At 43.0% G+C, this 72,089-nt stretch overlaps 1 protein-coding gene across 1 annotated transcript; it reads right to left on the bottom strand.

Moving 5' to 3' along the window:
- Positions 1-23,095: 23,095 nt before the first annotated feature.
- Positions 23,096-61,220, bottom strand: SART3 (spliceosome associated factor 3, U4/U6 recycling protein). Its single transcript, XM_040351896.1, has 19 exons — positions 60,916-61,220; positions 54,633-54,759; positions 51,996-52,103; positions 47,594-47,778; positions 46,634-46,739; positions 46,166-46,290; positions 40,770-40,925; positions 37,429-37,567; positions 37,085-37,192; positions 33,935-34,012; positions 32,108-32,166; positions 30,572-30,681; positions 29,278-29,390; positions 29,109-29,185; positions 28,822-28,990; positions 27,018-27,475; positions 24,999-25,151; positions 24,468-24,655; positions 23,096-23,647 (listed from the first exon to the last, which is right to left on the bottom strand). The coding sequence occupies exons 1-19, from the start codon at positions 61,102-61,104 to the stop codon at positions 23,464-23,466; spliced, it is 2,832 nt and encodes a 943-aa protein (XP_040207830.1). The 5' UTR covers positions 61,105-61,220; the 3' UTR covers positions 23,096-23,463.
- Between the last annotated feature and the right edge of the window lie 10,869 nt (positions 61,221-72,089).

Here is a 72,089-nt window from a genome sequence, read left to right as displayed (position 1 = left end):
AATGTCACTTTTCACTGGATCCTGCTGTAGGGGGCACCTATTTCTCATGTAGTGCAACTGGAGTTAGACACAGGTCCAGGCTGTGGTTTCCTGTTGCAGAATCTGGTCTCTAAAGACTCCATCATGGAGGGAAAGCAAGGATAGGGTTTGAACACTATTTATTTAATCTAGGGCTGAATCAGGGTTGCCATCATCCCTGTTTTGTTGTACAGAAGAAACCTTTAAATTGGGACTTTCTTAAAGGCAACCAAAGATACAATATATAATAAAGTATGATTTATTGAAACACGAGTAAAAGATTCCCACATGGGACAATTTTGTATACAAAACATGAAAATAAGAAGTGGTGATATCCAAACTCATAAGCTGATTGATTGCTGTAGCACAAAGACATGGATTGGGTACTATATCCAGGATACAGTAGTAATCCATGTCTTTGCTGTAGTAGAAGCAAGCAGTATATGAGTTTGGGTATTTCCATGTTTTATATACAAAATTGTTTTTAATTGTCCCATGTGGGAATTTTTTACTCACATTTCAATAAATCGCATTTTTTTTTCTTTGTATTATATATTGTATGTTTGGTTGTCTTTAAGAAAGTCCCAATTTAGACATTGCTTATGTAAAGCAAGGCTAGGGTAATGCCCATTAATCCTGGCACTGATATGGTGAGCATGGGGTGGAATCTCTAAACATTCAACCTAGGGTGCCCAGTTTAGCATTCCCCTTTGTATTGGAACAGCTGCCCACCCTTACAGTGGTACAGTAGGAACCAGAATGGCCAGGGTTAAAATTTAACCTGTCATTACTTTTGGCTCTTGAGAGCACATCCCCCTACTGCTCATGTGCAAACGCATGATGATGCTGCTGCTGCACATGTGCAAACGGATGATGCTGCACATGCACCACCTCATTCGTGCAGAGGTAAATGTGTTCCAAATCCTGCCTCTTGCTCTTTGCAGTTTGACTGACATCTTCTGGTTCCCTCTCTGAAGGTACATTCTATTGATTTACTCTCACAACTCCTAGATTACAGCTGTCTACAAGCGTTTGCACTGAAGCATCCTCCTGCTTCAATGCCCACAGCCAGACAGAGTGCAGAATAAGGCTCCATTCACACCTAGGCGTTTTTACGCCTGTAGCGCGACGCGCACAAACGCCAGAGGGACGAAAAGTAATGAAAGGCAATGGGGATGGTTCACATCTAAACGCCTGTAGCCTGTAGCTCAAAAAAGTTCCGGACCCTTTGTCGCTCCTAGCGCGCGATATGCGCGTAATTGAGCGTTTTTTTTTACATTGAAGTCAATGTAAAACGCCTGATACGCGCGTATTGCGCGTAAACACGCGCTTGTACAAGCGTTTTGACGCCTGTGTTGCTGAAATCCCAGGAAGAGGAATAAAAAATTCCTAGGAGAGCAACAAGTGATGTCGGGGATGATCATTTTTCTTATTGGCTAATATGGAAAAAGACAAAGTACAAAAACGTCGAACGCCACTGTGCGAAAACGCGCGCATACGCGCGCAAACGTGCATATACGCGCGACAAAAACGTCGGTAAAAATCGCCTGTAAAAACGCCTGTACGCCCTACGCCTAGGTGTGAATGGAGCCTTAAACTGCGAATGGCAGAGCCTCTGTGCCCCAGTCCAGATTCTCCATTTACAAGGGGGGGGCAGGGTGAATGTGTCTTTTGGCTCAGCATTTATACCTGGATTGGCAGCCCCAGCTGTAAACTGATTGGACAGAGACCAGACGTAGTCTGAGCAGGCTGAAGCTCTGCTGGCCTACTACAATCTGTGGATGTCTGTTGCAGCTGAATTAGATCAAAGGCAAGTCTGTAAATGTATGCATGTTGTAACATGTTTATAGCTGGTTCTGTCTGATGGGATAAATTCAAGTGTATCCACACTTCCATAACAACCTGAATTGATTGAGGCTGACACATGGGCTTGGAAGGGCATACATGTGTGGCATCTTTTACTGGCTGTCCAAGCTGTTAGCCAGAGTTTTGTGCACATGAACAGAGATTAGAGCCATTCTGGATATTTGTCCCATGATGTGCTCCAGGGCAGCTACACAGAAAAAAAAGAGCAGAAGGCAGTTGCAATTGTTCTGCAACCGAATGATCCTGAAAAACAGGGTCAGGTTGGCTATTCATTGTCCTAGTCCAGTTAGCTGCAGTTTGACACACAGAAATATCAGCTGGTTGCAGGGCTGGGCCTGCCAGTTTAGGAGCGTATCAAATTTTCTGGCAGCAGAATCTTTGGAAGAGAGAACATCTTCAATAGATAGTGAGATGTTTGTTTAGGACAGAGACAGCAATAGCCCGTTTTTTGTTTTCACTGAGTAGAGATCATCATTTCTTTATCGTACATCACGGGACACAGAGCGGCATATTCATTACTATATGGGTTATATGGAGTACCTTCAGGTGATGGACACTGGCAATCTCAAACAGGAAGTCCCCTCCCTATATAACCCCCTCCCATAGGAGGAGTACCTCAGTTTTTACGCCAGTGTCTTAGGTGTTGGTCATGGTTTAGCTTGCCTCCACATCCTTGGGATTAAGGTGGGCTAACCGGTTCTGTCCAAAGGCCTCAGCGCTAAAGTGGTCAGCAACCGGACCCCAAACCAATGGGGGTATAGCCCATAATGCTTTCTTTTTAGAGAGCTGGACTCTGGGCCCAGGACTTAGAAACCTTTGGGGGCCTAATGTTTCTGTTGCCAGAGTGCTATATGGGCCCAGGACAGTGGATCCTTCATAGGAACCCAGGGCCTGAAGGTCTAGATGCCCCACGGAGATGGGGGAAGATTGGGCCTCTTGCTGTGCAAAGTCCTGCGGCATGGAGCAGGTAAGTGAGGGGAAACTTGCGGAACTTGGTTCGCAGCAGGTTTTCTGGGGGGGGGTCACAGTGGGACATGCCTAAAGATTATGCGCTGCATCTGGCAAAGTGAGTCACATGTCTTAAGATAGGATGGCTCTATGTGTATTCCCCATAAAGGTGACCTCCCTGGTAGTATTGTAACTGGTGCTAGGAAAGCATTGAAAAAGAAGCCTGTGTGTGTGTAAAGAGAGCTTAGGAGGGTCTGTGCCTACCTGCAAAGCCTCCAGGCGATTGCTGCAAGGGATTTCTTCCTCCTGGCCTGGATGGCAGGACAAGCTCTGGCCTCCTCGTGTGGCCCCCTCCCCCCCCCGCCGGCGGGCGCGCACGCGTCCCCGTGATATGGGCGCAATTTCGCGCCGTTAGCTGAGGGGGGAAGGGCGGGCCAGTATGTTAAAGGAAGGGGCGGCCCTTCCATTGTGTTCCCAGCTCAGTGTATGCTGGAACTGAGAGAGGAAGAGAACAGAGCGGCAGCGTGGGGCGCCGAGGACACACAGTGGCCAAAAAAGAGTATTACAGTCTTGAATAGACTGTCCTTTTAGCCTAGAGATAGGCTGTTCTTTTTTCAGCAGTTTTTTGGCAATACTACTAAGGGGGACAGAATGTTTTTTCTCTCTTTGGTTTGAAAAAAAAAAAAAAAAAAGAACCATTAAAAAGAAAGAAGGCATTTTTTATCCCCCAAAGGGTTTTTGGGCAATAACTATTTATTATTCCAAACACCGTTAAGTTAGCGGGCGTTCCTCGGTATTGTACCATGGCATCTGGATCAGAGGGTACAAGAGGTGGGGATTCCCCCAGAGAGTCTGAGGTCTCGGACAAAGTTATGCCGCTGCTTTCCCGAGAGGGAGCCTTGGTGGGACCATCGGGATCTGGGGCTGGCACGGGTCAGTCCAACCCTAGGGTGGTCACGGACGAGGTGCTGTCCACCTCTTTAAAAGAGATGGAAAAAAGAATGGAAAAAATGATAGCCAAGGCTATGCGGGGCAGAAAACGGAATAGATCTCTGTCGCCCGAGCGTGGACCCTCAGATGAGGAGGTCCTTTCCGCAGGGGAATTGGACGACCTCTTGGACAAGGACCAAGCAGGTTCGGGGATCGAGGATCCGGATACGGAGGAGTCTGGGGCAGCCTCCCAAGGGGAGAGCTGGTGGGTTCAAGCCTTAACGGACTTGGTCCATAGGGCATTCAACTTGCCAGTACCAGATCTCCAAGTATCGACGGTTTCAGCTTTGGGCTCACTAAGAACGCCTCAAAACAACGCAGTTTTTCCGATCCATCCTCTGCTAGAGGAAGTTATGTTCCAAGATTGGACCAAGCCAGATAGAATCTTTTTACCACCTAAAAGATTCTCTGCCTTATATCCTATGGAAAATAAATTTTCCAAGAGATGGGCAACCCCGGCTGTGGACGCAGCCATCTCATGTGTTAACAAATCTTTAACATGCCCTGTAGAAAACATACAGGTGTTCAAGGATCCGGTTGATAAACGCTTGGAAACGCTACTTAAAAACTCCTTCACTACTGCAGGGGCAGTAGTGCAGCCAGCTGTGGCCGCGATTGGGGTTGCACAAGCATTATCGGATCAAGCTAAGCAGATGCTTAAACTTATTCCTGCCCAGCAGGCAGAAGAATTTTTGGATGTCCCTAGGGCCATACGCTTTACGGTAGATGCGATTAAGGATTCTATCCAGCAAGCGTCACGTTTATCGTTATCCCTTATCCATATGAGAAGACTCTTATGGTTAAAGAGCTGGGAGGCAGAGCCCCCATGCAAGAAGCTCCTGGTAGGGTTCCCCTTCCATGGAGGACGACTCTTCGGAGAAGACCTGGATAAATACATTCAGACCATTTCAAGCGGCAAAAGTACTCTTTTGCCAACCAAGAAAAAGTTTCGGGGGCCTCCTGCAAGATCAAACTTTAACTTTAACAATAAATCGCAGGGACAGGCCGCTGGAGGCAAGAAGCAGTGGTTTCGCAAGCCAGCAAAGCCAGCCCCCAAGCCGGCCTTATGAAGGGGCGCCCCCACCCACAAGGGTGGGGGGAAGGCTGCGTCTCTTTTCAGAGGTTTGGGAGGCCAGCATTCCTGACAGATGGGTACGGTCTTCCGTGGCTACAGGCTACAAACTAGACTTCCTAAGGTTTCCTCCTCCTCATTTCCAGGAGTCAAGGGAACCAAACAATCCGGGGAAGGGAGCTGCATTAATGGCGGCATTGAATCATCTACTCTCCCAGGAGGTAATAGTAGAGGTACCAGTCCAAGAACAAGGGCTAGGTTTCTACTCCAACCTATTTATCATCCCAAAGCCCAACGGCGATGTCAGGCCAATTTTGGACTTAAAAATGGTAAATGCATACCTAAAGGTCCGCTCATTTCGGATGGAATCCGTGCGGTCAGCAGCTGCCACACTCCAGAAGGACGACTTCATGGCATCCATAGACATAAAGGATGCCTACCTTCATGTTCCAATTTATCAGCCACATCAAAGATTTCTACGCTTTATGGTGGCTCTGCGTCATTTCCAATTCGTGGCGCTTCCCTTCGGGTTGGCTACGGCCCCCCGGGTGTTCACGAAGGTCCTAGCTCCAATCCTAGCCAATCTAAGGATCCAAGGGGTCATGATCCTAGCGTACCTGGACGACCTCCTAGTCATAGATCACTCGTCTCCTGGCCTGGAACGAGCAGTGGCCCTCACGGTTCAGTACCTCGAGAGGTTCATCTGGGTCCTAAATCGAGAAAAGTCAGCATTCCAGCCCACAAGGCAGTTGGAATATCTCGGCATGAGGTTAGACACAGAACAACAAAGGGTGTTTCTGCCTCTGATAAAAGTCAAAGCCATCAAGGAGTTAATCCTACTGGTTCTAAGCAAGAGAGAACCAACTGTTCGCCTATGTATGCGGTTACTAGGCAAGATGGTGGCCACATTCGAGGCGGTACCGTACGCCCAGAGCCACACTCGCATCCTGCAGGCAGCCATCCTGTCAGCATGGAGCAGGAGGCCACAGGCCTTGGATATCCCTTTGCCGCTCTCATCAAGAGTCCGACAAAGTCTGGGTTGGTGGTTAGACCCTCAGAATCTACTGAAGGGGAAGTCTTTCAGCCCAGTGGCTTGGAAGATAGTAACCACAGACGCCAGCCTGATGGGCTGGGGAGCAATTTTGGATGGTTGCACTCGCCAAGGTACTTGGGCAAAGCCAGAAAAGCAGTTGCCCATCAACATCTTGGAGCTCAGAGCTGCTCGACTAGCCCTCAGGGCTTGGACGTCCAAATTGCAGGGGTTCCCAGTGAGAATTCAATCGGACAATGCCACGGCCGTGGCATACATAAATCGCCAAGGGGGAACCAAGAGTCAAGCCGCTCAGAGAGAGGTGAGCTTGATTCTCCTGTGGGCAGAGGCTCATGTGCCCTGCATATCGGCAATATTCATTCCAGGAGTGGACAACCTTCAGGCGGACTTCTTAAGTCGCCAGACTCTGTTGCCGGGGGAATGGTCTCTACATCCACAGGTCTTTCAGACACTCTGCCAAAGATGGGGAGTGCCGGACGTGGATGTCATGGCATCGAGACTCAACAAGAAGCTAGACAGGTTCATATCCCGCTCAAGGGATCCGATGGCCTGCGGAACCGATGCGCTGGTTTGCCCTTGGCATCAGTTCAAACTTCTTTATGCATTTCCCCCGCTCCAGTTACTACCCCGCCTGCTGCGCAGGATCAGGGTGTAGCACATACCAGTCATCCTGGTAGCTCCAGCATGGCCCAGAAGGGCATGGTATTCACTAATCCTGAAGATGGTAGTGGGAGACCCTTGGACTCTTCCTCTACGGCCAGACCTGCTATCGCAAGGTCCGATCCTCCACCCTGCCTTACGGCATCTAAATTTGATGGCCTGGAAGCTGAATCCCTGATTCTCAGGGGTAGAGGTCTGTCTCAGAAAGTAATCTCTACCCTAATCAGAGCCAGGAAACCGGTCTCTAGGGTGATTTATTACAGGGTCTGGAAGGCCTATGTAGGCTGGTGTGAGTCCAAGCTATGGCTTTCTCGCAAGTTTACCATCGATAGAGTATTAAGTTTTCTCCAGCTAGGAGTGGATAAAGGACTGGCATTAAGCACAATCAAGGGACAGATTTCAGCTTTGTCAGTGTGGTTTCAGCGGCCGCTGGCCACCCACTCGCTGGTTAAGACCTTCATTCAAGGGGTCTTACGTATTAATCCTCCAGTTAAATCCCCACTTTGTCCGTGGGATTTAAATCTTGTTCTGTCAAGTTTACAGAAACAACCTTTTGAGCCGTTGGCTGAGATTCCTTTGGTTTTTACTGACAAGGAAGTTAGTATTTTTGGTCGCCATGGTTTCCGCCAGAAGAGTATCGGAACTGGCAGCCTTATCCTGTAAGGAACCATATCTTATTTTACATAAGGACAAGGTCGTTCTCCGCCCTCATCCTTCCTTCCTACCAAAGGTTATATCCAGTTTATCTAAACCAGGATTTGGTATTACCATCCTTCTTTCCTAAACCTACTTCCAGAAAGGAAGGGTTGCTGCATACCTTGGATATTGTCAGGGCCATGAAGGCCTATCTTAAAGCTACAGAGAAGATTCAGAAAACAGATGGGTTGTTCATTTTACCGGATGGGCCCAAGAAGGGGCAGGCAGCTGCAAAGGCCACCATCTCGAGGTGGATTAAACAGTTAATCACTCAGGCCTACGGCTTGAAGGGGTTGCCTCCTCCGTTATCATTAAAGGCTCATTCTACTAGGGCCATGGGCGCCTCCTGGGCAGCACACCACCAGATCTCTATGGCTCAAGTTTGCAAGGCGGCAACCTGGTCTTCTGTCCACACGTTTACAAAATTCTACCAGTTGGACGTAAGAAGGAATACTGATACAGCCTTTGGGCAGGCAGTAGTTTGAGACCCTCGGATTCCGGGGGCTCCCTTTTGAGTTAAATTTAAAATTATTTTTCTCAACTAAGTTGGATTTATTATGATTTGAGTATATCTCTAAATTAAATCCTTTTGTCTTGGGAAGATGTTCTCTCTCCCCTCATTGTAAGCATTGCTTTGGGACATCCCATATAGTAATGAATATGCCGATCTGTGTCCGGTGATGTACGATAAAGAAAAAGAGATTTTTAATACAGCTTACCTGTAAAATCTTTTTCTTGGAGTACATCACGGGACACAGAGCTCCCACCCCTCTTATGGGGACCATTTTGGGAGGCATACTGCTTGCTACAAAACTGAGGTACTCCTCCTATGGGAGGGGGTTATATAGGGAGGGGACTTCCTGTTTGAGATTGCCAGTGTCCATCATCTGAAGGTACTCCATATAACCCATATAGTAATGAATATGCCGCTCTGTGTCCCGTGATGTACTCCAAGAAAAAGATTTTACAGGTAAGCTGTATTAAAAATCTCTTTTTTTTTGTCAGTATAAAAATTCTATCAGAGCATACACATGTATTCTTAACGACTGGGTCACCCCTATCTGTTCATGAACAGGGGATGTTTTGTAGGTGTCTGTATTCAAAAGGGTGTGGCAAGAAGGAGAGTCAACCTGCACTATGCCAAAGTTTTTACAGACAGAGGCCATGAGATTTTCAGTATTAGCAAGCATATTCTGTGAAGCTCCCCCGTCAATATAGTGAGGAGGGGGGAGAATTCTTCTACAGCTTCTTCCAGCACTGCCTGAACATGCTCTTCATTCCCCTCTAACTCGGCATCCTCTGGGACCAGCGTATCAGAGTTGGACCTTGGCTGACAAGAGGAAGTAAGAGAAAATTGCAACATGGATGCAGAAAATTCTGCTTTTATCAAATAGGTGTGTCTGAAAGATTTGGATGCTGACACTGTTGTTAAAACCATGTCCTGATCTGGTGCAAGAGGCGTTTCTTCACGCTGAGTTTGAGTGTTTGCATGTTGTTTAGAAATGGCTCCCTCTCACCTGATCTCCTCCATCACTACAAGTGAGAGTAAAGTGTAGGAGATGAGGTAAGCATGTGCATAAATACACGATAGACTAGGTATAAACTGTCCTGCAACAAAGCCTTTTGGCTCTAGGCAGAAGTGATGTTAAAGTGTGTGAACAATGGCAAAATGTACCACACCTGGTCATCCAAATCTACAGTATATACAAATGCTGTGAGTGGTTACATTATGGCACCAAGTTTGAAAAGTTTGCGCTGTCAAGTGTATATTTCCAAACACAGCCCCATTTTACTCAGTAACAAACACAGGGTGACCTCATCTAACCTGTCCACGACACTTGACTGTATATAAAGTCAATTTGGGGCATACTTCTGAAAGGGGTCTTCTGGAACTGGGATCCATTGCGATGGACCACAGCCTTATACTTGTATAGCACCCTGCTGATAATTCAACCCATTGCCAAGGTGAGCGCCCCACGCAGGGTCCAGTGCCCAAAGCAACATTACAGGCCAACCCCAGTGTGGGGTACGGTTCCCAAGGTTTTTACTAAGGTTGGACCAATCCAGATACCCTGCTTCTTTGTAGGCATTAAAAGACAATGAGGGTTGATTGAAGAATCAGAAGATAAATTAAAAAAATAATAACCCAGTGAAGCTGGTTTCTCCAGGAAGGAGAAGAGGTCCAACACCTACAGACACTAAAATAAAAAATAATGGCTTGTGGTAGGGTTATAGAAATCTATCTGTGTCCAATCTCCTGACGGAACAAGGCTAATGGTGTATCAATAGATTGGGGATGTTTGGGGAATCAGTTCTCTCACTGTTGGGTGCTGAGGCGGCAGCATTGTTTTGGTCAGGGGACCAGGGCAGACAGTCTCCTGATGATGTGGGGATGGCTGGGTCAGTAGGATCGATGTCTTGCCATGTGTGAAGCAAAGGCAGCAACACAGCCTGTGTCAGAGGCTCAATGGCCAAAGTGAAGTCTGCACGGAAGATGAAGCGCAAGCATAGCTAGTGGACAAGGATGGAAGCGGTCGTCATAACGCGTTTCAGGTGTGGCCAAATGTCAAATTAGCCAGGTACTGCTCTACTCACCAAGCACAGTTGTTTATAACTTTGCAGCACAATCAAGTTCCAGAAGCTGAGCAAACTTTTCACATAAAGCAAGGGTTCCATCTGGTGATCATCACACTATTAAGGATGATTTCCTTCTCTCTTTTTTTTTTTTTTTAAATGTATGGTTTTAACAGTATTTTTAACTGAATATAAATCCAGTGGTTGCATTTTACCACACAAGACTCATTGATGTCATTATACACTTGCCAAAAGTATTGTGACACCTGCCTTTACACACACAAACTTTAATGGCATCCCAGTCTTAGTCCATAGGGTTCAATATTGAGTTGGCCCACCCTTTGCAGCTATAACGGCTTCAACTCTTCTAGGAAGGATGTCCACAAGGTTTAGGAGTGTGTCTATGGGAATGTTTGACCATTCTTCCAGAAGCACATTTGTGATGTCAGGCACTGAAGTTGGACGAGAAGGCCTGACTCTCAGTCACTGCTTTAATTCATTACAAAGGTGTTTAAATCAGGTGCCTAACCTCACAAATGCGCTTTTGGAAGAATGCTCAAACATTCATATTCCTATAGACACTCCAAAACCTTGTGGACAGCCTTCCCAAAAGAGTTGATGCTGTTATAGCAATATTGTTTGGCAATACACACACACACATTGTGTGTGTGTGTGTGTGTATATATATATATATACACACACATACACACACACACAGTGAGGAAAATAAGTATTTGAACACCCTGCTATTTTGCAAGTTCTCCCACTTGGAAATCATGGAGGGGTCTGAAATTGTCATCGTAGGTGCATGTCCACTGTGAGAGACATAATCAAAATTTTTTTTTCCAGAAATCACAATTTATGATTTTTTAACTATTTATTTGTATGATACAGCTGCAAATAAGTATTTGAACACCTGTCTATCAGCTGTTCAGAATTCTGACCCTCAAAGACCTGTTAGTCTGCTTTAAAATGTCCACCTCCACTCCATTTATTATCCTAAATTAGATGCACCTGTTTGAGGTCATTAGCTGCATAAAGACACCTGTCCACCCCATACAATCAGTAAGAATCCAACTACTAACATGACCAAGACCAAAGAGCTGTCCAAAGACATTAGAGACAAAATTGTACACCTCCACAAGGCTGGAAAGGGCTACGGGGAAATTGCCAAGCAGCTTGGTGAAAAAAGGTCCACTGTTGGAGCAATCATTAGAAAATGGAAGAAGCTAAACATGACTGTCAATCTCCCTCGGACTGGGGCTCCATGCAAAATCTCACCTCGTGGGGTCTCAATGATCCTAAGAAAGGTGAGACATCAGCCCAGGACTACATGGGAGGAGCTGGTCAATGACCTGAAAAGAGCTGGGACCACCGTTTCCAAGGTTACTGTTGGTAATACACTAAGACGTCATGGTTTGAAATCATGCATGGCACGGAAGGTTCCCCTGCTTAAACCAGCACATGTCAAGGCCCGTCTTAAGTTTGCCAATGACCATTTGGATGATCCAGAGGAGTCATGGGAGAAAGTCATGTGGTCAGATGAGACCAAAATAGAACTTTTTGGTCATAATTCCACTAACCGTGTTTGGAGGAAGAAGAATGATGAGTACCATCCCAAGAACACCATCCCTACTGTGAAGCATGGGGGTGGTAGCATCATGCTTTGGGGGTGTTTTTCTGCACATGGGACAGGGCGACTGCACTGTATTTAAGGAGAGGATGACCGGGGCCATGTATTGCGAGATTTTGGGCAACAACCTCCTTCCCTCAGTTAGAGCTTTGAAGATGGGTTGAGGCTGGGTCTTCCAACATGACAATGACCCGAAGCACACAGCCAGGATAACCAAGGAGTGGCTCTGTAAGAAGCATATCAAGGTTCTGGCGTGGCCTAGCCAGTCTCCAGACCTAAACCCAATAGAGAATCTTTGGAGGGAGCTCAAACTCCGTGTTTCTCAGCGACAGCCCAGAAACCTGACTGATCTAGAGAAGATCTGTGTGGAGTGGGCCAAAATCCCTCCTCCAGTGTGTGCAAACCTGGTGAAAAACTACAAGAAACGTTTGACCTCTGTAATTGCAAACAAAGGCTACTGTACCAAATATTAACATTGATTTTCTCAGGTGTTCAAATACTTATTTGCAGCTGTATCATACAAATAAATAGTTAAAAAAAATCATACATTGTGATTTCTGGATTTTTTTTTTGGATTATGTCTCTCACAGTGGACATGCACCTACGATAACAATTTCAGACCCCTCCATGATTTCCAAGTGGGAGAACTTGCAAAATAGCAGGGTGTTCAAATACTTATTTTCATCACTGTGTGTGTATTTATATATATATATATATATATATATATATATATATATATATATATATATATATACATATATATATATATATATACATATATATACATACATACATACATACATACACATACATACACACACACACACAATGTCAGTCCTACATTTATGAAGTGGTCCTCCGAGCACTTTAGTGGATTTGTTTGGGGGAAAAAAAATGCTGAGATGCCAGCAACTCCCCAAACCTTTACCACAATGCTGCTCAAGATAGCTTGGGTCAGGGGAACCCTTGCTGCCCTGCGACAGGAGATCTGCTCCAGGAGAGGATACCTAATGAGTGAAACAAGCATGCGATATCCAAGATAATGTCTGCACACGCACAGCACAGGGAGTTGTGAACTGGGAGCACATCGCTGACCTCATTCTCCTCCTCCACTGCCATAGTGGGGAGAAATGAGGAGATACAATAGTAATGTTCAGCAGAACAATACAAAAAGCACAGCACCCACAGTAAAGGACTCAGGCAGGTGGTACGGCCCCAATAGGGACACTCACCAGTACAGGCTTCAGAGAGCCCAGTTTTCACCCATCATGGTTGGCCTGCCTCCTCAATAGGGGCAATTAGACAGTGATCCCCCGATAGGAAGTCATGTGTTCTTGAGCTATTCTAGCACCCTGCAAGTGTCCATACCAGATAGATATCAAGCACCCTTGGCTACCGCTTCCTGCAAGATTCAGAGCCAACAGGCAACCATATAAGGCCCTCCCTGAAGTTTGGTGGCATGGTCTGGGTACCACAACTCTGAGCCTAGTACCAGGTAACCAATCTGAGAAAAGCTTTTCTCTATTCCCCAGCAGGGAGTATGAAACAGGCAGTTAATCAAAGCAAATGTCAGAGAGGAAAAACTTCAGAGACTTCACAAGCACATCAATCACCAAAGGACACTGGCAAAAAATGAAGGCTGTGCCAAGTTATGTCTGGGTGGCAAAACCTGCCTTTTTTTTGGCCAGCGTCCATTCACCTGTAGGTGGCACTACCATCCAAGTAGTCATGAATAAGAAGAGTCCATGTGTCCCAATATGTACATTTAAAAAAAAACTAAAGCAATTCTGTTGCACTTTACACTTCCCTGCAGTGTCAATGGCTAGTACCCAGTACATCATACATCTCTAGCACATCCTTGTCTGTTTATTACTATGATTAGCTGCATTACTGGCTATAGGGAAGGTGCAGGAGACTGCAGAAAGTCCTGAAATTTACAAGAAGCAGTCTTGAATTTGGAGCGGTCAGAAAATCTTAGCTCAGAATTTTGACATTTTTGAAAATATTTTAAGTGAGACAATGGCATAACGTGCTAGTATGCAATGCATACTAGCACATTATGAAATGCCTTAGAACAAAGCCCTCCAGCGACACGCCGTCACTGCCGCAAGGGACAGCACAGGTATGTCATCCCTTCAGAGTGCATGCGCAGGTGACATCACAGGCTGCATGAATATATCTTAAACAGTGCAGGTTTAGGAGATATTCACTGTCCCTACAGGTAAGCTTGCCTGTAGATACAAGTTAACCACTTGCCGACCCGTAGGATGGTCTCGATTTGAGGCGGGTATACCACCTACAGGCATCATCCTGGTATTACATTTTATAGCTGGCGATTCCCTAACAGGCAGAAGTGATTCAAGTGGCTAAATAGTCACTCAATCACTTCTGCGGCTGGCAAAAGGGTCCCACCCCCCTCACAGGCTTTGCCGCAGCCGGTGGCATCGGTTGTACGGTGGGGGGGGGGGGGGGTAGAGAGAGACAGAGGTTGTACCTCTCTCTCTCTCTGTGACCCTGGAAACCTCTGTTTACCTATCCGTTAGCAGCCTCTGTGTCCGATCGGCTGCATTGGAGGCCAGAGGAGAGATTTGGGGTTGAATAGACCCCAGATCGCTCCATAAAGAGGACCTGTCACATCATAAGAGATGTTGTTCATCCCCTGTGATGGCAAAAAAAGTTAATCAAAAAAAAAAAAAAAACACCACACAATAAAGGCACCCCCGTCACCCCATGCTTACACACAAATGCGATGCCATTAAGTTACTCCCGCATGCATATGTAAATGGTGATTGTACCACACATGTGAGGTACTGTCACACGAACGTCGGAGCAAGAGTAATCATTCTAGCATCAGAACTGCTGTGTAAGACCCCATACACACCATTAGATTTTCTGCAGATTTTGTCTTCAGATTTACAAAAACCATGTAGTGCAAGGGCCTGCATGATTGCATACAAATTGGAAACACTTAAGGTTTGACCTCTTATTATCTGGTTTTAGTGAAACTGAAGACAAAAGTCTGCAGAAAATCTACAGAGAATTATAAGCACCGTAGTTTGCTGCCATTCCACTGACAGACGCTAATTTAAAAAAAAATTACATGTTAGGTTACCCTTTCCTTAGTGTAAGCAACATCTTTCACATTTTACAAAAGAATTGGGGTAAATATTGTGTTTATTTTTTTATTCATTTGTTTTTTTTTTTTTTTTTTTAAATTGCGTTTGAAAAAACGCTGCGCAAATACAGTGTGACAAAAAAATCCCTCATTTTATTCTATAGGGCCTCTGGTAAAAAATATATAAAATGTTTGGGGTTTCTAAAGTAGATTTTTACATAGGAGTGAAGTGTCTGAATTGGTCAGGATACGAAATGGTTGATAAATAGTTTACTACCACTTGAAGATCTTTTTTAGCGGAGTCCGCCAGCTCAGCAAATCTCTCCGCTGAGCCGGCGGATGACAGGTCCATCTCTGCTTACAGAGTGGGGAAGGGCCTCTCAGAGCACCGCTGATTCCTATGGCGAGATCAGCCGATCCGATAAGCCAAGACGGATGGTGAACGCATCGCCATACGTCTGGTTTTAGTGGATCGGATGGCAGACGGGTGTCAGCGGACACATCTCTGCTGACATCCACCTGCCCATAGGAGTCAATGGATGGCCCGCTCGGATCTCCCTGAAAAACGGACAGGCGAATCTGAGCGGGCTTGCCGTGTGAAAAGGAGCCTAAGGGAAGCGCCTTCACATTTCTAGTGCAGTATGTGAAAATAATATTTGCTTGCCAAGGGCAACAAGAAACATTCTTGCTAAAAAGGTAATAATTTCATACAAACTGTAAGATGCACAAAGAGTGCTGCAATGGTTAAATTGTACATGATTTTCTATTATAGCTCTGAGACAGTTTCACAACATTAAATTGAAATCGTTGGATACAATAATAGTTCATTAACACAACAGCACAGTAGCTGGAAAAAGCACAATGGATAGAATGGTTTCAAAACGGCAAATATTTTTTTTTTTTTTTTTTTTTTTTTTTTTTTTTTTTTCCACCTCAGACATAACCATTTACGGAGGAAGGTCGCGAGATTAACCCGCCTTTCATTTGCCCACCATATCTCCTTCCTGGTTTCGCATCATATGTGGAATTTTATTTTAGAATTTTTTTTTTTTTAGTTTTTTTTTTTTTTTTTTTTTTAACTTCTATCGTGTGTATTTTATCATAATTTTAAACATTTTGCCTTTAATTCTTATCACTCTTATCCCTCCATTTTCCACCTCCCCCCCCCCCCATCCCCTGGGACTCCAGTTGCCATTTTGACTTTTTTTTTTTTTTTTTTTTATTATATATTCCGAAGAAATTTTATCGGATATTATGCCCTATGCACCCATAAGCTCCGCGAATGTCATGGAATTTTTGAACTCCATCCACTTAGACCATATCTTTTCAAATTCCTCTAAACTATCTGAATCACTTAGCCTTAGAAATTCTAAGTTTTGAATATAATTCATTTTATTGCACCATTCTTTAATGGGAGGACTTTCCCTTTCTTGCCAATGACTGGCTATCATACTTTTAGCTGCCGTTAACATATGGGGTAAGAGACTTTTCTGGTATTGTTTCGTGGGTAAACTTATCCTCTGATGCAGACATCCCCAGGGGTCATCTGGGATCTCTATATTCGTAATTTCCGTAATTAATTGTCTAATTCTTCTCCAATAGACTTTGATCTTTGGACACTGCCACCATATATGGGCCATATTTCCAATCTGCCCGCATCCGCGCCAGCACATCTCTGAGGCTTCTTTCTTATATTTGTGGGCCTTGTCTGGTGTAATATACCATCGGTTTAGGCATTTATAGTTTAACTCAATTGTTTTACTATTTACTGATGTAGTGTGCACTCTTCTCCAGATTTGTTTTAATTCTTGACTATTTAACGAATATCCCAATTCCTCCTCCCACTTTTTAATACATGGTGGCGTGTCCAAACAATCAGTTTCTATGAAATTCTTATAAATCTTGGAAATAACTCCTTTCCCTGTTTGTCCTTGGCTAATTCTCTCTAGTGGGTGTAGGTTTTCTGCTGATCTATGCGGCTGTGGGAGAGCCTCAAAAAAATGTTTTAACTGGGCATACCGCCATTCGTTTATTTCTATTATCTCTCCTTTTTCCTTCAGTTCTTCATAGGTATTTAATTTATCTCTCGTCATGACATCTTTCAGCTGGGCATTCTTTTTTTTTATCCATTTACCAGATATCTTTTCTAACCCCGGTGTAAAATAGTGTGAATCTATTAATGGCATTAGTGGTGAATTAAAATCCCATTTTTCCCTCTTATGAACTTTATCCCATATTTTTATAGCGTGACGAGTGATGCTATGTGATTGTCTACCTAACTCCCTATATTTATCTGGGATCCAGATGATGCTCCCTAAAAGGGCATTGCTCATCTGAGATTCCATGCTTACCCACCTTTTTTGCTTAGTGTCCCTAATCCAATCTATCACTCTTGTGAGAATTACTGCTTCATAGTAACCTCTTATATCTGGTGCTCCCCATCCCCCTTGTGTCTTATTTTTTTTCAGCGTTGCCCAACTAATACGAGCTTTTTTACCCTGCCAAACAAAATTTAATATGATCGTTTGTAAAGTCTTAAAGTACTTCTGGGGTAGAGCTATCGGTAGCATCTGTATCTTATACATGATTTTGGGGAGGATCACCATCTTAAATATATTCATTCTCCCACCCCAGGATATCTGTCCTGTAGTGAGTCTGCTAAGTTCTGTTTTGATATCTTCCAACATAGGAACAAAATTTACTTTATATATCCTCTCTTTAGAGATTGCTATTTTTACCCCTAAATATTTTATTTCTTTTTTCCCCCACACCAACGGGAACTCTTTTTGATAAGTTATTTGGTCTTTCTTAACTATGTTAATACATAAAGTTTCGGACTTGGATGGGTTCATTTTGTAGTTGGAGAGCTCTCCATATTGTTTCAATAATTTTATTAAGTTTGGTAGCGTTGTTCTCGGGGATGTTAAATAGAACAAGATGTCATCCGCATATGCCGCAAGTTTATGTTCCTCTCGTCCGCATTCTATGCCCTTAATATCAGGATTCTTCCTTATTTTCCTTAACAATGGTTCTAGTGCTAGGATAAATAGTAATGGGGAAAGGGGGCAACCCTGTCTTGTACCATTGTGTAGTTCAAAGTCCCCTGAAAGGGTCCCATTAATTTTTACTCTTGCCCTGGGTTTATTATATAATACCTTAATCCAGGTCATCATCTTTTGGCCTAATCCAATTCTTTCTAAAGTCTTATATATGAAGCTCCAGTCTACTCGGTCAAACGCTTTTTCAGCATCTACTGATAAGAGTAGACCTGGAGCTCCACTATCACTGATTTTCTGAATGGCTAGCAGTGTTCTGATCCCATTATCTCTCCCCTCCCGTCCTGGTACAAAACCAACCTGGTCGGGGTGGATCAGATCCTTCATTATTCCCTTCATCCGCTCTGCTATTATTTTAGAAAAAATCTTGGTATCGCAGTTCAAAAGAGAGATCGGTCTATAATTCGAGCAAAGTGTACTATCCTTCCCCTCTTTCAAAATTAAAGTAATGGTAGCCTCAATGGCTTCTTTACCCATGTTCCACTTCTCGCCTAAGCCATTCATATACGAACACATTTTAGGGGCCAGAATATCTATAAACTTTTTATAATAAAGAGCAGTTAGGCCGTCCGGTCCTGGACTTTTACCATTTGGGGCATTTTTGATTATTTCTCTGATTTCATTTTCTGAGATCGGGGCTTCGAGCTTATTAAAATTCTCCTCGGATATTACCTCCCATTCTATTTCATTTAAAAATGTGTTTATGTTTTTTTCCCTTAATCCTAGTTCTTCCATTGTCTCCTGATTCTTGATTGAATATAGTTTTTCATAATATTCTTTAAAACTCTCTAGTATTTCACTAGTTTTATGAACTACTTCCCCTCGACTTGTTTGTATTTTCTCAATATAATTTACGCTTTTTTTTTTTTTTTAATAAATTTGCTAAGTGTTTCCCTGGTTTGTTGTCCCAGAGATACCTCTCTTTCTTCACTTGATTAAACGTACTTCTTGTTTCTTGTTCTATTTGCTCTCTTAACTCCTCTCTTTTGATATTTAAATTTAATAAAATTTCTTTAGTTCTGTCATGTTTATGTTGTTGTTCTAGCTTGTGAATTTCTTTTATGAGTGTTGTTCTGATATTCTTATCCTTCCTTTTTTTTTTCCGCCCCCGTCTTGATTAACACTCCGCGCATAAACGCCTTGTGGGTCTCCCATACTATGGCTTCCGAAACATCTCCTGTTGAGTTTATTTCGAAAAACTCCTCCATTTCCGTTTTTAATCTAATTTCTATTTCTTTATCAAGCAGGAGTTCTTCATTGAGCCTCCACTTCCTATTATTTTCCTGTCTCTCCCCTATTTTTAGTTGCAGTGAGACTGGCGCGTGGTCAGAGAAGGTTACTATTCCTATGCTAGAGTTATTTATTTTTTCTAGATACCTATGCTCCACCAAAAAAAAATCGATCCTTGAGTAGGTCTCGTGTACAGGGGAGCGGAATGTGTAATCCCGCTGTTTGTTATGTTGTATCCTCCATACATCTACTAATTGAGACTGATGGAGTTTTTTTTTCAATTTGTTTCTCCAGGCCATTCCCGTCCCCTGTGCACGAGACGTACTATCCGTATCTGGATCCATATGGAAATTAAAGTCCCCTCCTATTATAGCTATTCCCCGTTTGAATTCCATAAAATCTGTTATCATTTTTATTACATAGCGGATGGGATTCTTATTTGGGCAGTATATATTTGCAAATGAGATTTCCGTTCCGTTCAATTTTCCTCTAAGGAACAAATATCTTCCCTCTGGATCTACCTTTTTATCCTCTACTATGAACTTGATCTCTTTGGCAAAGCCTATCGCGACCCCTTTCGCTCGACTTATTGGAGAGTCCCCAAAAAACCATAACGGGTGAAATTGCGTCATATTTTTGCGGTTTGTCTCTACAGTGAGATGAGTCTCCTGTAGCATCATCACATCACTCTTTAATAAACTAAGCTCCTTCATTACATTTGCGCGTTTTATGGGTGCATTTAGGCCCCTAACATTATAAGATATTATGTTTATCATAGGTGTTTTTTTTTTTTGCGTATCCTTCTAAATATATTAGCGGCCTTCTGGAGTCCCCCCTTCCTTTCTACTATTCCCTCCCCCTCCCTATCTTCTCTACCCCCCTCTATCTCCTTCCCACCCCCCCCTACCCCCCCTCCCTTCCCTCTCCCCTATCCCTTGGAGGAAATACTGGCCTCGTTGAGGCCCTTGGCTGTGGCCCTCCTTTCCTTTTCCCGGCCCCCAGCTCATCCTCCTAGAGGTTGAGCTCTGATAGGATACAGAGATCGAGTGATCTGTCCACCCGAATTCACCCCATCCAGCTCTATCCCCCCCCGAATCTCCCCTCATGTCCGCCCCCCTACATTTCTAATCCCTAACCGGATGCAATATTCTTTCATCCCTTCTTTTTTTTTTTTTTTTTTTTTTTTTTTTAATTTTTTTTTTTTTTTTTTTCCCTTCTATAATTTCTTTGTCCCTTTCCTCCCTCTAGTTCATTTCCCTCTTTTACCAAACTCCCACTTCTCTTCTATACCTCCCCCTCTTTCGATCTCTCTCTACTATTTCTTTCTTCCCGGTGGTCTTTTCCAAACCGGTTGCCAAGCCTGAGCTTCTTCTGGACTATCTGTTTGCTCTGATCTCTCCCACCATCCTGGGATCTCGATTAGGTCTATGTCCAATCTTCTACAGAAATTTGGGGTCTCCTCTGGGAATCTTAGTGTTGCTGCACGGCCATCTTTGCGGCCTGTCAAACAAGCCGGGAAGCCCCATGTGTACTGGATATTTTGTGATTTAAGTACATCCAGTAGTGGTTTTAAAGTTCTTCTCCGAGATAACGTTTCCCCTGATAGATCTGGAAAGACCTGTAAACTAGTCTCTCTATATTTGGTCGGTTGGTTAGCTTTCATATATCTATTTATTAATTCCTTGTCTTGATAGTTATGAAATCTAGCTATAACGTCTCTTGGAACCTCTACCCCTACTTCTGGTGGTTTTCTGATCCGGTGTATCCTTTCAAACTTGATTTTGTTTGTGACATCTTTTGTACCCAACATATGACCGAAGATCTCGTCCATTTGTTCTTGTAGGTTGTCTTCCCCTGATTGTTCCGGTAGGCCTCTAATCCTTATGTTCTTTCTTCTATTCCTATTCTCCTGGTCCTCCATTTTGTACCTCATGTATCTCTGTTCTCTAGATATTTCTTCCACTTGTTTCTTTAAGCCTTTTAATTCTAAACTATGACAATCCATTCTTTCTTCTACTTCCTCCACTCTTTGCAGCATGTGTTTCATGTCTTCCCTCAGGATATTTATTTCTCCTTTTATAGAGGACTCTAGTCTTAGTTCCATGCTTGCTAGCATCTCTGCTAAGTCCCCTTTCGTCAGTTGTTGCTTTTTTTGTCTAGTTTCCATTTCTCCTTCTTCCTCTAGTTCTTCTCTCAGCAGGCTGGTAGAGTCAGAGTTTGTTTTAGTACTCGCTTTATTAATAGGGCTAGCTTTTCCTCCTTCCTGTATTATATATTTTCTTATGGATCCGGGACTTACGCTTGTTCTAGGAATGTTTGCGATCACTCCTCTCCCTGATCTGCCCTTCATCTTTGAGTTCATGGAGAGCAGCTCCCTATATGTACTCCTTCCTGGGGGACCCCAAGTACAGCCTAGGGTATGCTTACTTAGCGGGTAATATTAATATTGAGCTAAATCACTCCTGGATACGTTCTGTATGCTCTACTTTCACCTCAGGAACTGTCATGGACGTTTAGAAACACCTGTATGGAACCATATCTTAGATTTCCTGCACTCCTCCAGGGGCCGGGTGGTGTATTACAGTATAGTCAAGACTGTGGAAAATACCACTGATATTATCCGTGGCAGCTTCTCCGCACTGTCGCAGGTAAATACTTTCATGAGTGCAAGATGGGTACCAGACATTCAACCCAACAATTTTATTCCCTCCACCACTCACTGTTAATTAGAGCTGGAACCCGCCAAACCCTCTTTAGCTGTATAGCTGTTGTATCAATTAACCACCCGGTATCCACCTAAATCTACCACCTATCCGCTGCACTGGTCTATATCAGTGTATGCTAATTTAGAGCAAGCAATAACACTTAAACTGACATTTTTTTTTTTTTTTTTTTTTTTTTAAGCGGGGTCCGTGTGGCCGAGAAGGTTAGTGGTTGATGGTTGTTAGTCAAATTGTTAGTAACATTGTTCGTGATATCCTCAAACAATAGTATAACAGGTTTTAATTATCTCCCCTCACCCAAAAAAAAGCAGAAGCAAAAGGAAGTCACAAACAGTACCAGCAGCCTGCAATTAAAGTATTCTTATAATGTTTTCCATCTAGAAAAGATCTTCCTGAATAAGCAGGGTAAAGCCGAGTAGAGCTACAGCTGTCCCAGTGTAGCAGCGAACATGTTATAGAGATATAGTAGATAAGGGGAGAAAGATATAAAAATCGCCAGGTATGCTGAATAAACCGCAGGTATTCCAGGGTCCCCCATAGGGGGGGGGGGAAATCCGTGTACCTAATCCCTGCTATCCCCAACCCGGCCCAATCAATCCACTCTTTGCTGCGTTTTTTTTTTTTTTTTTTTGGGGTCTCAGGTAGGAGGTAGACAGGGTGAACCCCTATGTATTCGCTCTGATCAAATAATGATCAAATAATGTGGGGGGCGGGTTGAAACCGCATCTACCTGCATGTAAGCTGTCTTCAGGCTGCTCTATAGTATGCTCTATGGCGGACCTAGAGCTGCCTAAGGCTGGCTATAAGCTCTGTCAGTCAGTCCTTCCTCTCAGGTGACTAGTCTCAGACGAGCTCAGCTTTAGTCAGTCTGCATTAGAGTTCTAGTATCAATTTTTAATATCAAAATGTTAGAGTAGCAGTATTAGAGCAGTATTAGAGCAGTACCAGAGTAGCAGAGTGTGGCAGCATGACAGCGCAGCAAAACAGCGACAAAAACAATGTTCCAGCGCTCAGCATTCCAGCAACCTAATAGACAGACTGGGGATACAGAGTACCTGAGTCCTGCTTCAGACCAGCTTCCTAAGACAGTGTGCAGCACGCTGGGATCTTGCAAGCGGGCGGGCGAGCTGTAAGACGGGCGGTATGACGGGCGGTGTGAAGGACGGTGGAGGGCGGTGTGACGGCGGTATCAGCTGGGACGGATTAGTCTCCCTCGCATCGCATGTCTCATGTCTCCCCCGTGGTGAGCGCGGCCGCTGCGGGACATCTCGGGGAGTTCGGGGAGCGGACGAGATCTGGACAGGCTGGCGGCACTAGATCTTCATACCGCTGGGTGGTCAGAGCGGTTAGGACGCGCTCAGCATGTACAGCTGCCGCGCGCCTTCACACATCTCGATCCCGACTCTCCCATCACGCTCCTCCCTCTGTGCTCCAATGATAGAATCTCAAACTTGCGCCGGCGTAACGGCAAATATTTTAATCCAGTTTTGTCCAACACAAAAAAACTTGTGAATTCTGAGGGGAAACAAAAAACACATGACATGGAAAGTAATACATATAAAAATACCCATTTTGGGCTTGCTCCACTGTGGTCTTCGCAATAATATGCGAGCAAAAAACAGGTGTAAAAACATATCCAAATCAGACCAATATAGCTGCCTCTACATTGCCTTGCCTGCCTCAATATGAGGGAAACGAGGAAGCCTGCAGTCTGTGCTATTAAAACATAAAAAGGAAAGTCAAAGTTTAACTAGAAAAAATAAAATAAACCGTAAAACAAAAAAGTATTTCTCTTCACATTTTCCCCATGATGCATATTCTGGTCTTCTGGTTACTTTCGAAGCATCAATCGGGCAAAGTCTGCATTTGACATTTTTTGAGGCTCCCCTTCACCTCCTGGCAAAGACCCCGACTGTGCTTGAGGGGTGCCATTTTCAGTTTTTGTGGCTGCTGGAGCACTCTGACGGTGCAGGGAACGGGGTAAAAGGGACACTTGGGTTCTTCCTTTTCCTCTTCTATGAACAAAAAATAAAAAAAAGGTTTACAATATTATGGGCTGCTTCTCGAACCCTCTTCAATGTTAAACCTGTTAGGAGGGAAATATGCTAGTTGCCTGCCCATTATGCTGACCCTCTCGACTTCAGCATCTTCCAAAAATACGGCTTGGGAAAATCCAGAGGAGAGGCCCTACCATGCACCCATCAGCCCTTAAATATATCACCATGATACCCTTCGTACTTGGAAATGCCTCCCAATGGTCTGCTTTAGAGGTATATCTAATGAGGGGGCATTTTTTTTTTTTATATTTAAAAAAAAATAAAATACGGGGGATCCCAGGGAATTGCCAACAATACACACAAACGGCTAGTCAAATAAATTATTTTCAGTGAGAGTATCCCTTAGCGTTTCCTTGCACATGCTGAACATTTTGATAATGGCATACACTTAGCAACAGGGCTATGTTAATCTTTAATAATAAAGAAAATGTTAATCTTTGGGTTGGCGCCTAACACACATCTTGGCTGCAAGCTCCATGAAATTGATTGGAGGACCAAGCATAGCCAATAAAAAGACTTTCTATTGAAATGAGTGAAGTGCTCCATATGAATGCGTGGGAGGGCACACTGGTTGGCTGAAAAGATTCTGAGAAGGAGGCTTTGTGGCCTGAGAAAGGGCTTAAATTGGGAATTACCAAGATGACCAGCATGGGGAGGGGGTTACCTTTTTCTCAGTTATTGATGAATGTTTAATAAAAAAAAAAAAAAATGTTACAGCATATAAATTTGCCATTTAGAACAAATAAGGGGAGGGTTTCTTTAAACGACTTATACTTACGCTCCATAGATTTGTCTTGGCATCATAGGCCTATTAAACTGTGCAGTTTCTAGGGCTTCTGGATGTTTTCTCATAGGAGGATTGCTAATTGCCACTTGAATTGTGTTGTCCTTAATCTTGGTACCATCCAGTTTCATCACAGCTTGTGAGGCCTGTGCCTCATTTTCATATTCAACATATGCAAGTCCCTTTAAATAGAAAAGTACATTTCTTGTTAAAAAAATAATAATTGAAAAGTAAAAAAAAAAAAAAAAAAAAAAAAAATCAGCTTTAAAAGCTTTGCAAAACTAAAAAAAATTGATGTACACGCAAAGAGTTAGAAGCTCATTGTACACAAACATAATACTTTAGCAATTGTTTATCAATGTAAGCTTTCAAATAAAATAAACTATCTTGAAAGTGCACTTTGTCAAGTTTACCATATACATATGGGATCCAACCTCCTATTCCCAATGCTCAAAGTTCATCCAACACACAATACATTTACATGTTTTATATGTAACCACTTTCTGCCCGATATATATAGATTACCTTTGGCTTCCCCGAGCGATTGGTCACTAGCCGGATCTGTTTGATAGTGCCATGTTCTTTGAAGACTTTTTCCACTTCTTCCGTGGTGCAAGAAAATGGTAGCCCAGAAACAAACAACTTGTGTTTCTCCAAAGCAGTACTATACTTGAACACCTAAATAAGTGAAATATGTAGTTAATACCAAAATGATGGTGTACCGAACGAGTGTTAATATTCTGCTAAAGGCAGGATTTTCAACATATACTCTATGTCTGCATTGGAAGATGGCAGACGTGGATCTGCCAACATCTCAATTCAACAATAAACTGGACAGATTTTTCTCCAGGGCACAGGATCTGATGGCACCTTGGTGGCGCCATGGAATCAATGTGCCCTGATACATGCCTTCCCTAGACTTTAGCCACTACCTCCTCTAGTTCACAAAATCAAACACGAGGGCATTCCTGTTAGTCTCTTCGTTCTGAAATGGCTTTTTTTGAGTGTGATACTAAGACCTTGTTTATTGGTTAGCCAATGCTCTGTGGCCTCTTCCAGATTAACTTCTGAGATAGAAGCATTGTGGATTTTGCTACCCTCACCATGCTTAAAACTCGTAAATCTACCTCCCACAAGATTTCCCTCCCACAAATCTACCTCCCACAAGATACATAGATGGTGTGAGACTTTGGGTGTTTCTTTGTGTAATTTCGGTGGGTTGTGTAATCTCTTTCCTTTACTTGGGGTAGAAAAATGTTTAGCCCTCAGCACCATCAGGGTTTTTTTTATCAACTTCTTGCTACCAATTCAATAATTTGTACATTTATTGCACACCTGTTGGTCCCTCTATTCGTCCCATACGGCCAACTTTGAGATTTATATAGTTAGGTTAAAAATCCATCTAGTTCAACCAAAAAAAAAATTGACAATTGATCCAAAGGAAGTGGAAAAAAATCCTTCCTGATCCCACCAGAGGCAATCAGATTTTCCCAGGATCAAGTTTACCTATAAATGTCAGTACTCAGTTATATTATGTACATTTAGGAAAGAATCCAGGCCTTTCTTAAAGCAATCTACTGAGCTGGCCAGAACCACCTCTGGAGGGAGTCCGTTCCACATTTTCACAGCTCTTTCTGTGAAAACTTTCAGTATTTGGAGATGAAATCCGAGGACCTTAAAGTGAATAACTCAACACCAAGTTCACTATATGGACCCCTTATATATTTGTACATGTTGATCATATCCACCCTTAATCTCCTCTTCTCAAGAGTGAATAAATTCAGTTCCTCTAATCTTTCCTCATAGCCGAGATCCTCCATTCCTCTTATCAGTTTGGTTGTCCTTCTCTGCACTTTCTCCAGTTCCCCGATATCCTTTTTGAGAACTGGTGCCCAAAACTGAACTGCATATTCCAGATGAGGTCTTACTATTGATTTGTACAGGGGCAAAATTGTATATATCTCTCTCTCTGGAGTCCATACCTCTTTTAATACAAGAAAGGACTTTGCTTGCTTTGGAAACCGCAGATATTATTATTATTGAGCCTATGATCTACCAAAACCCCCAAATCCTTCTCTACCATCAATTTCCCCAGTTGTATTCCCCCTAGTATGTATGCATTCTTAGTGCAAAACTTTACTATTATCAACATTAAACCTCATTTGCCACATAGATGCCCAATTAAACAGAGCATTGAGGTTGGCTTGTTAGACATCCTGTAAGGACGTTATTCTACTGCATAGCTTGGTGTCACCTGAAGACTGAAATTGAACTTTTAACTACTTGCTAACCAGCCGCCGAAGTTGTCATAAACAGTGCACATATGGGGTGGGGGGGGGGGGGGAAACATACACTATAAATAACAGAAAATTAGTGAATTACTTCCCCACCTACAAAACTTTTCTTCAGGCAAAGCATCCACTATAATGTAACCAAATTCACCTTTTAAACTCATTAAATGTAGAGTGGCCTTAGAATCATGTATACATTTTCAACAGATTGAGTATATGTCAATTACAGATCGATTACACATCACATACAAACCTTAAAGTCTGGCTTCTTGCTCTTGTCTACACACGGGGAGACAAACATCGGCCTTCCATTCATCTCCTGCCGATCTATTTTCAGTGCATCCAGAGCACTTTTTTCATCTGTAAACTGAACATAACAATATCCACGGAAGGTGCCTTTGTTGTTATAGATAACTCTGACGTCAGTGATCTCCCCACAGCTAGAGAAGACATTCCTAAGCTGCTTATCTGGATCAGACATATTAAAGGGCAGATTGCTGACAAACACAGTTATATTGTCCTTGTTTGTATCATGCGGAATCTTTGGAGGCTCCTTTGTGGTAGAGGGCTTGGGCTTGGGCTTGGGCTTGGCTGAAGTTTGAGCCCTAGAGGTGGTACTCCGGCCAAACAGTCCAATTTCAGTCTCCATCTCATCGTTCTCATCGTCTTCCAGCTCATCTTCTCCTTTGTGTTTCTTGCTGGGCTGCTCTGCTGCAAAATACAAAACGCAAAAACGGTCCAGACATGATTTACTAAAATCAAAGAAATTCATCATCATACCGTTGATCCCGTTTTTATTGTTCCGTTCAAACAATACTTCAAAATAGTGTAGCTTTCTGCATCTTTAATGTCAAGTTATTTGCTGGCCTGGATAGAATATCTCAAACTCCTATTAGCGTGCTAGGTTGAGAACATTACTCTGCTACCAGCTATGATGGACAGACTTATTAACCATTAGTAAAGCACGGAGGTTGTATAGGGAAAACAAAAACAAAAAAAACAGCCAAATCAGAGAACACCAGAATTTAGGGGATCAGAAGCTTTTAATGTCGGTTCTCGGATAATTACTGGGCAGTGAAAATAGCTTGATTGTATTGGCTATGCCCTTAGCCAATAGCAGCGATAGTTTTAGGGTATTTGTACAAATTCATCAGGAGGAAACTCCCTTTTTCACAAACCAAAAGGCACAGAGTTAAGCTTGTTAACGGGAAACCAATGCATCTGTACTGTGTAGAACCATGGTTAACATGATTATATACGGGCATGACAATGGCAACATGATTTGTGACTTAAAAAATAGATACGAGTTAGAGCTGCGTGATTATGGCTTAAATGAAAATCATAATTTTTTTTTGCTTAGAATAAAGATCACGATTCTCGTGGTGTAACATCTTCTTTCACATTATACAAAAAAAAAAAAAAAATTGGGCTAACTTTGCTGTTTAGTTTTTTTTTTTTTAAATTGTGTTTGAAAAAACGCTGCGCAAAAACACAGTGTGACATAAAATATTGCAACAACCACCATTTTATTCTCTTGTGCTCTGCTAAAAAAAATATATATCAGGTTTGGGTGTTCCAAGTAAATTTATAGCAGAAAATAATGATTTTTTTACTTGTAAGCAACAAAGTCAGAAAAGGTTTGGTCTTTAAATGGTTAAACTTCCTTCATCTACCCAGTTCTTTCCTTTGATAAAAGAACGAAGAAATACTTTGTTTCCACTTATTGTATTAAAACTTGGCAGGCTGCCTGGATTTTGTTTATCCAGCTGTGAGAACTCTCTGCACTTGTTAGAGAGAACGATCGGGAAGGGGAAAAGACCAGGATTTTGATTCTTCACGATTATTCGTGCAGCTCTAATATGAATCCTCCTTGAAAGAAAATTTTAATATACTGTATATCGACTAATAAGTCTGTAATTTGGTAATGCGGTAATGCAAGTGTGATTATGACTGCAGAAGCTGATCGCACAGTAATGATTGTGTCAGTAACTAGATGGTGCTTATTCATTGAACAAAAAGTGACTACTTATCCAGGAACTACAAAAGATAACACTCACCAGCCTCCTCCCCCCATTCTTCATCCTCTTCATCCTCCTCCTCCGCTTTGCGTTTATCTCCTGGTTTTGCCTTTTTCACCTTCTTTGCTTTTTTCTCTGCTCGTGACTTTTTCCTATTTTCTGCTTTCTCTTCTTCTTGCCTGGCTACTATTGCTTCCTTCTTGGCAGCCTGTGGCGTAATAAAAAGGAGACCTCATTTAGTATAAATTGGAAAAAAAAAAAAAATCATTGGTACACTACAGCAAATGAGAAAGTAAACATAGCGACATCTTCCAGAACGACCTGACCTTTGCACGCTGCTCACTGACGCGTGTAAGTCTCATTTCCGTTTTCTGAACAGCTGTATCCCAGTCCTCCAATGTCCCTGCAATGGTGGATAAAACAAACTTTGATGTTTGACAATAAATGAGAAGCATAAAATCTTTGTTACTTGTTTGCCACGGAAACACAACCCACCTTCTATTCTCTCCAGAAGAAGAAGAACCTCACACACATGTTCAGGGTAGTCTGACGTGCACATGACAGCCCTATGCAAGGCTTTCCTGCAGTGCTGAATATCTCCATGAGCTCTGTAAAAACAGATCGTTTATAAAGAATTCCATAATGCAATGTGTTCTAAATGCTACACATCTACAGCTTGCACATGCAGGAACTAGAAGCAATTTTGAAAAATAAGTAAAAAGAAAATATGATAGAAGAGATGATGCCTAATAATTACAACTACTATGAAAGTTTTTATCTTCTAATTTCTGACAGTATTGCACTGCAAAATCTCCCATCGATCTTTGCATGCACAGAAAAATCTCATTGATTTATAAAAAGAGACCATCATTGGAGGCACTGGGACCCATGACAGGCTGCCTTTCTTCACAATTTATTCACAATAATAGTTACCATATATACTCGAATATAAGCCAAGGTACCCAATTTTACCCCAAAAACTGGGAAAACTTATTGATTCGAGTATAAGCCTAGGGTGAGAATGCAGCAGCTACTGTAAGCGGAAGAGAGGGTCAACCATGCCCATTTGCATGCCTCACTGTGCCCATTGCCACCTCACTGTGTCCAAGTCAGTGTACCTGAAATTCTTGACAGGCTGCGGGCGTCCATTCATTGTCTCCGGCTGGTCCCGTTCCGCAATGGTCGTTTCCCAGCAGCCTATCACGGACGTCTTCTCATCCCCGGACTCAGTTTCCCAGCAGACACTGTGTTCAGTGTTCCGCCAATCACGGACGTCTTTTCATCCTCGGACAAGAGAACGTCCATGATAGGTGGAACATTAAACACAGTGTCTGCTGAAAAACGCCTATTACGGAAGGGACCAGTGGGAAGCCGCGACTTTTAAAAAATGGACGCTCGCATCCCTTCAGGTACCCACTGACTCGAGTATAAGCCGAGGGGTGCATTTTCAGCCCTAAAAAACTCAGCTTATATTCGAGTATATACAGTACTTAAATCGGGCCTTCACTCTTTGATTAGATCTTTTTTCCTACCCTGGTCTTTCCCCCTTCCCCTGCAGCCATTCTCACAAAAGCAAGAATTATAAGTCCCTGCTCGTGCAGTCTCCTGGGATCTTAATGCAACATAACCCAGGAGGCTGCAGGAGTAGTATAGATTGCCGCCCGAGGATGGAGCTCAAGTGTGTCATTAAATATCAAACCAGGTATCTCCAAGGAAAGGAGCTATTCCACCAACATACAAAAAAAAAAAAAAAAAAAAATGCTATCCTGCGCAGATCATTTATACTTGCCTCTCTAGGTTGTAGTACTCCAACCACATATTGGCAAATTTTGAATTTCCTTTGGTCATGATGTTATCCCACAGTTCTCTAGCTTTTTGCATGTTGTTGCAGTGTCCAGCCTTAATAGAGTAGCAGAGAGAAAAACAGTTTTAAGTATAGAATTTAAAAGCCAGAAAAACGAAGTCTTAACCTAAAGCAGAGTTCCACCCAAAAGTGGAACTCGCCAATATGCTTCCTCCCCGGGGCCACATTTGGCACCTTTCAGGGGAGAGGAGGGGAATGGCCCAATCTCCCGGAAGTTCTGCCCCCTCCTCCTTCCCCCGCCGCCGGGCCAATTAGAAAGTGCAGCGCGCTTTGCACAGAAGAGAACCTGCTGTCAAGACGAAAGGCTTCACTACCCTTACCAGGAATGGCGGCGGCAGCTGCCGGGAGTCGATCCCAAGATCGGCTGGGGTGCCGATATAGTGGGATCCCTGGACAAACAAGTGCCCCAATATTAAAAGTCAGCTGCTACAGTATTTGTTAGCTTAGCCGTTTTACTCAAGAATTTGTCTTAGAAAAGCATGTATTCCATGAAAATTTGAAATTAGATACTTTAAGGCCTTGTTACGCCATGAGCAGAGAAATCATTTTTTCTGCACGCGTTCTGCAAGGACAAGAAAAAAAAAAAAAAACAAACACACACACACACACACACACACAATTGCTCTCTTTGTGCCCTGTTCACACCACAACACTCGTATCAAGTGCAATTTTTTTTTTTGCACAGAAATCTGCAACGTGTAGCAGATTTCTGCATTGAAAAAAAAACAGATGTGACAGCAAAACTGTGGTGTGAACAGGGCACATAACGGACGTGTATGAAAACTCACTGAAATGCGCATGAAAACTGATGTAAACTCACGTCTCTGCAAGTGAAATCTGCATGGTTTTCCCATCAGTTCTCATGCATGTATGGTATGAACAAGCCCTAAAAGGTAACTAATTGCTTGGGATACATTTTTTTTTAGTTTATACATTTTTAAATGTCTAAATCGCAAACAAGATCAGGCAGGCTGGTTTTTTACCAAAGTTGAACTGGCCAGAATTCGAACCATCTATGGTCTGCCTTATTTGTGTGTGTAAATTTCATCTTGAGATCTAAGCTCTGTAAACAAAAGCTTTCTTAACACAGAGAAAATCATACAGAGTCCGCCAGCTCACCGGGAGATCTCTCCGCTGAGACGGCGGAGGGGCTTGTGCAGCGCCGCTGTCTCCTATGGGGAGATCTGATGAAAAACGGACAGCATGTTCATTTTCATCTCATCTGATCTGCCATGGACGGATGGGGACGTTTCGCCATCCGTCCGATTTTGGTGGATCAGATCGGGGTGGATGTCAGCGGACATGTCTCTGCTGACATCCGACGCTCCATAGGACTGCATGGAGTGGCCGTTCAGATCTGTCGTCAAAACTGGCAGGCGAACCTAAGCGGTCCGATTGGGTGAAAGGGGCCTTAGTAAAAATAAAAAATAAGTTGATTGACAAAATTAGATACATGCTTACCTCAACCCTGGCCCAGTTTTGCATTATGCTGCAAGTTGGATCTCCACTTTCACCAAATCCTGAAAGAGCGTAAGAAATGTGAAAAATACATTTAAGCACTGTAAACTCAGATCTCCATCATATATAATTATGCATAGCTCTTATTACTACACATTGCATGAAATTCTACAAGAACATAAACAGGACACACTAATTTAATTAAGTGACAATATAGTAGCAGGTCAATTAAACTGCAGTGCTAAAATACACCCTATACCTACTATTGCAAAAGAGTCTCACCCCCACACCCTCCTTCCTCCGACAATAGCCACAAACCACTCAGTTTAATCTCGATCTTCCTGCTTCCAAACTCCTCCTTCTCTGGAACGCCTGTGCTGTCTGTAACAAGCTTTACCTTCTTGTCTCAATTCCCTTAACCTTCTTGCAATTACAGAAACCTGACTTCAAGTGTCTGACTCCGCCTCTTCTGCTGCCCTTTCCTATGGAGGCCTCACTCGCCCAGACCCAGTGGTTGGAAAGGAGGTGGAGTTGAATTGCTCCCCCACCTTACAAGTCCTTCCTACCCCTCCCTCTCTATCCTTCTCTTCTTTTTAGATGCACTGTATTCATCTGTTTTCTCCAATTTCTCTATGGATTGTGCAGTGATCTATCAGCCTCCTGGACCAGTGTCACACTTCCTTGCTGACTTCTCTGCCTGGCTACCCTATTTTCTCTCCTATGAAATACCCACTATTATCCTTGGTGATTTTAACATCCCAATAAATGCCTGGCTACATTTCAACTTTTCAACATAACCTCATCTTTTGATCTAACACAATGGACACAGTCCCCCACTCACTCTCATGGTAACACCCTTGACCTTGTTTTCTCCCATCTTTGGACTCCTGGCAAACTCACCAACACCCCCTTTTCTCTCTCTGATCACAACTTCATCACTTTCACAGTATCCTTGTCTTCAACCACCTATCTCTCCAAGCAGGAAACAAATTACCTGTAGAAACCTTCGCCACTGATCTTTCGCTTTTCTAAATCAGCCAATAACCAAATTCTCCCATCAGTTTATCCCTCACAGATAAAATATCCTTTGTTCCACCAGCGGATCCCTATTAGATTGTAAGCTCCCAGAAGCAGGGCCCATCTAACCCTCTTGTTTTGCATTGTATTGTTGCTGTACGGTCTCCCTTTATATTGTAAATTGCTGTGCAAACCATTGGCGCTATATAAATCCTGTATAAGAATATACAGTAAAACCTTGGTTTGCAAGCATAATTCGTTCCAGAAACATGCTTGTAATCCAAAGCATTTGTATATCAAAGCATTTTTTTTTACAGGGTATCAAAAGAAAAGAGAGGCACCTCTAAGTGTAGCAATAAGTTGCTAAATGTTGTACCTTCATTAAATGTAACCATATTACTACACTTAGAGACTCCTCTCTTCTTTTTTATACTCAGTTGTGACACGACGCTACTCTTATATCAAGACATCGCTTGTATATCAAGGCAAAATTTGCTAAAACATTTTGCTTGTCTTGAAAAATGCTCTCAAACCAAGGTTGTACTGTATTATTAAAAATCACACACACATACTAGTGCAAAAAAAAAAAAAACATAACTTATGCATCTCATAATAAAGTACATATGTGAAAACAATCATAGCTTGCACATTCTGCATAAAAACAATTGCAAGGTGTAGGACATGACCAAGTTGGCAAGGAATTGGACGTGTGCTTGAAACTACTACACACTGGTGTCCTAGTTTAGGGTCCCCAGCCATTGCATATAGGGGTTTCTGTGTGCATAAAAAAAAGAAAAAAAAAAAAGTACTTACTTTCCTCAACTTCTTGCTTCAAGTAGTCGAGTGCACGAGCAAATGCAGCTCTGAGTTCTTCAAGCTCTTTACTGGAATCTGGAAAAATTAAGTTACGAGAAGCCTGTAACTCTACTATTACATATGACAATACTGACCGATCCATCAAAAACAGAAAATCCTAGTTTGTAATACATGGACCGTACTGGTGACCCAACAATAGGGATAACATTTTTCTGGAAGGGAGTTTAACAAGACATGTGGCCACGCATTAACATTAGAAGAAAAGAGGTTTAACCTTAAACTACATAGTGAGTTCTCTACTGCAAGAGCGGCAAGGGGGTGGCATTTCCTTCCACAGGTGGTGGTCTCAGCAGGGAGCATCGAAAACTATTAGATAAGCACCTGAACGACCACAACATACAGGGATATACAATGTAATACTGACATAATCACACACATAGGTTGGACTTTCTTTTTTCAACCTCACCTACTATGTAACCCTTCCTTGCTAAAGTGAGGCTCTCACTGGAATCACTTAAGAATAATTTATGGATGAGTTTACTTCCTGTGCCAATATTGTGAAGCCACCAACTGCTGAGTGACAGGAAATGAAGGATATGTCAGTCAAACAATAGGCAGCCATTTCAATATGGAGAGCTACAAAGTACTCAACAGCTGAACTATATTCATACAGCCATCTCCGATGACTGCCGTTTGCCAACACGGGCCATGATAAATAATTAGGGTGTGCACAAACATTACTCATGTGTACTATGTCCAATTGGGGCCACAGCACATCAAATTGCAATGTTACACTGATGTGTCCCATGTTACTGAAAACTTTAATAAAGTTTACACTGACAGTATGCCCAAACATAAATGTAACATATTGCAGCTTACCAGTCTTCAGATATGGTGGCTGCAATACAGTAAGGGGAAAAAAAGTATTTGATCCCCTGCTGATTTTTTACATTTGCCCACTGACAAAGAAATGATCAGTCTATAAATTTTAATGGTAGGTTTATTTTAACAGTGAGAGACAAGACCAACAACAATAAAATCCAGAAAAACGCATTTCAAAAAAGTTATAAATTGATTTTCATTTTAATAAGTGAAATAAAAGTATTTGACCCCCTACGCAAACCATGACTTATGGCAAAACCCTTGTTGACAATTACAGACGTTTCTTGTAGTCGGACACCAGGTTTGCACACATCTCATGAGGGATTTTGTCCCACTCCTCTTTGCAGATCCTTTCTAAAACATTAAGGTTTTGAGGCTGACATTTAGTAACTCCAACATTTAGCTCCCTCCACATATTTTCTATTGGATTAAAGTCGCAAGACTGGCTAGGCCACTCCAGGACCTTAATGTGCTTCTTCTTGAGCCACTCCTTTGTTGCCTTGGCTGTGTTTTGGTTCATTATGCTGGAATACCCATCCAGGACTCATTTTCAATGCCCTGGCTGAGGGACGGAGGTCCTCGCCAAAGATTTGAGGATACATGGCCCCATCCATTGTCCCTTTGAAGTTGTCCTGTCCCCTTAGCAAAAAAAACACCCCCAAAGCATAATGTTTCCACCTCCATGTTTACTAGTGGGGATGGTGTCCTTGGGGTCAGAGGCAGTATTCCTCCTCCGCCAAACACAGCGAGTTGAGTTAATGCCAAAGAGCTTGATTTTGGTATCATCTGACCAAAACACTTTCACCCAGTTCTACTCTGAATCATTCAGATGTTCATTGGCAAACTTCAGATGGGCCTGTACATGTACTTTCTTGAGCAGGGGGACCTTGCAGGGGCTTCAGGATATCAGTAGTGGGTCACCAAATGTTTTCTTGGTGACTATGGTCCCAACTGTCTTGAGATCATTGACAAGACTCTCCCGTATAGTTCTGGGCTGATTCCTCACCGTTCTCATGATCATTGAAACTCCACGAGGTGAGAACTTGCATGGAGCCCCAGACCAAGGGAGATTGACAGTTATTTTGTGTTTCTTCCATTTGTGAATAATCGCTGTTGTAAGTTGTAACCCTCTCACCAAGCTGCTTGGCGATGGTCTTGTAGCCCAGCTACAATCTTGTCCCCGACATCCTTGGACAGCTCTTTGGTCTTGGCCATGGTGGAGAGATTGAAAACCAATTGATTGCTTCTGTGAACAGGTGTCTTTTATACAACAAGCCAAGATTAGGAGTACTCCCTTTAAGAGAGTGCTCCTATTCCAAGATTTTAACCTGTATAGAAGACACCTGGGAGCCAGAAATCTTGCCCATTGATAGGGGATCAAATACTTATTGCACCCTTTTAAAATGCAAATCAATTTATAACTTTTCTGAAATGGATTTTTCTGGATTTTGTTTGTTGTTGTTCTGGCTCTCACTTTTAAAATAAACCTACCATTAAAATGATAGACTGATCATTTCTTTGTCAGTTGGCAAAAATACAAAAACAGCAGGGGATCAAATACTTTTTCCCCCTCACTGTAGTTTTCTTTTTTGCAAGTAAGAATACCTGTTAATCCGAACAGAAATTCACCATCCTTGTAACTTCCTGTGGACTAAAATGAAATTCCAAACAGCCTTCCCAGATATTCCCAAATGAGAAGGTGCTTGTAGTGCAAATCGGGAGAGCATCCTGGGATGACAAAGTTGCTCCCCAATAGATGCAGTGCGGTGAGCACTGTTACCATGGGAAATACTTGCGTTATTGAGGCATGTCTTATTTTTATTTACATTCCTTGGATTTTGCTAAAGAGGTCAGGAATCTATAGTATGTATTTACCAGTTTACATTGCAGAATGTTGCAACATAGGCCCTTGGGCTTTGTGTTGACCCTCTAATCTCAATAAGGCCCGAGTAAACCCAGATATGGCAGACCGCTGAAAACTAAACTAGCATGTTAGAGTACATTAAACTCCTCATGCAAGTCAAATGATCAGGGATAGCGATTTCATAAATATCCAATCTTAGATAACCAGAACAGTTTGGGGTCTGCATCTTTAAAAACAAAAACAATGGCCGTTCCCATATTCATGTGTTTGCATGCCATAGTTCCCCATACCTCATACAAAAAACATTAATGAAAGGACCTAGAATTATTTCGTACTGTAACAGTCCCAGGCAGACAATACAGGACATTCAAGCAGGAGTTGTGGACAGATCCAGCAGTTACCTTTTGTGAAGTCTACTCGTCTTCGAAGATAGTCCAAGTATGACTGCCAAATCTCCACATAATCTGTGGCCTGGATGAAGCCAGCATTAAGAGCCTTTTCAAACGTTTCTGATGAAAAAATAAAATTAACTTGAGTGCTGGAAGCTACTTTAGATACAGTTATTCCAAGTCACGAAGGATTCAATTCAAAAGGAGAAGTATGGCCAAAGCTATTTTGACCACACTTGTAGGTCACAGTAGTGACATGCGAGTCCTTTGCAACTCACTTCTGCCAGCTTATTGAAATGTTATGCACTGCACTGCTTACAAAGAGGATTACTTAGATGTAGTAGACCAGTACTCACCAACTATAGTGCTGTGATCTACACAATGTCGTTCCATGGCGAGAATACACTTCTTCCAAAGGCCCACTGTCCATGGGCAGTTCCTGGTAGCCCGGTCGTGAGTAGAAAGAACCAGGTCCTTCACTTTAAGCTGTCTGTCCTACAAGTAGACGCAGCAACATTAAAGTATTTTCTTTCCTAGAACTAAATTTACACCTACTAAACTGAACTATTCCACAGCCAACATTGTACACGATAAATAAACAAGCCTCGCAAAATGCAAAAAAATTAACTTAAAATTAACTTAAAAAGGAGAAATGTGGGAATCTAAAATAAACACACACAAATACTCGCCCCCCTGCTTTAGCATCGGTCTGCTATAGCTGTCCCTCCTCGGCTCTAAAGCCAAGCACTAAGCGATCACATGACCGCTGATTGCTCAGTTTTCCAGAGTAGAGAGCGGTGACTAGTAGTCACCGCTCTCTATTCTGCCCCTCCAGTGCTCGGGCTGTAATGGCTTGTTCAGGCTCTAAGCAGCACGCTGAGAAACTGAGCCAGCTGCCAGTATAGAAGATCCCAACATTAATGGGAATCCTTGCAGAGCCTGGAGTGGCTCTGTGACGTCAGCCAACAGCAATCTTTAAAATGGATGTCGGCTGATTCTGGATCACAGGAGAGTACAAGTGCACTCCTGTGACCCACAAGAAAAAGTACGGTCAAAAAAGCTTTGCCCATACTTCACTTTTAGGTTCCCCGACGTGTAAGCTTCAGAAAGATCAAAGAGTTTTTGCCGATAATATGTATAAATATGTCTGATGCGATTACAAAGTTCCCCCATCCCTAATGTAATATCTTAAATTTTATATAATATCTGAATTTGACAACTTGTTGGAATTTTGATGGCACGCAACACATGTTAAAATAATATCTAGGTGATAGGATTTCTAAAAAAAATAAAAATAAAAATAAGGTTTTTTGAATCTTTATCCCATCATGAGAACAAGGAACCATATGTCACAACAAAGATCACTAGTGTATCCCCATCTCTGGTCTCCATATAAAAAGTAAACTTGGAATGTAAACTCAAAAATGTCAAGTGTCAAATTAGAAAAGTTACAGCAAGTTTCAGACACGGTTGTCTTTAGTCATATCATTTGTTGAATTTTACTAATAAAACCCAACTCTGAGAAATCTTAAAAAATGCCCTTTTAGTGGGGCTGTGCCCAGACTGCAAGAGTTAAATTACTTGTTTGTCTAGGGTACCAGAAAGAGCGCATTAACTTACCTGATCCACCACTCACCCGACAGACTTTGCTCCCTTATACTCCGACAGTGGGCTGTCAACCTGGCATCCCAACATCCAATGCAGGGCTCGACGTCAGGAGACCTAGACCACTAGAGCATAGGGGAGAAGAGGCTGCAGGGACTGACCAGTCTAGAAGCATGGAGGAATCTGAGGAAGTTGAGGATAGGCGAGGTAATATTGCTGTACCAAGCTTCCTCAGACAAACGATCAGCTTAACTTCAGCTCTCATTTAACTTTAAAGTTTGGCTGGTCCAAACAAACGTATTCCTTCACTAAGAAATGCAGCCACTGTCAGCGATGCCCTTTCTGCTACTAAAACAAAACCAAGTCGGTCTGAGTGCCGGTATAAGGATGGGATTGTGATATGGTGCTCAGTCCAGATCTGTGCTTGCGCATGTCACAGGTAGGTCAGCCCATTCATTTTAATAGGCTGCACTACCCATGAGAAATGCAGAGAAACGAGTCCCTGGCCCTTTTTTCCCAATTGCGCAGCACCAAGCTGCATGGTACTGCAGGACCATATGGTTTGGCACACGCATGTGCTAAAGTGTGAAAGATGAATTGTGAAATGAAGCAATTATATAATTTCAGCTTTAACCTCTTCCATACTGGGCAGTTATACACACTTCCATACCAAGCCTATTCTGGCACTTCTCTCCTACATGTACAAATCATAATTTTTTTGCTAGAAAATTATGCAGAACCCCCAAACATTATATATGTTTTTTTAGCAGACACCCTAGGGAATAAAACGACGGTCATTGAAACCTTTTATCTTGCACGGTATTTGCGCAATAATTTTTCAAACGCCTTTTTTTGGGAAAAAAATTGTTTCATGAATTAAAAAAATTTAAAAACAGTAAAGTTAGCCCAATTTTTTTGTAAAATATGAAATATGATGTTACACCGAGTAAATAGATACCTAAGATGTCACGCTTTAAAATTGCGCACACTCATGGAATGGCGCCAAACTTCGGTACTTAAAAATCTCCATAGGCAACGATTTGAAATTTTTTACAGGTTACCAGTTTAGATTTACAGAGGAGATCTAGTGCTAGAATTGTTGCTGGCACTCTAACGCACGCGGCGATACCTCACATATGTGGTTTAAACGGCGTTTACATATGTCGGCGGGACTTGCGTGTGCGTTCGCTTCTGCGCGCAAGCTACCGGGGACAGGGGCGTTAAAAAAATAAATTTTTATTTCTTTTTTTTTTTATATATTTATTTCTTTTTTTAGACTTTTTTTTTTTTAATTTTTTTTTTTTTTTTATCACTTTTATTCCTATTACAAGGAATGTAAACATCCCTTGTAATAGGAATGTGTGTGACAGGTACTCTTTATGGAGAGATGCGGGGTCAATAAAACCCCACATCTCTCCTCCAGGCTGGAAAGCATGAAATCGGTGAAAAAAAATTCACCGATCTCATGCTTGTGGTTGCTTAGCAGCCGCAATCGCGGCTTTGTTTACTTACGGGGACCCGGGCGTGACGTCATCACATCGCGCCCGGGTCCTCCGACGGTCATAGAGATGACTGGTGACCATCTGGTCACCAGTCATCTCTATGCTTCCTGCGAGCGCCGGACGATTCGTTCTCCGGGCCCCCGATGGCACGGGAGAGCCCGGAGAAGCACCGGATGGCGGCGGGAGGGGGGGGGGATGTCCCCTCCCGCCGCCTGTAAGAACGATCTAGCGGCGGAACCGCCGCTATGATCGTTCTTACGTTGTGCAGAATCGCCGGCAGTTTAGAAGGATATCTGAATGATGCCTCTAGCTGCAGGCATCATTCAGATATCCACCCGGAAAGCCCAGGACGTCATATGACGTCCACTCTGAACGGCAGAAGTTCTTTGTGGACGTCATTTTACTATGGGCCGGTAGGGAAGTGATTAAACAAATGCACAAAGCCTGTAAATATTCTTGGGGAAGTACTGTGGTAACAGAAGAGATATTACAATTTGTTTGGCAGCTGTGCACAGCCTTCCTCTCTATAACGCAATGGTCTGCATAAGCTGCACACTATACTATTCTAACCCATTCAACCAAATACTCACAAGGTACAGAGCGTATTTTGCCCAAAGATCTGGAACCAAACAATTTTCAGCTAAGGCACGTTCAAAAATAAGCTGGATGCGAGCTGGATCTCCTTCCTTCATTTCAAAGTCAATGTAAGCTTGGTATTCTGCTAACTTCGGAGTTTCAGCAGCCAGCTGGTGGGACACAAGATGGAAAGTTATAGCCATTATGGCCCGATACAAACACTTGCAGAGCGTCACTGAGGTACTCGACAAGGGCCTACAATATCAACATTTTTATTCTTTAATATTTAAACATATATTAAAGTGGAAGTCCATGCAAAAACTAAAATCCCTGTATCTGTAGACACTACTGATCTAACACTAACCCCTCTAGCCCTATAAAAGAAAAAAATAGTATACATTCCTTTATCCCGATCTCCAGCGGTGGAAGCTCTGCAAAGGACACGGCTGACAACAGCTGTGAAATGAATGGGAAGCAACTTCACCCATAGAGTTACTATAGGGCTTCCGTTGTCATCCGTGTCCTCTGCACCTGCCTACACAGCAAAGTCGCGGCTGACAGCTCAGCGTGGGATCCGGTCAGAGCAGCTTCAAAAATGTATGTATACTCGTTTTTTCTTTACAGGTCTAGTGTTAGAATGCTGGTAGCTATAGATGCAGGGATTTTAGTTTTTGCATGGACTTCCACTTTAAGTCTAGGTAGTTGCTGCACAATACAGTGGAAAAAGTAGACAATTAGAACATTAATAAATACTACAACAGCTTTTTTACGGCATGTTCAGACTGGCAAACCAACATTTGCCCATTATTTAAGGGATATCTACCAACAAAGGAAACATCTGCTTTCATTTAATATAGATATTTAAAAGTATATCTCGATATTATAAAAAAAAAAACAACACCACACACACAAATTTAACCATTTGCTGTTCAGTTCAAACCAAAGAACAAAATAGTTCCGTGTTTTTTTTGTTTTATAAAATAAATATCTATACAACTAAAAGGCTAAACTTTTTTTTTGTTTTGAATAGTGGAGAGATTAGAACACCCATTAGGTTTTTATTGCTGTCTGTGGCCCTGTTATGGAGATCACCCTCTCTATGGCCATGTTTACCATCATCATTGAAAGTGAAAAGTAAAAAAAATCCCCTATTACTTTTCTGGGTTGTCCCCAAAAAAGTAATAGAGGGGAAATCTTTCAATGGGGACACTAGTTTTGATGATCTAGGGGTCCTCTAGGAATTGCCCTAAATTGCAAGGATATCCTCTCACCTCCTGTTTGGCTAGGAGACAGGAAGTGAAGATAAATCTCTACAAATGGGACACAGATGGTGAAAAAAAAAAAAAAAATCTGAAGGGTTGTAACCAGTGTGAATTTCTTAGATGAAAACATTTGTCAAAATTTTCATCAGCAGCCTTTTTATAGTGACGAAAAAGAAAAAAGTACACCACATTTTCGTCCACTGACGAAAACTATGACGAAAAATCAAATCCATTTTCGTTAGCGAACAAAACGAAAATATGAGGCAGGGGCGTTTACCCTTGTAAACTTCTGTTTTACATGGCACACCGCCTGCTTCCGCTCCCAGCAAGCGGAGCGACTTGAGTCCGTAGCACGCTTCATTTAGCAGCACTGTGCAAAAAGCATTAAGGCTTCCGAGTCCTCAGACAACCGTCCAGAGCAGTACTGTGCATTACAGGCCTCCCAACGAGAGTCCCACTCCTGACGGTGACCGTCCAGAGCAGAGAGCACTTATGATTGTGTACAATACATGTACAGGCCTTCCCTTAGACCACGGTACCTCCAGAGCACTGTGTATGCATTACAGGCCTCCTCTGACCACTGCCATCCAGAGCACTGTGCATTACAGGCCATCCCTTAGACCACCATCCAGCACTTTGCAGCGTTACAGGCCTCTCATACCACCATCCAGAGCACTGTGCAGCGTTACAGGCCTAAAACCACCGTCCAGAGCACTGTGTAACATTAACCTCCCTGGCAGTATGATTCTGTCTGGAATTACGTACCAAAAGCAGTACAATTATTTTGCAAGGAAATTTGGCGTTTTATATTATAGGCCTGTAATTTTTAGGAATAACTCACTTAAATCTGACCAAACAAGAGTCTAGTAGGCATCCCGGGTATGATTTAAAAAAAAATAAAAAAAATTATAAATTATAATATAATAAATAATTATAAATAATTATAACAAATAATAATATAATTATAATAAAAATTATTCAATAATGTAATCAACTCAAAATCACTGAAATTTGCTCAGTTGCAGAATTGTCGCTGTCATCATTTTATTTTTTTATGACGTATTTCCCCACAAATCGCTATCGCACATTTCTGCAAGTGATTATAATTTATTATCGCTGTTTTCTAGCTGATCTAAAACCATTTTTGACATAAAGGGACACTTTTGGACAATCTACATTTTCCAGGCAGAAAGAACAGTTTTTATTATATAAAAGTACATGTAGGGCACTGGGCAGACCACTAGGGACAAGGGGTGTGTGGATTTTTTACATACAGTACTGTAATCTATAAGATTACAGTATACTGTATGTAATGTGTTTATTTACTTTTTTGAATTTAGCGCCGTTCTCCGCCCCCGTGCGTCGTAACGTCGCAGGGAACGGAGATCGGCGGCACACAGGGAGACTGTGTTTCGAGCGAGGTCCCGCTCGCTCACACAGCGGGGAGGCATCGCAGGATCCAGGGACAAGGTGAGTAACTTGTCTGTGGATGCTGCGAAAGGTAAGCCGCGCCGCTGCACATCCACCCCGAGCGTGACTCGGGGATACCGTTCTTAGCATAAAAAATCCACCCAGAGTCACGCTCGGGTTTACCGCTAAGGGGGTTAAAGCCACCCTCTGGCCAGAGCACTATGCAGCAATACAGGCCTTCTGAGACCACGGTCCAGCATTACAGCTCAGATCACCGTTCATCTCACTGTGCAGCATTACAGGCCTCCTCAGACCATGCAGTGTGGCTAAATCTGGGCTGCGAGTTTGTTCAAACCTTAATACCTCAAAAACATAATATTAGATTTTTTTTTTTTTTACTTCAGGAGTATATAATATGTTTGTAAATTGTAGAGAAATGGATTACAATTTAAAGCGGGGGTTCACCCTTAGAGGGCACTTTTTCCCCTTAGCTTCCTGCTCGTTTTCTCTAGGGGAATCGGCTATTTGTATTAAAATATGTGCAGTACTTACCCGTTTACGAGCTGCATCTTCTTCCGTCGCTTCCGGGTATGGGCTTCGGGAATGGGCGTTCCTTCTTGATTGACAGTCTTCCGAGAGGCTTCCGACGGTCGCATCCATCGCGTCACGATTTTCCGAAAGAAGCCGAACGTCGGTGCGCAGTATAGAGCCGCACCGACGTTCGGCTTCTTTCGGCTACGAGTGACGCGATGGATGCGACCGTCGGAAGCCTCTCGGAAGAATGTCAATCAAGAAGGAACGCCCGCTCCCGAAGACCCATACCCGGAAGCGACGGAAGAAGATGCAGCTCGAAAACGGGTAAGTACGGCTCATATTTTAATACAAATAGCCGATTCCCCTAGACCGAACGAGCAGGAATCTAGGGGAAGAAATTTTTTTTTTTTAGAAATGGGTGAACTCCCGCTTTAACTAAACGCATTTGATTTTAGACAAATAAAATGAGTTTAGTCGAATAAAACGTACGGGAAATGTTAGTCGACTAAAACAATTGCAAATTAATGAAATGGGACTAAAACTAAAATAGCATTTTAGTCAAAGACTAAAACCAAAATTTGAAATTTGCTGCCAAAATTAACAATGGTTGTGAAACATGTTGCCTTACAACAGGTTGTGACCCTTCCTTGTTCTATCTAAAATAAAAAAAAATTTACATCTAAAATTCTACTTTAAAGCGGGGGTTCACGCGTACATAACACTTTTTCCCCTTCGCTTCATGCTCGTTTTGTCAAGGGGAATCGGATAGTTGTTTTAAAATATGAGCTGTACTTACCGTTTACGAGATGCATCTTCTCCGCCGCTTCCGGGTATGGGCTGCGGGACTGGGCGTTTCTATTTTGATTGACAGTCTTCCGAGAGGCTTCCGACGGTCGCATCCATCGCGTCACGATTTTCCGAAAGTAGCCGAACGTCGGTGCGCAGGCGCAGTATAGAGGCGCACCGACGTTCGGCTTCTTTCGGCTACTAGTGACGCGATGGATGCGACCGTCGGAAGCCTCTCGGAAGACTGTCAATCAAGAAGGAACGCCCGCTCCCGAAGACCCATACCCGGAAGCGACGGAGAAGATGCATCTCGAAAACGGTAAGTACAGCTCATATTTTAAAACAACTAGCCGATTCCCCTAGACAAAACGAGCATCCATCTAAGGGGATTGTTTGAAAAAATTGTCTTATGGGTGAACTCCCGCTTTAAATTATTACTTTAATATACTTTTTTTGCCTTGTGTGTGTTCCATTAGTGAGTTCTCCCTTCACTTTCTGTCCTGTTGACACCACAGGAAATGAAGAAAGTCTCTCCAAAGTGAATGAATCCCCAGCTGAAATAGAAGTTAGTGAAAAAAAAAGTTTATCATTCAAAGAGGTCTCCTCTATTCCTGTTCAAGGGACAACTTAAACGACTGACACTTAGGGGGGGGGGGGGGGATAATACTGGATGAGTACAAAATATGGTTTCTATGCCGAGCTGCACCAATCAGCTTCCAGGTTTTATTGTCAAAGCCTAATTGAACAAGCTGAAGTTAGAAGTCGACTGTCTATCAAGCACAGCTGTGCCAGATTCTGAGTGCGCCACTTTAATGAATCTCCCCTTAGTATCAATGACAATGATCACCGGGAGAAATAGAAAACAAATCTACCAATCAGGGGCACAGAAAAAACAAAAACCTGACAGGGGTTCCAGTCCTTCCCTATTTCATTCAACACTAAAATGAAAACTGGCCATAATCAGCCAAAACTTAGACTGTGGGTGACACTTCAAGAACCACCCAGCTCAACAACAGCCCAATCAGATGCAGTTGCGATTTAGGTGTTTGGGAAGCCGTTGGTGCCACAGCTGATGAAAACAGCCAGCAGTGGAGATTCCTCCATCCATGCTGTTTAGCGTGGATGGGGGGGGAATAGACCTATTATCTCTCACTTGGATTGAATAAGAAAAACTTTTTTTTTTACTTTTGGCCTTGAAAATAATAATAATAATATTATATATATATATATATATATATATATATATATATATATATATATATATATATATATATATATATATATATATATATATATATATATATATATATATTTTACAGTGTACTAGAAAAATTAAGATTAAACTATTGTTTCATCAAAACTGTCATGTTACAATAACAACAACCACCATACATTAAATAAGAGTGAATGATTCTCACCAATGCCTCTTCATATGGCTTATACTTCTTAACTTGTGCCAAGGCCTTCTTGTAATTGTTTATAAGAGAATCTGCAATGGGTTCCTCTGACCAATCCACATACTCTGCATATGTTGCTTCCATCTCTGTCAAGTATGCAGTGGATATTTTATCATTCAGAATAATAAGATAAATACATTTAACTTCTACACACATTATTAAAAAAAAAAAGGAACTTGCTTTTTTTTTGGAAAGAAAACTACTCAATGGAAGGAATAAGGTAGCAGCTACGTTCTACACAAATAATGCAAATAAGTCACTAAAACAAAATTTATACTAAAATCATCAGCATCTGGGACACATAACTATGCTGGTGTTCTTGCTCCAACAGTTCTAACATAGTAAACAATGCTTCAAGCCATCCGTGTGGAATGGCACCAAAGCAGTTTTTTTTCTACTGTGATGACAGATGTTAAAAATTGCTCTTACCTAGAAGCGGCACACCCAACTGTCGTTTAAATAATGTGCGCATTCTATCAAGTTGGTCATTCAGCAGCTGCTGCTGTTCTGATGAAGGGACGGTACCTGCCATTGGCTAGAAAAAAAAAAATATATAAGTTGTGCAACACTTTTACAGAGAGGAAACCAAATATTAAAAACTTAAACAGAATACAGTAAAACCTTGGTTTGAGAGTAACCTGGTTTGAGAGCGTTTTGCAAGACAAGCAAAATGTTGTAATACATTTTGCCTTGATATACAAGCGATGTCTTGATATAAGAGTAGCGTCATGTCGCAACGGAGTATAAAAAAGTGTAGCAATATGGTTACAGTTAATAAAAGGTACAACATTTAGCAACTTATTGCTACACTAAAGCCGTGTACATGCGATCGGTTTGTCCGATGAAACCAGACCGATGGACTGTTTTCATCAAACAAACCGATCGTGTGTGGGCCCCATCGATCTTTTTTCCCCCCATCTGTGTTAAAAAATAAAAAACACATTTTTTAATTTTTCCTATGTATGAAAAATCTGATTGTCTGTGTGGAACTCCATCAGATAAAAATCCATGCATGCTCACAATCAAGTCGATGCATGCTCGGAAGCATTGAACTTCATTTTTTTCGGCTCGTTGTAGTGTTTTACGTCACCGCGTTTTGGCACGGTCGGATTTTTGACTGATGGTGTGTAGGCAAGACTGACGAAAGTCAACTTCATCGGATAATCGACAAAAAAAAAATCCAATCGTGTGTACAGGGCTTTAGAGGTGCCTCTCTTTTCTCTTTTATACCCTGTAAAAAAAAAATGCCTCGATATACAAGTGCTTTAAATTACATGTTTCTGGAACGAATTATGCTCGCAAACCAAGGTTTTACTGTATAACTTTCACATTACAAGTGAATAGAAACCCAGCATATGTAGAGCACAGATCCTTTTACAATCTCATTACCTGGATGGAGCCAAGAATTGCGTTCTCAAATTCCCTGTAGGCATCCCATACAGCAGATCCTTTTGTCATATGAAGTCCAACAGCTGTTAAAGCCCTCTCGAATATAGAGCGGACTTTGGCAATGCCTCCTTTTTCACCCATTCCACCAATGGAGTACTGAGCATATTCAAGCCAAATTTCCGGACCTAAAGCAACACAAACAGCTCAGACAATAAACAATCAAAACAGCAATTACTTGCAGTGTGTTAATTGGCAGCAACAATTCGATTTCTGCTTATGAAGGGCAGATTACTACAACACGATTTTGTAGTGTTTGCAATGGATTACATCAACATACTGTATATACTGATTTGACCTGGTAAAATAAAACCCCAATACTTACTTCTGCTCATCTTTCATGTCCCTTATCGATATTTATATTAAGTAAATATCTACAGAAACATTTGGCACACACACACACACACACATTGACACAGTGTGTGCCACCGGCGCAAAACAAATTCCAAATACTTTTCAAATATTTTATAGTGCAGGCTATGCTGCAGCGAAAATTCACCACTAAATCAGTGGGGGAAAAAAATTATATGTAAAAACCTATTGTTTGTGTAGCTGCGCTGGCCCTTTAAATCAAACGGTGTAAATAATGTCCTGATGACACATCAGTAATGTGAAACGTGTTGAGGCTGGTTGTTCGACGCTGACGTTGTTTCCCGTCGAATGTACCGCATCGAAAAAATAATTTCCTATCGAAAACGAGGCTTGAACCGCACGCCGGCTCCTAGCAGCACACAACTGTTACTGGCTAATACTGGAAAGCTGGAGAGACTCCGTGCCAGTCTGAGGCACACATACATGTGAGTGCAAATTTTTTATATGACCTTTTAAAACGATTAAAGGTATGGAATTTTGCACAATGATGAGAAACAATAACTGGAGGATCGAGGGAGTGATCCGGGGTTTGGTGGAGACATATCTATTTACCCACATGGAAGATTAAAGAAAGGCTACATAGAGGCTGGTTTATCACTGCTTTTTAGTAAGCATATAGATTGGATGGTGGTGGTCAGTCACAGCACGTTTGTTTTGGAAGTCACCATTTGTTCAGCACCGAGGATTTATCCCCTTGGACTTTATTTTTATGGGACTTTATTTGCATAATGTTTTCTGATGGTAAAAACTATTGGCTTAAACCAGGGGTGCCCAACTTTTTGAAGGCAGAGGGCCACTTAAAGCGGGAGTTCACCCATTTAAAAAAAAAAAAAAAATCTCCCCTTAGCTTCCTGCTCGTTCGGTCTAGGGGAATCGGCAATTTATTTTAAAATATGTGCAGTACTTACCCGTTTTCGAGCTGCATCTTCTTCCGTCGCTTCCGGGTATGGGTCTTCGGGAGCGGGCGTTCCTTCTTGAGTGACAGCCTTCCGAGAGGCTTCCGACGGTCGCATCCATCGCGTCACTCGTAGCCGAAAGAAGCCGAACGTCGGTGCGGCTCTATACTGCGCCTGCGCACCGACGTTCGGCTTCTTTCGGAAAATCGTGACGCGATGAATGCGACCGTCGGAAGCCTCTCGGAAACCTGTCAATCAAGAAGGACCGCCCATTCCCGAAGCCCATACCCGGAAGCGACGGAGAGGATGCGTCTCGTAAACGGGTAAGTACTGCACATATTTTAAAATAAATTGCCGATTCCCCTAGTAATAACGAGCAGGAAGCGAAGGGGGAAAAGTGCCCTCTAAGGGTGAACCCCCGCTTTAAGCGACTTAGTAACCAGTCGCGTGCCACAATGAGCGGAGTGGGCAGACGACAGGTCTGTGTCCAGTCTGCATATGCAAAGCAGACACAGCCCAATCTTCTCTATGGGCCCTCCGATCCAATCAGATAGAAGGGGGCAGATCCACTCCTGTTTTTTTAAGCGGATTGGAGGTAGGCAGGTGTAAACGGACAAAAGTCTGTTCACATCTGCCGCTCCATAGAGGTGAATTGAGGGTCCGATCAGGTCGGACCGATCATGTGAAAGGGGCCTAAGGCTGCCTTTACACTGATGGTCTGTGGTCTATTGCGGTGCAGTGTACCTTTGGTTTTCCCGCCGGTTAGCTGCACTTTGCCATAGACGTCTATTGTATCCTGCAGGTGTGGTGCACTTTCTGAAAAGCCGCCGGCTTCTTTTACAACACTGATGCTCCAGGATAGCAGGTCTGCAACCTAGGCTTGCCAACCAGCCATCCCAGGGCAGAAGGTCGCGGGCCACATCAGAGGGCTCCGCGGGCCACATGTGGCCACTGGTTGGGCACCCCTGGCTTAAACACTACACCAGTTTGATTTAAAGGGCCAGCGCAGCTACATAAAACAATAGGTTTTTACACATACAGGGGGTCATTTACGAAAGTGCAGTCGCTGTAGATCCGAGACAAGAGGTGACACCAGCTGGGGTGAGCACAGTGCTGGATCGTGGGACAGGTTTTTTTTAGAAAGTCAGTAGCTACAGTTTTTGTAACTGCTGACTTATTTTTCACAGCAGACTGGAACTCCTCTTTAAGTCTAAGGCTCCATGCACACAGAAGCTGATAAACTGCAGTTTATTGGCGTTTTTTAGTGTTAGGCCCCTTTCACATTGACGGACCGTTCGTCCGTTTATTACAAGTCTGTTTACGGACACAAAAACGGTCCGCTCCGTGTGAAAGGACCCTAAATGAGCTTTGGCTTTTTCCCGAACGCCCAAAATTTGCGTTCAATGTGCCGTCTTTCGACGAAAAAAAAAAAAAAGCCGAAAAAGGCTCCTCGTCAGCGGTTTTTTATCTATTAAAAAAAAACAAAGCTGAAAAACGCTAATAAACGCTATTGCAAAAACGCTAAAAAACATTGAAAGGCTCCCTGCAAAGCTACTGGCATTTTTTATAGCTTCTGTGTGTATGGATCCTAAGTGCGGTCTAAATAAAACAAAACAATCGGCACAATACATACAATCTATTGGATGTGTCACTTCTGTTGGCTGAAATCCTCCATTGATGCAACCCCTTCAATCTTCTGGTGCAGTGGGGGGCTTAAAAGATCTGATGGAACAGTGACAGGCACTATCAGGGGTGCCTGACTATGCCCATCTTTTCTGTTCCACTTCCCCATTCACAGAAGCATACTACATCTTCTATGAATGGAGGGGCTGGACCTTTCAATCATCTGCCTGTCTTCCATTCATAGAAGCTGTAGTTACAGTTTCTATGAAAAGAGGAGCTTAGTGGAAAGTTTGGTCATAGTCAGGCACTCCTGATGAGTACATGTCACCGCCCTCTCAGTTGTATTAAACCCAGTGCACCGGAAGATTACGGTGACAGGGACGGGGGGACCTCAAAAGAGGAGGATTTCAGCTGATAGAAGAGACTTTGGCACAAGAGACTTATCCTACTAACTGTAAGTAATGACCCTTGTGACGATTTTCTTTTTTTACACTGCATTTAACCTTTAAATTTTATTTTAATTTTTTAAATATCAAACAGACTTTACAAACATGTTATACTCTTCTTAGGTCACCCGCCAGTGCTCCAGTCTCCTTCTCTTCTTGGTGCACCCCTATATGGAGAGGATTTCTATGGGGCACACCTGCAGGCTCACTCCCAAACTGGGCTCTATGCATCTATTGACACACACAGCGCAGCTCAGCCCCATCCCTCACTCCTTCCTCGGTGGATTTGACGGAGGGCAGAAGGAGCCAATAGCTCCCACTGCTGCTTGTTAGTTTATGTGTGAAAAAGGAGAGAGAAGAAAAGACTGCAACCAGACCAAGTGTTAAATCGATCCAGGAGTCAGGTAAGTGTTTAGAAGGAAAGACAGCAAGTCCTAAAAAAAAAAAAAAAAGTTTAATTAATCGCAGGGAATGTATTAAAGGAGAAGTATAGCCAAACCTTGGTTGGCTGTACTTCTCCTATGGGTCCCAGGAGAGCCAGCCGCTCCAACCCCTCCACAGCCCAGCCCAGCCCAGTCTCTCTCTAAAAGCTCAGAGTGTAATTTCTCTCTGGTGCTTTTCTCCTCTGTTATCAGCATGAGTCACTTCCGACAAGTTTGACACCAAAAGATAAAATGGTGACGGGGAAAAGAGATTAGCATACAGCCTGTCTACTCACAACACAGCTCTGCATCGTTCCTTTTTTCCTTTGCGGTGTGTGAGGGTGGGGGTATGTCACTTTCCTCCAATCAGCTCTCAACACACTGTACCAGAGATCTAAACTGTAGCTCTCCACACCCTCTATGTTACTGACAGATGCAGAAGGATTTTATCTAAAATTTAGCATGTTAAAGTGATGTAAAAAAAAAAAAAGAAGACTGCAAATAAACAAGTAAAACTTATGTAGGGTTTACAACCACTTTAACAAATACAGGACTAATAGAAGAAGTAAAGACACTTAAGACTTACAAATATAATCTTTGACAGCTCTTTCAAACAATTCATAAACAGTCTCTCGGCCTGAAGTTTCTGATTCTGCAAACTTCATCTCATCCTTTAACCAGTCCAGCCAGAGCTCTGCAAGAAAGAGAAAAGCGTGGCAAATTTTACGATTATGGTTAATGCATAGAATGTATTAAGATAAAAAAAAAAACTGCCTTTAGAACCACTTTAAGGCCACATTCACACAGATGAACAGGCACAGATAATATCAAGACAGTGGGGTCAATTTACTAAAACTGGGAGAGTGAAAAATCTGGTGCAGTTGTGCATGGTAGCCAATCAGCTTCTAACATCAGCTTTTTCATTTAAGCTTTGACAAAAAAACCTGGAAGCCGATTTGGTTTCTGCACCAGACTTTGCACTTTCCAATTTTAGTAAATCAACCCCAGTATATTGTTGAGGCTGTGCAGACAGCTGCAGCCACTCAGTCTGTGCAAAACAATAAGCGACTGTCAGAAGCCCCTGCTGTTCATATGTATCCAGGGGTTAACTGCAATTAAAGGACAGATATCCAAACCTGGATGCACATAGATATGCGTAGGGATGGATATTTGTTCCTTAATGAAGGTACCTGCTTGATGTGCGCATAGATATGAAGCTCGGTGGACGACTTCTGCTCCCCTCAGCTGGTCATTGCTTTGTACAGTTTCCTGGCCACAGTTGTCTACAACCACCTGTCTCCCAAGCCACAGCATTATGCCATCTCTTGTCGCTGTCCTGTTTGTCCGAATGAATGAGGCCTCAAGGTCAGCTAAGATAGTAAGTGAAGAGCAGCCTACAGCTACACATTTGACTGTCCATGTACCGTGTATGTACACATGAAGTGCTCAAAACAATATTCCATTTTACCTGACTGAAAAAAAAAAAAAAAAAAAAATAATCAAAAAAATATCAAAGTTTTAAAATAAAACTGAAGATCTCTGCATCTGTAAACGCTGAAAAGATGGGGGCTGTGGACCAAACACTAAGCTATTGCCACAGTGTCCAAAACTACATATTCCACTACATTGTGTAACCAGCTGAAGGGCTCATGCACGCTGCAGCTCAAAAAAAAAAAAAAAAACTGCTTTTATTTCTTCTGAGAAATCCTCACTTCGAGCCGGTTCGCACTCCCGCGGCATGACTTCGGGGGGGGCCCTGCAAGTCGTCCTGAGGACGACTTCAGAGGCGACCAGCAAAACGACTTCTGTATAGCCGCCCCCAAAGTCGTGCAGGAACCTTTTTCTAAGTTGGAGCGACTTGCGACACTCCTATTAGAACGGTTCCATTGCATTGAATGGGACGCCTGACGAGTCACCCCAGTGTGAACCGGCTCTTCCTGTTCTTCGGTCTGTAACTCCACACAGTAATGCAAGGCTTTCTCCCTGGTGTGGAGTGTCGTGCTCGCCCCTCCCTTGGACTACTGGAGAGTCAGGACGCTCTCTACGTTGCAGATAGAGAAAGTAGCTGTATGTTCGTGGGTGTCCTGACTCTCCTGTAGTCCAAGGAAGGGGGCGAGCACGACACTCCACACCAGGGAGAAAGCCTTGCATTACTGTGTGGAGTTACAGACAGAAGAACAGGAAGTGAAGATTTCTCAGAAGAAATAAGGACATTTAAAAGCAAAAATCGAAGGATAAGGTAAGTGAAGGAGGACTGCACTAAGGTAAAGGAAGCTATTAAAGGGAAAAACAACTGTACCTTTACAACCCCTTTAGGGGCCAGTTCACACCAGACGCAGATCCGTACAGGTGTGCTTTTTTTCTGCACAAAATGCATGCACAGTGTTTTCCATGTATTCCAATGGCTCTAGGTCACACCATGTAGTCAGTTTCCGGTGAATTTCTGCACCTAGAGCCATTGGAATACATGAAAAACACTGTGCATTGGTTTTTTAAGTGCAAAAAAAATGCACACATGTACAGAACTGCGTCTGGTGTGAACTGGCCCTTAAGACACTTTGTGCCCTTTTGCACGTTTTTCAAGCTTTTGTGAGCATAAGCATTTTTTTTTTTCACAAACCCTTTGCATGTTAATTTTTTTGTGCGTTTTAGATGCTTAGGTGTTTTTTCTGCTAGTAAACTCCTCTCAAAAACGTAAGTTTGGTGAGTTTTTTTATTCTGCCTGTAAGCTAGACACATTGGCCAACATGGAGGGAAGTTTCCAGGCAAAAAATAAATAAAAAAGCTCCAAAAGTCACAAAAGCCTGTAGGAGCCGCTTCTTTGAGATGCAGTGCAAATGAGCCCTTAGAATAGAAGTCGGCATATACAAATGCATATGCCACTGTTGGACATAGTATGTTAACTGTGCAAGTAAAAAGCTATTACTGTGTGGAGGACTATTCTACTATATTGTAGCTTCTCATCTGCGAGAAAGAAATAGGTCAAAATGAAAAGAGTTTGCCATCAACTACACTTCAAGTACAAACGCATTTGGTCATTTCTGTTACAGTACAGAACATTTTACATATATTTTATCAACCCTCATTACTTTTATGCGCCACCGAGTATATAAAGGGATACTTACCATTTCCAAATTTTACATGATCAGAAAAGAAATATAGGCACTAAAAGCAACACTAATAAAAATAGAACAAAGATAGAAAAAAAAAAAAAAAAGTATACCTTCAGTTAATGGGAAAAGTTCACTCATCTTCTGACGGGCATGTCGCAGCCTTTCCAATTCCCCCTCCTGCCGTAACAGTTTGATGAGGTCAACATGGCAGTTGTAATCAAAGGCATTGATTGACAGCTGGTAAATGAGATAAAACAGTGCATTACTACGTGTTATAATGTGGGTCATGGGGTACGTTATTTGTGAACATGCAGCTATGCTAGAATACAGAAATGACATTGCGTGGCTCCTTCTGTTACTGCAAACCTTAAAGTGTCTCTTTAAAGCAGGGCTCGACAAATCCCGGGCGCCAGGTCGCCATGGCGACTAGAAATAGGGTCCTGGCGACTTGGTTTGGAAGGGGGGCAAAAAAATTTTTTTTTTGTGAGCTGGCACCATCTGGTGCTGAGCCGTTGGTATTACAAGTTATTACCGCCAGATGTGTAAGCTGCCGTTGGTATTACAAGTTAAGCATTACAAGTTAAACAGCAATTCTAATGTAATTTTTCACTATTTTCACTGCCATCTTCTTCCCTCTAATTAGAACCCCCAAACATTATATATATTTTTTATCCTAACACCCTGGAGAATAAAATGGCGATCGTTGCAATACTTTCTGTGTTGCCGTATTTGCGCAGCGGTCTTACAAGCACACTTTTTTGGGAAAAAATTACACTTTTTTTAATAAAAAAAATAAGACAACAGTAAAGTTATCCCAATTTTTTTTTTTATTATGAAAGATAATGTTACGCCGAGTAAATTGATACCCAACATGTCACGCTTCAAAATTACGTCCGCTTGTGGAATGGCGACAAACTTTTACACTTTAAAATCTCCATAGGCGACGTTTAAAAAATTCTACAGATTGCATGTTTTGAGTTACAGAGGAGGTCTAGGGCTAGAATTATTGCTCTCGCTCTACCAATCGCGGCGATATCTCACATGTGTGGTTTGAACACCGTTTACATATGCGGTCGATGGCTCACATATGTGTTGGCTTCTGCGCGCAAGCTCGTCGGGACGGGGCGCGTTTTCTGGCTCCTAACTTTTTTAGCTGGCTCCTAAATTCCAAGCAAATTTGTCAACCCCTGCTTTAAAGCTTACCTAAACCAAAGAATAAATATTTCTTTATTACAGCTTGCCAATCTTTAGATGTGGTGGCTGCAATTTTCTTCTTTTTTCCCAGGCTTTTTCTCTTTATTTTTAATGACTGCCAAACAATCCCTGCTTTAAGAAAACTATTAGCCAGATTCAGAGACAGTTACGCCGGCGTATCAGTAGATACGCCGTCGTAACTCTGAATCTACGCCGTCGTAAATTTAAGCTTATTCTGGAAACCAGATACGCTTAAATTAGGCTAAGATACGAGCAGCGTAAGTCTCCTACGCCGTCGGATCTTAGGTGCATATTTACGCTGGCCACTAGGTGGCGCTTCCGTTGAGTTTGGCGTAGAATATGCAAATGACTAGATACGCCGATTCAGAAACGTACGTGCGCCCGGCGCATTTTTTTACGTCGTTTACGTAAGGCTTTTTCCGGCGTAAAGTTAGTCGAACAAATAGCTGGCCTAGCCAATATTAAGTATGGCAGTTGTTCCCACGTCAAAATTTGAAAATTTTACGTTGTTTGCGTAAGTCGTCCGTGAATGGGGCTGGACGCAATTTACGTTCACGTCAAAACCAATACGTCCTTGCAATGCACACTGGGATATGTCCACGGTCGGCGCATGCGCCGCTCGTAAAAAACATCAATCACGTCAGGTCACAATTCATTTACATAAAACACGCCCCCCTGTTCCTCATTTAAATTAGGCGCGCTTAGGCCGGCCCATTTACGCTATGCTGCCGTAACTTAGGAGGCAAGTGCTTTGTGAATACAGCACTTGCCTCTCTGACTTACGGCGGCGTATCGTATATGCGATACGCTACGCCGGCTCACAGTTAAGCCATTCCCTCTGAATCTAGCTATATATCCATTTCCTCAGGTCCCTTATACACAGAATGCTAACCTTCTACACCAGAGTTAGGCAACCCCTGCACAGCTGTCATGAAACTACAAATCCCATCAAGCCTCTGGGAGTCACGCCTGTGGCTGTCAGTGATGGAATACCTCATGGGACTTGTAGATCTACAACAGCTGCAATGCTGAGGTTGCCTAACCCTGTTCTTCACTATTACAGTATCATTAAATTTGTCAACAGAAGTATCCCCTGGAATGAATATACCACCGATTGGGAATGAGTAAATTGGAACCTAAGTCAGAAAATTCTGCCCTGCTAGATGTCATCAGGCTGCCCCCTTTTGCAGGTATAGCATTGAAAAACATTTTGCTTGTAAACCCTTGAAAAAATAAAATAAAAAAACACCTGCAAGACAAAGCCATAATGAGCTAGTTTGACTTGCATACTAGCTCATTATGCATTACTTGCCTTAGAATCAAAGCCCCTGAAGCCGTCCTTGTCACCCCTCCGGCCGCAGACATCTCTTCACAGAAGCATGCGTGCGGGAGATGTCAAATACGGCATTGCCGTTTTTATAAATGGGGTTTTTACTGCGCCGTAGACAACAGTGTACACCTATTGGCAAATATCTCCTACACCGTGTAGGTTTAGGAGATATTGCAAACACCTACAGGTAAGCCTTAATCTAGGCTTACCTGTAGGTAGGGTTGCCACCTCATCCCTTTAAAACAGAACACATATGAATTACACAGGTTCTGAGGCCAATTTAATTTAGATAAGGCTCCACTTGAGTTCAATTACCACCTTAATCAGCCACAGAACCTGTATAATTCATATGTGTTCTGTTTTAAAGGGATGAGGTGGCAACCCTACCTGTAGGTGTAAATTCCGGGTGGGGGTTTACAACTACTTTAAAAATAAGTGCCTATACTGATTAAAATGCAGTAATACACTGTCTCGTCCTGCTCTGCACATGCTCAGTTGTACTCTATTTTTTGGCACCATGCCAAAAATGTAGAAGTCCATCTATTGAAAGCCTAAAGATTTACTGCTGCTCAGGGGCTCTGGGCTCCAGCAAAATGGCAGCCCCCAGCAAGAAGGGACATTGAAGTTTACGATTTCTTCTTTGCAGTTTTACAACCTTACTTGCACAGATGGGTGTCATTCCCTTGTTATCTATGGACTTGATTTTCAATGGGACTATTGGGATATTTTTTGCAAAACTTTATTTAGCTCTGCATCTATTTTGTATATTTTACTTCTCTTAGCTGCCTTATAGACCAGACAACTGGAGAAGTCTGATAAACATTAAACTCTTATGTTAAAAGTCATAGCAGCTTTACTAAAGTGAAACTAAAGCAGCAGATACTTACCCCCTCTCTAGCAGTCGGACATCTCTAAGGTCCCTTGCTGGCAGATTTTCCTTGGGTGCTGGTCTTCTTCCGTCTTGATGACAACTCCTGTGCAAGTGTTTAAAGCGCAGTTCCCGCCAGAATTTTTTTTTAAAGTCAACAGTTACAAAAAGTGTAGCTGATGACTTTTAATAATCAGACACTCACCAGTCCAGCGATGCGGGCATACAAAGCCCTGCTCCTTTCCATGGCACCAGCATTCTTACTGTGGGCACCCAGCTGTGGCTTCAGACAGGCACGCACTGCGCAAGCCACGTTGCAAATGGTGAAGCAATCTTCTTGGACCTGTGATGCGCCACAGCGCTCCGGGAGAAAGTGGGAGCTGGATGTGTCTAAGAAGAGGGTGGTGTCTGCCCATTTCAGATACTCACCTATTCAATGGATCCAGCGTTTTCCCACTGAGATCCATCACGCCTGGCCACAGCTCCGCCCTGTTCCGCTCTCTCTCTGGCTCCTCCGGGTTCAGCGGACAGGCCTCTCAATGACATGCTCAAAGGCCCGCCCCCTCCTCTTTTCCTTGAGCGAAAGGCAAAGCCTCCTGGGATATGTGACCTGCATTTCCCGGGAGGCACAGCAGGCGGGATACAAGTCATTCACGAATGGTGCGCATGGGGAGTAGGGCCTGACTTTTTTCCAAATGAAAAGGGTAAAAAAAAAAGCCTGATACTTCTGCAGGTGGAATGGAAGGAACGTAAGGAAGAGGGTGAAGGTCCACTTTAAGTTGCTTACATTTAAACGGCTTTCATAGAAATACATGGGCTGCGACATGTGTCCAAGTGTGAATGGAGTCTAATGATTTTTTATGGATCGGCCACTGGGCTAAACGAAAAACAGAAACGGATTCCTCTAACCACTTGACCTCTGGAAGATTTAGCCCCTTTCCTGACCAGGCCATTTATTTGCAATATGGCACTTTAACCACTTCCCGCCCGGTCCATAGGCAATTTACGTCCGGGAAGTGGTTCTGAAATCCTGACTGGACGTCTATGGACGTCCTGCAGGATTTCATGCCGCGCGGAGGCTCTTTACCACGTGATCAGCCGTGTCCAACCACAGCTGATCACGATGTAAACAGGAAGAGCCGTTGATCGGCTCTTCCTCACTCATGTCTGCCAGACGCGAGTAGAGGAGAGCCGATCGGCGGCTCTCCTGACAGGGGGGGTTTGCGCTGATTGTTTATCAGCGCAACCCCCCCTCGGATGACCACACTGGACCACCAGGGAAGGGCAAAAAAAGGCAGTAAAAAAAAAAAAAAAGATGCTAATCAGTGCCCACAAATGGGCACTGACTGGCAACATGGATACATCAGTACCACCCCACAGTGTCCATCAGTGCCACCCCACAGTGCCCATCCATGCCCAGTGCCCACCTATCAGTCCCCATCTGTGCCACCCATAAGTACCCATCAGTGCCACCCATAAGTGCCCATCAGTGCCGCATACCAGCGCCGCCAATCAGTGCCCATCAGTGCCACCTCATCGGTGCCCATCAGTACTACCTCATCGGTGCCCGTAATTGAAAGAGAAAACTTACTTATTTACAAAAAAAATTACAGAAAAAAATTAAAACGTAATTGTTTTCAAAATTTTCAGTCTTTTTTTAGTTGTTGCGCAAAAAAACAAAAAAAACGCAGAGGTGATCAAATACCACCAAAACAAAGCTCTATTTGTGGGGAAAAAAGGCCGCCAATTTTGTTTGGGTACAGTGAAGCATGACCGCGCAATCGCCATTCAAAGTGCGACAGTGCTGAAAGCTGAAAATTGGCTTGGGCGGGAAGGTGCGTAAGTGCCTGGTATGGAAGTGGTTAACCGACAATTGCGCGGTCATGCGATGCTGTACTCAAATATATATATATTCCCCCTCACAAATAGAACTTTCTTTTGGTGGTATTTAAGCTATATACAAAATAAAGAAAGAAAATTTGGAAAACAAAAAAAAAAATCCCAATAAGCGTATATTGATTGCGCAAAAATGATCTCTTCTACAAACTATGGGATATATTTATGGTATTTTTTTTTTTTATTACTAGCAACGGTCACGATCAGAACCTTATAGCGGGACTGCGATATTATAGCGGACAAGGGGGACCAGTGACATTATTAGTGATCAGTGTTAAAAATGTGCGCTGTCACAGTACACACACTGGTTGGGAAGGGGCTATCAAAGGGTTAAACTTAAATTGTGTGCCTAGCCGATTTAGTGTAGTGGGGGAGGTGCTTTTACTAGTGGAAGGCATGGATCGGTGTCCCTGCTTTACAGGAACCATGTCTTCTGTACTGACAGAACGGCAATCTGCCTTGTTTACATAGGCAGACAATCGTTCTGTCTGCGTACCAGATGATCGGCGGGTCCTGGGTAACCCGCTCATGCTGTGTAAATTAACAGCAGTAGCGATCCGCCGGCGGCAGCGCACACTTACGCTCGATACCCGGAAGTGCAGGATCACGTATGTATATAAGTGATCCTGCACAGTACATGGCTATGGGGCGGTCGGCAAGCGGCTATTCCCACAACAGGACACAATATTCTGACAGCATCACCTGCCTTTCACACGGGCGGATCTGCTTAGCGGACTCTGCCAGCTCAGCGGGAGATCGCTCCGTAAAGCCGCCGGATAACGGGTCCATCTCTGCTCACTGTGCAGGGATGGACCTGTCCGAGCCCCGCTGTCCTCTATGGCAGATCGGACCAAAACGGATCCACCTGTCCATTTTCATCCGGTTGTGCATGACAACCAATCAGCTTCTCTCTCTCATTTTCAAAGCTTACCTGAACAAGCTGAAGCTAGAAGTTGATTGGTTGCCATGTAGCAGTTTAAATGGCAGGCAGATCAGGATGTAGGTATAAATGCCTTTCTTCCATACAAATGACAAGTGCTGTCCCTGCTCCATGTGCGGCCTCCTTCTCCTCTCAGTAGATTACCTGCTCCTCCAGCCGCTGGATCTCCACCTCACACTCCTTATCATCCTCCTCACTAGAAGACTCCCCGGATTCCTCCGACGAGCCGTCCCCCTGCTGCCTCTGCTGTCCTCCCTCCTCCGACTCCATTTCCTCCTCTCCTTCTTCGGCCAAACGTAGCTTTTCTCCTTCGTCCTGCTTGGCGGCCGCCATTGCGATGCTTGCTGCGAATTCACAACGTTGCTGGGCGGGAGGGCCTTCCGAGGCGGCGCCTGTCTGGGATAGAACACTTCCCGGGCATCCAGAATTCCGATTTCAACTGAAAATCATTATATTATTTCGTGGTGTGGAAGCATTTCTCGCGCACTATGAAGATTTGAACTAACGTGATAATATTTTTTATGCAGGCACGAGAGGTCAGCCCCGTCTCCAAGGAGACGGAAATCCCGCGTTTTCGGGGGTCCTGCTTTATTCTACGCCTTATTCATTCACTCACTGAGGGTGTGAGTTGTAGAGTAGCTGACTGATATGGCAGAAGATCTGTGTAGTAGTGTGCAGGGCTGGTGCAAGGATCTTTGACACCCTAGCTAGGCGATACCTAATTTTGATGCCCACCCCCCTGATCATTACACTGACCCACCTACCTTAGACCTACACTGACCCACCTGATCATTACACTGACCCACCTGACATCTACACTGACCTACCTGACACATACACTGACCCACCTAATCATTACACTGGCCTACCTGACACCTGCACTGACCTACCTGACACATACACTGACCCCCCTTCCTGACCCAGCTACCTTAAAGCGGTTCTCCACCCTAAAGTGAAGTCCCGCTGATCGGAACCCTCCCCCCCTCCGGTGTCACATTTGACACCTTTCAGGGGGAGGGGGGTGCAGATACCTGTCTAAAGACAGGTATTTGCACCCACTTCCGGCATTCACGGGCATTGCGTCACATCCCGTCGCCCCGCCCCCCCCCCCCCCCGTTGTGTGCTGGGAACACTCGGCTCCCAGCACACAGCGGGAGCCAATCGGCGGGCGCGGCGCGACTCGCGCATGCGCCGTAGGGAACCGGGCAGTGAAGCCGCAGCGCTTCACTTCCTGGTTCCCTCACCGTGGATGGAGGGGGGAGCAGCAGGGTGACGAGCGATGGCTCGTGCTCTGCTGCGGACGGCGCTGGACTCCAGGACAGGTAAGTGTTCTTATATTAAAAGTCAGCAGCTGCAGTATTTGTAGCTGCTGGCTTTTAATATATTTTTGGGGTGGAACATCCGCTTTAAACCTACAATGACCTACCCGACACAGACCCACCTGATTCCTACTTCCTGCACTACTCGCGCACACACCACAACCCCTCCATACAGCTCGGTGCAGATCCATCCTCCTCCTTACCTCTGCTCTTCGTGGCTTCATCGACCATCATCAGGACTCTCCTCACCACTGGGTGTGCAGAATTGCTTAGGAGTCCCCGCCAGCGCCATCCACCTGCTTCATGGTGTCCCCGCCGGGGCCAGGCCAGCGCCATCCACCCACTCCATGGTGTCCTAGCTGGGGCCAGCGCCATCCACCCGCTCCATGGTGTCCCCGCCAGGCGGGAGGTCAGCTAACAGACACTGCACCTCCAATCCTCCCATCTCTACCGAGCCCCGCCACTCCGCTCCGCTGCACACACAGCGCCGCACCAGAGGGAAAATCTGGAGCAAAGGAGTCCCGTAGCGGTGCTGTGAGATATTACTGTGGGAGGAGATGTGACAGCGCTGCTCTCAGCGGGACACATGGGGGGATTGGCGGCGGTGGCACACAACGGATGTGTTCCCTACACTGAATGGGACAAGCAATCGGGAGAGGAGAGCCAGCTCACACACACTGGAGCTTCCCCAGGACAGAGGCCATGGTTGCGCCCTAGGTGGTAGTGCGCCCTAGGCGACTGCCTACTTCGCCTAGTGGTAGCTCCAGCCCTGGTAGTGTGATGGAAATACACACATTTAGCTGTTCATGGACAGCTTCTATCTATACATAGAGACTGGAAGAGAACAGTTCATGGACAGCTTCTATCTATACATAGACTCGAAGAGTTCATGGACAGCTTCTATCTATACATAGACTCGAAGAGTTCATGGACAGCTTCTATCTATACATAGACTGGAAGAGTTCATGGACAGCTTCTATCTATACATAGACTGGAAGAGTTCATGGACAGCTTCTATCTATACATAGAGACTGGAAGAGTTCATGGACAGCTTCTATCTATACATAGACTGGAAGAGTTCATGGACAGCTTCTATCTATACATAGACTGGAAGAGTTCATGGACAGCTTCTATCTATACATAGACTGGAAGAGTTCATGGACAGCTTCTATCTATACATAGAGACTGGAAGAGTTCATGGACAGCTTCTATCTATACATAGAGACTGGAAGAGTTCATGGACAGCTTCTATCTATACATAGAGACTGGAAGAGTTCATGGACAGCTTCTATCTATACATACAGACTGGAAGAGTTCATGGACAGCTTCTATCTATACATAGAGACTGGAAGAGTTCATGGACAGCTTCTATCTATACATAGAGACTGGAAGAGTTCATGGACAGCTTCTATCTATACATAGAGACTGGAAGAGTTCATGGACAGCTTCTATCTATACATAGAGACTGGAAGAGTTCATGGACAGCTTCTATCTATACATAGACTGGAAGAGTTCATGGACAGCTTCTATCTATACATAGACTGGAAGAGTTCATGGACAGCTTCTATCTATACATAGACTGGAAGAGTTCATGGACAGCTTCTATCTATACATAGACTGGAAGAGTTCATGGACAGCTTCTATCTATACATAGACTGGAAGAGTTCATGGACAGCTTCTATCTATACATAGACTGGAAGAGTTCATGAACAGCTTCTATCTATACATAGACTGGAAGAGTTCATGGACAGCTTCTATCTATACATAGAGACTGGAAGAGTTCATGGACAGCTTCTATTTATACATAGAGACTGGAAGAGTTCATGGACAGCTTCTATCTATACATAGAGACTGGAAGAGTTCATGGACAGCTTCTATCTATACATACAGACTGGAAGAGTTCATGGACAGCTTCTATCTATACATAGAGACTGGAAGAGTTCATGGACAGCTTCTATCTATACATAGAGACTGGAAGAGTTCATGGACAGCTTCTATCTATACATAGAGACTGGAAGAGTTCATGGACAGCTTCTATCTATACATAGAGACTGGAAGAGTTCATGGACAGCTTCTATCTATACATAGAGACTGGAAGAGTTCATGGACAGCTTCTATCTATACATAGACTGGAAGAGTTCATGGACAGCTTCTATCTATACATAGACTGGAAGAGTTCATGGACAGCTTCTATCTATACATAGAGACTGGAAGAGTTCATGGACAGCTTCTATCTATACATAGACTGGAAGAGTTCATGGACAGCTGCTATCTATACATAGACTGGAAGAGTTCATGGACAGCTTCTATCTATACATAGAGACTGGAAGAGTTCATGGACAGCTTCTATCTATACATAGAGACTGGAAGAGTTCATGGACAGTTTCTATCTATACATAGAGACTGGAAGAGTTCATGGACAGCTTCTATCTATACATAGAGACTGGAAGAGTTCATGGACAGCTTCTATCTATACATAGAGACTGGAAGAGTTCATGGACAGCTTCTATCTATACATAGAGACTGGAAGAGTTCATGGACAGCTTCTATCTATACATAGAGACTGGAAGAGTTCATGGACAGCTTCTATCTATACATAGAGACTGGAAGAGTTCATGGACAGCTTCTATCTATACATAGAGACTGGAAGAGTTCATGGACAGCTTATATCTATACATAGAGACTGGAAGAGTTCATGGACAGCTTCTATCTATACATAGAGACTGGAAGAGTTCATGGACAGCTTCTATCTATACATAGAGACTGGAAGAGTTCATGGACAGCTTCTATCTATACATAGAGACTGGAAGAGTTTATGAACAGCCTCTATCTATACATAGAGACTGGAAGATTTCATGGACAGTTTCTATCTATACATAGAGACTGGAAGAGTTCATGGACAGCTTCTATCTATACATAGAGACTGGACGAGTTAATGGACAGCTTCTATCTATACATAGAGACTGGAAGAGTTCATGGACAGCTTCTATCTATACATAGAGACTGGAAGAGTTCATGGACAGCTTCTATCTATACATAGAGACTGGAAGAGTACATGGACAGCTTCTATCTATACATAGAGACTGGAAGAGTTCATGGACAGCTTCTATCTATACATAGAGACTGGAAGAGTTCATGGACAGCTTCTATCTATACATAGACTGGAAGAGTTCATGGACAGCTTCTATCTATACATAGAGACTGGACGAGTTAATGGACAGCTTCTATCTATACATAGAGACTGGAAGAGTACATGGACAGCTTCTATCTATACATAGAGACTGGAAGAGTTCATGGACAGCTTCTATCTATACATAGAGACTGGAAGAGTTCATGGACTGCTTCTAGCTATACATAGAGACTGGAAGAGTTCATGGACAGCTTCTATCTATACATAGAGACTGGAAGAGTTCATGGACAGCTTCTATCTATACATAGAGACTGGACGAGTTCATGGACAGCTTATATCTATACATACAGACTGGAAGAGTTCATGGACAGCTTCTATCTATACATAGAGACTGGAAGAGTTCATGGACAGCTTCTATCTATACATAGAGACTGGAAGAGTTCATGGACAGCTTCTATCTATACATAGAGACTGGAAGAGTTCATGAACAGCCTCTATCTATACATAGAGACTGGAAGATTTCATGGACAGTTTCTATCTATACATAGAGACTGGAAGAGTTCACGGACAGCTTCTATCTATACATAGAGACTGGACGAGTTCATGGACAGCTTCTATCTATACATAGAGACTGGAAGAGTTCATGAACAGCCTCTATCTATACATAGAGACTGGAAGATTTCATGGATAGTTTCTATCTATACATAGAGACTGGAAGAGTTCATGGACAGCTTCTATCTATACATAGAGACTGGACGAGTTAATGGACAGCTTCTATCTATACATAGAGACTGGAAGAGTTCATGGACAGCTTCTATCTATACATAGAGACTGGAAGAGTTCATGGACAGCTTCTATCTATACATAGAGACTGGAAGAGTACATGGACAGCTTCTATCTATACATAGAGACTGGAAGAGTTCATGGACAGCTTCTATCTATACATAGAGACTGGAAGAGTTCATGGACAGCTTCTATCTATACATAGAGACTGGACGAGTTCATGGACAGCTTCTATCTATACATAGAGACTGGAAGAGTTCATGGACAGCTTCTATCTATACATAGAGACTGGAAGAGTTCATGGACAGCTTCTATCTATACATAGAGACTGGACGAGTTCATGGACAGCTTCTATCTATACATAGAGACTGGAAGAGTTCATGGACAGCTTCTATCTATACATAGAGACTGGGAGAGTTCATGGACAGCTTCTAGCTATACATAGAGACTGGAAGAGTTCATGGACAGCTTCTATCTATACATAGAGACTGGAAGAGTTCATGGACAGCTTCTATCTATACATAGAGACTGGACGAGTTCATGGACAGCTTCTATCTATACATAGAGACTGGAAGAGTTCATGGACAGCTTCTATCTATACATAGACTGGAAGAGTTCATGGACAGCTTCTATCTATACATAGACTGGAAGAGTTCATGGACAGCTTCTATCTATACATAGAGACTGGAAGAGTTCATGGACAGCTTCTATCTATACATAGAGACTGGGAGAGTTCATGGACAGCTTCTATCTATACATAGAGACTGGGAGAGTTCATGGACAGCTTCTATCTATACATAGAGACTGGAAGAGTTCATGGACAGCTTCTATCTATACATAGAGACTGGAAGAGTTCATGGACAGCTTCTATCTATACATAGAGACTGGAAGAGTTCATGGACAGCTTCTATCTATACATAGAGACTGGACGAGTTCATGGACAGCTTCTATCTATACATAGAGACTGGAAGAGTTCATGGACAGCTTCTATCTATACATAGAGACTGGAAGAGTTCATGGACAGCTTCTATCTATACATAGAGACTGGAAGAGTTCATGGACAGCTTCTATCTATACATAGAGACTGGACGAGTTCATGGACAGCTTCTATCTATACATAGAGACTGGACGAGTTCATGGACAGCTTCTATCTATACATAGAGACTGGAAGAGTTCATGGACAGCTTCTATCTATACATAGAGACTGGAAGAGTTCATGGACAGCTTATATCTATACATAGAGACTGGAAGAGTTCATGGACAGCTTCTATCTATACATAGAGACTGGACGAGTTCATGGACAGTTTCTATCTATACATAGAGACTGGAAGAGTTCATGGACAGCTTCTATCTATACATAGACTGGAAGAGTTCATGGACAGCTTCTATCTATACATAGAGACTGGAAGAGTTCATGGACAGCTTCTATCTATACATAGAGACTGGAAGAGTTCATGGACAGCTTCTATCTATACATAGACTGGAAGAGTTCATGGACAGCTTCTATCTATACATAGAGACTGGAAGAGGACAGTTCACAGTAGACAGTCCCAAGCATATGTCCTGGCGCCTTCATGGTAGCATACGCATGGATAGGCACCACCAGTATAGGAAAATTAGGGAAAGGTAAGTATTCAATTTTCCTGGTGCCTTTCCAAGCGTATGCTGCCATGGAGAGGCACAAAGAAAGGAAAATGACCAAATGGTAAGTATTCAATTTTCCATTTTATGGCTGCTGGAACAAAACCAACAGAACTTCCTTGTTTGGGGTAATTAATCTATGAGATAAATGCCACATGAATTTCTACCTTGAGATAACTTGTGAAATGTATCTTAACCACTTTAACCCAGGCCATTTTTTGTCTCACTTTAACTGACAATTGCGCGGTCGTGCTATGTTGTACCCAAACAAAATGTATGTCCTTTTTAACCCACAAAATCAAGCTTTCTTTTGGTGGCATTTGATCACCTCTGCAGGTTTTACATTTTTGTGTCATGAACAAAAACAGACAATTTTGAAAATAAAATAAAGATTTATTACTTTCTATAAAACATATCCAAAATAAAATAAATAAATATATATAAAAAAAAATGTATTCATCAGTTTAGGCCAATATATATTCTGCTACATAATTTTGTTAAAAAAAATCACAATAAGAGTATATTGATTTGTTTGCACAAAAGATATAGTGTCTACAAAATAGGGGAAAGATTTAGGGACTTTTTTTATTGTTTTTACTAGTAATGTCGGGGATCAGTGATTTTTATATCAGTGATTTTTAGCGGGATAGCGGCAGACAAATCTGACCCTAAGTGACACTTTTTTGGTGACCAGTGACACCAATACAGTGATCAGTGCTATAAAAATGCACTGATCACTACACAGTATCTCACAAAAGTGAGAACACCCCTCACATTTTTGTAAATATTTTATTATATCTTTTCATGTGACAACACTGAATAAATGACACTTTGCTACAATGTAAAGTAGTGAGTGCACAGCTTGTATAACAGTGTAATTTTCCTATCCCCTCAAAATAACTGAACACACAGTCATTAATGTCTAAACCACTGACAACAAAAGTGAGTACACCGCTAAGGGAAAATGTCCAAATTGGGCCCAAAGTGTCAATATTTTGTGTGGCCACCATTATTTTCCAGCAATGCCTTAACCCTCTTGGGCATGGAGTTGACCAGAGCTTCACATGTTGCCACTGGAGTCCTATTCCACTCCTTCATACAGACATAGCAGAGCTAGTGGATGTCAGAGACCTTCTGCCCCTCCACCTTCCGTTTGAGGATGCCCCACAGATGCTCAATAGGGTTTACATGCTTGGCCAGTCCATCACCTTTACTCTCAGCTTCTTTAGCAAGGCAGTGGTCATCTTGGAAGTGTGTTTGGGGTCGTTATCATGTTGGAATACTGCCCTGCGGCCCAGTCTCTGAAGGGAGGGGATCATGCTCTGCTTCAGTATGTCACAGTACATGTTGGCATTCATGGTTCCCTCAATGAACTGTAGCTCCCAAGTGCCGGCAGCACTCAGACCATGATACTCCTACCACCATGCTTGACTGTAGGTAAGAAACACTTGTCTTTGTGCTCCTCACCTGGTTGCCACAAGACACGCTTGACACCATCTGAACCAAATAAGTTTATCTTGGTCTCTTTAGACCACATGACATGGTTCCAGTAATTCATGTCCTTAGTCTGCTTGTCTTCAGCAAACTGTGCATCACCCTTAGAAGAGGCTTCCTTCTGGGTCGACAGCCATGCAGACCAGTTTGATGCAGTGTGCGGTGTATGGTCTGAGCACTGACAGGGTGACCCCCCCACCCCTTCAACCTCTGCAGCACTCATACGTCTATTTCTCAAAGACAACCTCTGATTATGACGCTGAGCACAACTTCTTTGGTCGACCATGGCGAAGCCTGTTCTGAGTGGAACCTGTCCTGTTAAATCGCTGTATAGTCTTGGCCACTATGCTGCAGCTCGGTTTCAGGGTCTTGTGAATCTTCTTATAGTCTAGGCCAGCTTTATGTAGAGCAACAATTATTTTTTCAGATCCTCAGAGAGTTTTTTGCCATGAGGTGCCATGTTGAACTTCCAACATGACCAGTATGAGAGAGTGAGAGCGATAATACCAAATTTAACACACCTGCTCCCCATTCACACCTGAGACCTTGTAACACTAACAAGTCACATGACACCGGGAGGGAAAATGGCTAGTTGGGCTCAATTTGGACATTTTCACTTAAGTGTTACTCACTTTTGTTGCCAACGGTTGAGACATCAATGGCTGTGTGTTGAATTAATTTGAGGGGACAGCAAATTTACACTGTTATACAATCACTACTTTACATTGTAGCAAAGTGTAATTTCTACAGTGTTGTCACGTGAAAAGATATAATAAAATATTTACTTTTGGGAGATACTGTATATGTGTATATATTTTATATATACTGTACATACAGTACATACCTATATTTTTTAAATGGACTAATAAACATGTTCAATGTGCAAGTTTCTGGCGAATGGACAAAGTTTCTCTCCATTACATTCTCAGTATGACAACAGTGGCCAAGATAGTCCAGGAAACATGTCATGCAATGAGGGAGGAACTGCATGATGTTATCATGCCACAACCCACAGTGGAGCTTTGGGAAAAGGTGGCTGATAAATTTTGGCAGAAAATGTAAACTTCCAAACTGTATAGATGCCCTGGATGGCAAGCACATTTGTGTGAAAATGCAAGCAAACTTAATAATTTTAATTGTACTTCTGGGTCTTGTGGGTGCCAAATTACATATTTTTTTCAATTGATGCTGGGGCCTGTGGAAGTGCTTGTAGATTCAATAATATTCAAAGAATCCGCAATGGGACAAGGATTGCATGAAAGATGCTTGCGAATCCCCCCCAGGAGGGCATAAGGTTAATTTTCTGGCAGTAGTTCCCTTTAAGATTGTAAGCTCCATGAGCAGGGCCCTCCTATTCCTATTGTATTGAACTGTATTGTAATCGTACTGTCCCGCTCTACATTGTAAAGTGCTGCGTAAACTGTTGGCGCTATATAAATCCTGAATAATAATATTAAAGGTGCCAGATCATGCATTTAGGTAAAAAACCTTCTGTGGTGCAGCAGGGGGCAGGCCGAGTCCTCAGGAGCATACCCGCATGAGTGCCCCCATGGAATGCGGCTCTCCATGGGGGCACTTGATACAGAGGTGGAGCCAGAAGTGCCGTGTCACGTACCTGGCAGGAGTCTGATATGATGAGGTCGGCCTCCCTTGTATCTCCTACCCAAGCCCCACTGAAGGTGGAACAAATGGTGGCTAGGGTCAGGATTAACACGAGTGCCTGGGAATTTTGCTTGTAGAACCTGCGGTGGAAGTAGTGGGCTTGATGGTGAAGAGCTGGGGTGGAACTCAGAAGATCAGCGGGTGTTAAAGAGGAACTCCAACCAACTTGCAGATTCAGGCTTGGTGGCTTGTCAGTACTTCATTTCAGATCTTCCCCTCCGTTCTACAGCGACTGCACTTCCAAGTGAACTTACAGTGCACTTGTAGTGCAAAGTTGATTTGCTTTTAGTAAATCAACCCCCTAGCTTGGCTCTTTTGCAATAAAAAGCTGCCTACTTCCAACTCTTTTTTTGTTTTTTTTTAACCACTTAAGCCCCGGACCAATTTGCTGGCCAAAAACCAGGCCACTTTTTGCGATTTGGCACTGCGTCGCTTTAACTGACAATTGCGCGGTCATGCGACGTGGCTCCCAAACAAAATTGACGTCCTTTTTTTTCCCACAAATAGAACCGCTGCGGTTTTTATTTTTTGCGCTATAAACAAAAATAGAGCGACAATTTAAAAAAAATATATATATTTTTTATTTTTGCTATAATAAATATCCCCCAAAAATATATAAAAAATATATTTTTCCTCAGTTTAGGCCGATACGTATTCTTCTCAATATTTTTGTTAAAAAAAAATCGCAATATACGTTTATTGATTGGTTTGCGCAAGCGTCTACAAAATTGGGGATATTTTTATTAATATGTTTTTTTACTAGTAATGACGGCGATCAGCGTTTTTTTTTATCGTGACTGCAACTTTATGACGGACACATCGGACACTTTTGACACTATTTTGAGACCATTGTCATTTTCACAGCGATCAGTGCTATAAAAATGCAATGTTTACCCCTACAGGGGTAAACAGCCCCTACAGGGGTTAACCTACAGGGGTTAGCGCCCCTACAGGGGTTAACCTGTAGGGGCGCTGAAGGGGTTAAGTGTGACCTAGGGAGTGCTTCTAACTGTTAGGGGGCATGCCATGACACATCACTGATCGCTGTTCCCAATGACAGACAATCAGTGACATGTCAGGGGAAGGTCAGGGAGAAGTTGTGTTTTAACTGACATCTACCCGTTCTTCAGCTCTTTGACCCGTTCGCGGGGCCCGCGGCCACGGTCACGGAGCTTGCAACAGGGTCGCGAGCACGCCGCCTCCGGCATGTGCGTGACCATAGGGTTTGCAAATTAAAGGGAATGTATATATACGCTCATTTGCGCAGCCGTGCCATTCTGTCGACGTAT

The sequence above is a fragment of the Rana temporaria genome, chromosome 1 (genome assembly GCF_905171775.1).
Source record: "Rana temporaria chromosome 1, aRanTem1.1, whole genome shotgun sequence".
In the NCBI taxonomy this organism is placed as follows: domain Eukaryota; kingdom Metazoa; phylum Chordata; class Amphibia; order Anura; family Ranidae; genus Rana; species Rana temporaria.
The sequence above is the reverse complement of the archived record's forward strand: the minus strand, read 5'-3'. Positions and strand labels throughout refer to the sequence as shown.

Bases quoted from the DNA above. Each gene is read 5' to 3' on its own strand.
- SART3 (XM_040351896.1), bottom strand. From the start codon at position 61,104: ATGGCGGCCGCCAAGCAGGACGAAGGAGAAAAGCTACGTTTGGCCGAA. The intron at 47,779-51,995 runs GTAAGTCTTAAG...GTGTTGCTTTAG, and splicing joins AGCTGTCAAAGATTATATTT to GTCCGGAAATTTGGCTTGAA. The intron at 34,013-37,084 runs GTAACTGCTGGA...TAATTTTTCCAG, and splicing joins ACGAGTAGACTTCACAAAAG to ATTCCAGTAAAGAGCTTGAA.